The 60,948-nt window shown below is 40.7% G+C and overlaps 2 protein-coding genes across 4 annotated transcripts; one reads left to right on the top strand and one right to left on the bottom strand.

The window, feature by feature from the left end:
• The first annotated feature begins 14,388 nt into the window (after positions 1 to 14,388).
• Positions 14,389 to 24,366, top strand: LOC101730218 (kyphoscoliosis peptidase). The gene is made up of 10 exons (XM_004917837.3): positions 14,389 to 14,821; positions 15,714 to 15,779; positions 17,556 to 17,627; positions 17,811 to 17,882; positions 18,577 to 18,659; positions 19,901 to 20,009; positions 20,567 to 20,684; positions 21,104 to 21,292; positions 21,382 to 21,572; positions 21,914 to 24,366. The coding sequence occupies exons 1-10, from the start codon at positions 14,707 to 14,709 to the stop codon at positions 24,298 to 24,300; spliced, it is 3,402 nt and encodes a 1,133-aa protein (XP_004917894.1). The 5' UTR covers positions 14,389 to 14,706; the 3' UTR covers positions 24,301 to 24,366.
• A 3,211-nt stretch (positions 24,367 to 27,577) lies between these two features.
• cep63 (centrosomal protein 63kDa) lies at positions 27,578 to 42,048 on the bottom strand. Of its 3 annotated transcripts, none has more exons than XM_031902631.1 (14): positions 41,876 to 42,048; positions 39,578 to 39,654; positions 39,118 to 39,295; positions 37,856 to 37,951; positions 37,146 to 37,262; positions 35,605 to 35,718; positions 34,152 to 34,358; positions 33,511 to 33,653; positions 32,975 to 33,109; positions 32,183 to 32,297; positions 30,908 to 31,099; positions 30,110 to 30,228; positions 28,614 to 28,845; positions 27,578 to 28,247 (listed from the first exon to the last, which is right to left on the bottom strand). In XM_031902631.1, exons 2-14 carry the CDS (start codon positions 39,619 to 39,621, stop codon positions 28,086 to 28,088), a joined length of 1,854 nt encoding a protein of 617 aa, XP_031758491.1. In that variant the 5' UTR covers positions 39,622 to 39,654; positions 41,876 to 42,048; the 3' UTR covers positions 27,578 to 28,085. The 3 variants fall into 3 exon arrangements, with proteins under 3 accessions (XP_031758491.1, XP_012826724.2, XP_002935124.3); XM_012971270.3 differs by having other exon boundaries at positions 28,614 to 28,848; positions 41,765 to 42,047; XM_002935078.5 differs by having other exon boundaries at positions 28,614 to 28,848; positions 41,876 to 42,047.
• Positions 42,049 to 60,948: the final 18,900 nt, after the last annotated feature.

Below are 60,948 nucleotides of genomic sequence, written 5' to 3'. Positions count from 1 at the left end.
TATCTGTTAAGACCTCCAATGGACACACGCCAGCTCTCCACCGAAATAATATGTAAGCTATCTGTGACCAGAGAACCTTGCTGTACAAAGTGTTGGCGGCTCAGTAATGGAAAGAGTCTGGTTCATGCAGGACCTGCTCTCATTTTAGAAAGAGTCACACATACATTTGGATTTGACAAAGTAAAAATCAAAACAATAAAAGCCTTACTTAAGAAGGACTAGCTGCAAGTAGAAGGCTGAAAATTGCGGGCCTTAGAACCCTATGCCAAAGCATTTTCCCTAGTCTTTCCAGAGTTGTGTTCTGCTCCTTTCACCGGTGTTCCTGACTTGCACTCTGAATAAGGCACAAGCTTGGGGCATCCAGCCAATGCCCATCTGCCCCTAAACTCCTGCCCTTCCCCTGCCCTTGAGATCACTGGTAGGAAAGCCTTTGCAAGGGGTAATAAGGGATAGGATAATTTGCTAATCACAATACTATGAGCTTGTGCCAGCATTGTTGTATGTGTAATAGATCTTGCCAGACAAATTTAATTTCCTTTTATGGAGTCGTAAGCAGGAACCTCGACGCTGGGATAGCAGTGGGCATAAATTTACTTGGACTTTGCTAAAGCATTTGATAATATTTGTAACTGGCTGAAAGATTTTCTAATAGGACCAGTGTGGTTAGTGGAGTACCGCAGGGGTCAGTCCTTGGTACTTTGCTTTTTAACTTGTTTATTAATGACCTGGAGGTGGGCATAGACAGTACTGTTTCTATTTTTGCTGATGACACTAAATTGTGCAAAACTATAAGTTCCATGCAGGATGCTGCCGCTTTGCAAGTCAAGGTTGGGGTTGTTTTCTCTGGAGAAAAGGTTCTTGTGAGGGGACATGATTACTCTGTACAAGTACATTAGAGGAAATTATATATAGCAGGGGATCTTTTTCACACAAAGTCCAAAGAACCAGAGGCCACTTCTTTGGACTTAGGAACTAAGCTTTTAAAGCAGTGTAGGTGGTAAAGGCAGTAAGGTTGGATGATTTATTGAACGAGAATAAAATCCAAGACTATTGTGTTCCTAAGATCTACAGTTAGTTTAATATAGGTATGGGTTCTTTTATCTGGAAAACCCATTATCCAGAGAGTTCAGAATTACACGAAGGCCATCTTGCATAAAGTCAATTTTGAGCAAATACTTCTTTTTAAAAATGATCTAATTTTTCTCTGTAATAATACAGCAGTACTTTGTAATTGATGGCAACTAAGATGGATAAATGCATATTGGTAGCAAAACAATCCTGTTGGGCCTATTTAATGTTTAGCAGACGTAAGTGATCCAAATAAGGGATAGATTCCTTATCTGGAAAACACCAGTCCCAAGCATTCCAGATAATAGATCCTACCTGTATATATTTTATACTTGTGAGTGTATATATATATATATATATATATCAGTCCTGATGGTGTCTGCACTCCAAGGCTTTAGTATTCTATGGGGTGCACAGCCAAAATTCGAGTATATAACATGAAATAATCTGTGGCCGGCACACTCGTAAAATTCAAAAAAATCTTTTTATTGAAGACTCATTGTTCAGAACCAACGTTTCGGTCCTCATTAGGACCTTTATCAAGGATGTATATATATATATATTCTTTGGGGTTTATATGAAGGGGTTGGATACGTACCGGCTGGGTTAAGCTACAAAGTGCAAAACATATGGTGTTTTCTATCGGGGAAAAGCTAAGCAAAACATGTAAAACGGAAATATGTGGCTGTCTGATATTACCAGTGTCTACCATAGGCAGAATATTTGCATGTTTCTCAGTGGGAAGCAATTTCAGGCGATACAAAGAATTTTGACTGCTGTGGACAAAGCTCCCTACGTGCCAAGCTATGATGTTATTGTTACATACAGGGAATTGCTTCTGTAATTGCTTTACTTGTTCCTTTTAATGTTTCAATACTTTTAAACTGTCATATATCAGTCATAATAAATTATTTTTTCTAGGAGGCCATTCCTCCAGTAAACAATACAGGACTTTACATTCAGCATATTTAGGTCCCTTCTGCTTGTTGGTGTTGCTGGACAGAAACTCATGTAGAATTTGATAGCATAGACAGTAATGGTAGGAAAAGTGCACCTGTGCAATATTAAATCACAGTCCTACTTAGTTACTGCTGTGTCCGGAAAAAAGAATCTTTAAAAAGAACAAGCATATCATAACAGGCATAAAGGCAGCGCAGCTCAGTATATTACAATCTTCATTCTAATCAGCAGGAAAATATGACACATAATAAAAAATGAAAATATCTGAAGGCAACTCTTATGCAATAAGAATAAGTCCTTGTGTATAAAGCATTTTTCTCTAATCACTTAATCAGCCAATGGTGCTCCATAACAACTCGTGTCCTTTTTCAGCACTTCTGCTGCCCATTGAGAGGGTACGCCTTCTGGCTTAATAAGCTCTGTACTCTTATGGTCTATCTTTAATTGCTTAGCCAAGGCAAGTAAGCATGTGCATTAGCATATGTATTAATCAAGCATTCGATGAGTGATGATGGCGATGATGGTGTTTAGATACAGGTCAGTGAATGCCAGCAGCAGCATTAAGGATAGATTGCAGTGGTTTAAGATGAGAATTTGGGAGACAAGTCATTAATACTGTAGTTTGCAGTAATTTATCCTGGAGAGGATAAGGGACTGAGTTTTGGCAGTAGATGGGCACAGGAAGGAACATACTATTCCAAGAAAGAAAGGGCATGACCAGGTCAGGGATCTAAAGTGAGATTAGAAGGTCAGGGATGGGTCTAAAGTGACACCTGGGTTGGAAGTAATTGTTGACAGTATTGCTAAATGGAGAGAGTGGAGCAGGTTTAGGTGGAAACATAGAAGAAGTTCAGTCCCATACTCAGTTTCAGGTGACAAACAGCCATTTACAGAGAGATAGGGGACCTGTCAGAAATAGTAGTGTACACTTGGAGAAGTAGGAGTAATTGAGTATAACGAATAACCACTTATACTAAGCATTTAAAGATTATTTAGGAGGAGAAATGGTCAACGCTCAAATGCTGCAGAAAGAGCAAGGAGTATGAGAATTCTTATGGGCAATGAAGTTACTGTGTGACTGTAATAGGGGTCTTGGACTGTAAGCTCCAGTGGGGCAAGGACCCCAAGGATGTGAATAATATATCATCTTTGCACTATATAAATAACAGATAATAATAACAATAATTAACCAAACAAAATTTTAATGGAGCAGAAGCACAGATACCTCAGTGCCTTGCTGAGGTTGTTAGCATTGTCCCTAGTTCATAGCCAAGAACAACTGCACAGATAAATCCCTGTGCTAAATGGATGTGTAGAATAATTTTAGAATAGCTTTTATAGCTACTGTTTTCTTTTCCAACCTGTAGAAAGCAAACTATCCATCCAAGAGTGCCCATAGCAATTCTAGATTCCTCTATGCAGGAAGGGAACAAGGCACTAATATTCCTTACACTCTATCACCTGGATACAACCGGATACAATAAAATGCTTTTCTCAGGGTAACTGCTAATATAGTTAGAGAGAAGGGCATTGCTAGAAGGAGGAAGCCAACTTGAGTTTGATTAAGGGATTGGCCAAAGTGCAACTCACTGTTGTGAAATTGCAACTGTTGTAATCCAGCAACTGAAATATCTGTCACTTAATTACTCAATGACGTAATAGGGAAAGTGCAATATTACCAAGGACAGCTTCTTTCCATGATAAATGCCCCCTTTGCCCTCAGATAAAACCATAGCTTCATGCTGTGTTTGTAAATGAGCAAGGTCTCGGTCTGCATCCACATAGTTCATCCCTTCAATTTACACATGGCCCCGGAACAAACAAGGAAATCTGCAAAATGAAGATTTATTAAAAGCATGTACTTAACTGAAACCTGATACAGCCTGGCTTCCCACCAGCGTTCTTACCTGAGATTTACCAGCAGTCAGTTCAGGGCAAACATTTCACTGGGCATTTCCCCAAGTAGGCTCATGTTAACCCACACGACACGCAATAGGGAAAATCAGTCCGAAGACTCAGAGTAACATCCCCAGGATTTACTTCCAACTAACTTGCACAATATGTTCAGTGTAAATGAAATTGCAGATGTCTAGAAAATAAGAAGAGAAAAACAGATATAGGACAAAAAATAAATACAGTATTTCCAAGGTCACAAAATGATATTGAATAGATTAACATCCAGTTTACATGTGTTGGTAATAGAAGAATGTACTGTATGGGAAGGTAAATTAGGAAGGTAATCAACAGAGGTACCGTATATACTCGAGTATAAGCCGATCCGAATATAAGCCGAGGTACCTAATTTTACCTAAGAAAACTGGAAAAACTTATTGCCTCGAGTATAAGCCTAGGGTTGGGAAATGCAGCCGCTACTGCTAAGTTTCAGCAGCAGACAAAAGCAAGTTTGGGAAGGCTAAGGAAGCTTCCATACTAATTATCAAGTACTTGCCATCCTGCTGTGTGCTTTGCATGACTAGAGGATGACAGATTAGAAAGAAAGCAACCACTTCACCTTCGTTACATATCATATCTAGAGTTGTTCCCATTTCCCCAACTATTGCAGCGACTTCATCTTGACCTATACACAGGATGTCTTGGCGCTGTCACTGTGCGCTATACACAGGCATGTAAGCAAATGATATGTGACCATTGTGCACACAGGAGGGATAAAGCGATTACTCTACTTTTGTAACTACAGGTATTAGAGACAAGTCCAGAGCATTACATTTGGTGAGAAGCAGGTATGACAGGTTCTTGTATGCACAGGGGTATTCAAGACATGGCAATATCGACATTTGAGTTTACTGCTTATTTAATTGTCTAAAATATTTATAATTTATATCTATATCCCTGTGCAACTGAAGAAGGTACCCAATTAGTGATTAGACCATGCATACACAAATCTGATATGGTCTTGGCTTGCCAACCTTACACCACAGCTCTGCATTCTGTGGTCAGATACAAGGGAGCAAGTCCATTCTTGGGAGTCTGTCCCATGTACAGGGAAGCCTATGATTGCCAAATGACTTATTTGCACAGAAGTGTCCCTATGTAATGAGAGTACTGCAATTAAACTTGAAAACTGAAAGAGGGGGCTCCTTTACCCGGTAATGGCCCGCACATTCAGCCTTCCTGCCAATCCAGTGCGATTGCAATAGTGCGCGTGAGATTTAAACCCGGGAGGTAAGGTCTCAGGGGGGGTCGGGCTGTGTGCAACGTGAACGAGCGCAACGAGAACAAGCTCAACGAGCACAAGTGGCCCTCAGTGATGCTGCTCCGCTACGCGCAGCACATGATGTCGTGCGCCTGACGCGTCCACACGTAAGGTCGTCCACAGGGGGGTGCGCGCAATGAGCGTATATACGGTAAACATGTAATGCGATGCAATGCGTCCAGCACCGGGCTTTGCTTCCTCCGCAGTAATAAACGGCCGGGAGAACATAACTACCGTATATACTCTAGTATAAGCCGAGGGTGCTTTTTTGAGCACATTATTAGAGATGAAAAACTCGGCTTATACTCGAGTATATACGGTAAGTGAAGCTGTAAGTGGAGTTTTGGTTAGCCTATTGGCAAAGTTAAATATGGCAGGACCTTTGCGATTTATATCCTGAGGGATAGCACGGGGGGCTGGACTATCTTTCTTCTGCATACATTCTGCTATTACCCACCACATGTAAACTGGATATTGCTGTATTGAATATCATTATGTGAGTATGCTGCTAAGGAGATTTTATATTTTAGAAACGTGTGCTAACATTAGCAGTACTGTATCTATAATTACTTTTGAAATTTGCCTCTTTACAGAACCCTGGTAAGGCCTCACCTTGAGTATACAGTGCAGTTTGGGCTCCGGTCCTTGTCAGGGTTGGGGTTGTTTTCTCTGGAAAAAGGGTGCTTGGGAGGGGACATGATTACTCTGTACAAGTACATTAGAGGGGATTATAGGCAGATAGCAGAAGATCTTTTTTCCCATAGGAGGCCATCCATTTAGATGTGAGAAATGAAGCTTTTAGTTGACGCAGTTTAGGGGTTCTTCACACTGAGGGCAGTGAGGTTGGGAAATGCCCTGCCAGGTGATGTTGTGATGGCAGATTCTATTAATGCCCTAGATGATTTCTTAAAAAAAGCAAAATATCCAGGGCTGTATCTATATTAAGGCACCCGGGGGCCTGTGCCTAGGGTCACACCAGACAGCCCTGATCATATCCAAGGCTATTGTGATTTTAAGATTTATGTTTAGTTAGTAAAGGAATTAGTTTATATAGTTTATATGTGAGTGTATATATTCTATACAATTGCATTTTCTAGGTAATCCAGTTATAGGAGTCATATTGCACTAGGACGGTCTATGGAAGTAATGATAAGATACAAAAAAATGACAAGTACAAAAAAAAAAGTATGTTACATTTGCATTTTTTTTCCTTCAGTTTATATTTTTTTTGCCTCCAAAATGCAAGTGGATTTTTCTGTGGTCATGGGACATGATTGTATACTGTAGTCAAGGTTGCCACTAGGTAGATCCACGGAAGGTGGCAACCCTAACTACAGTGCATAACAACCGAACTGAACTGAGATTGGCGATCAAAAGTTATAACACTCCTAATTGGTTGATTTACTGCAGTGTGTTTAACTGGCCAAAGTTATTGCTTTCATAAAAGGTTAACCAGTAGAGATAGGAGCCCGACAGCCCATATATATTGGGAGATTTGACAGATTTACAGAGAGCACTGTTTGACAAGGTTGCATGCTTGAAGCAGTTGAAATTCATGGTTGTTTTATTGGGAGATGAAGTTGGGTAGTATTTCCACCACTGAAGGCTCAGAGTAGACTTTAGAGCCAAACAGCATTAGGGACTTTATACAAAGGGATCCTCCAATGTGCCTTTTCTGTGTACAACAAGCTGGGCTGGCTCCGTGCACATGAGATTGCCCCTGGAGGCATTAAATGTATATTTTCTAGAGACAAGCACCTGCAATTGAATAATATATAATATTATCAAGCCAAATTTGTATAATAATATTCCTATGTTGGACAACAGCAAGGTATCTGCTCACTAAATAACTTATCCTGTGTGCAATTAACTTAGGCCTATCTACCAAGGCCTCCTGCCTAAGGGCAGTGACACATGGGGAGATTAGTCGCTGTGCGATAAATTTTCGTTGGCGCGGGCGACAAATCTCCCTGCAATGCCATCCCACCGGCTAGAAAGTAAATTGCCGGCGGGATGGCAAACGTGGTGCCGCGATTTGCAGAAGCCGCTGATGTTGCCCTGAGGGGAAACTTTGGGTGACGAAGATTTGTTGCGTGGAGATTAATCTCTCTGTGTGTCACTGCCCTTAAGATCTTCAAAACTATCTCCAGCAAATGGAGCAGAAGAAGCTGAAACTCAAATTGCATCCCATTCCTTAACAATTGATGGATGACTCCTTCACCCAACTCTCTACATACCCAGCCCATGGCTGGGCTCTAGTAAGAGAGGGATTAAATCCTAACCTCCTCTTCCTCCCACAAAGAATAAAGGTGGCCATAAACGTAACGATCCGCTCGCCTGGCGAGGTTGCCAAGTGAGCCGACCTTCTCCCGATATCCCCGCCTACGGGTGAGCGATATCAGGGGAATTTAGGCTAATTCGGTCGTTTGGCCCTGGGGCCAAACAATCAAATTATAACAACTGTTAAGGGCACAGTCAATTTGTGGACCACATCAACGAGCCGATGCGGTTCCCGATCCAACTGAATTTTTTAACCTGCCCAATCGATATCTGGACGATTTCAGGCTTGATATCAGTCGGGCAGGCCAGTCATTGCTGCCCCTACACGGGCCGATAAGCTGCCGAATCAGTCCAAGGGCCACCTTTAGTTGTACTTCAGGATACAGATTGTGAAAATAGTGCTCAGTTATTGTAGGCTCCATAAAAACATAAAAAATGGATCTTTCTAAGCTCTTTGTCTGTTATAGTATAGACTGGTGTAGCCTGGAGGAAATACATTCCTGGTAAGACCTAAGAAGTGTCATATTAGTCCCCAACATCTGGGCAAATGTTGCTTTTTATCCAGGAGTAGGGTAGCAGTATTTAATCCTTTAACACCAGGATTGCCAACTACTCCCATTTTTGGTGGCCGCCCTGTCCCAAAGGTTTTAGCACAAGCAGACATTGTACGTGCAAGATGCCTGGTGGATAAGGAATTTGCACTAGACGTGTAAATGAGATGAATGACACAAATAGTGTGAAATACTTTCTATAATAAAGGTTATCTATGTGTTCAGATTCCTTTAATCAGATATCCACCGCTATCATCATATTAGCTGCCAGGAAACAATATATCTTTAAGGACCTTGTACTGTTAGGACTGATATCTCTTCAGTTGCCACTAACACGTGCCTGCAGAAGCTCTAGCACAAACACTTCCCAGATGATATCCCTCTGCTTTCAGCTGTGGCCACTGGAATTTGAAATACCAAATAGGAAATATTTCCTAGTGCTTGGGGCCGAGGGTAATACCAACACAGTCTAATGCATCAGTAGTAATAATATTTTATATTTCAGTACAGGAATTGAGTTTTTTTTCCAGAATGGGATCTTTTATCCAGAATGCAATCGTTTATCCAGTATTCTCAATGAAGGAGCTTGTCCCAGAAACATTTGCTGGATCTCACTAATATGAATATATATATATAAGATGTGAAGTTTTTGTGCAGGAAGCACTGAAGTGGAGTGTGCCTTTGTTCCTTTTTTGTTCATGTTTACAAATACACTCATTTTTGCAGCCGAGCAAACATAGTGCACCTCCTTACAGGCTTAAGAAATATATTTTTTTGGTTTTCAATATTTTAAAGTTAGCTATGCTTCTCTAATGAAGGAGAGGCAGGGCCGGATTTCTGATTGGGGTGCCCCTTTTGCCACCCCCTTTGGCCGCCCACCCACCTCGACCACGCATGCATGCAGCCCCCCCCCGCGCATCTTCTCCCCGTTGCTCGGTATACGGCAATGGGGAGAATTTGAGCATGCTGCCCCTAAATTTCTGCCGCCCTAGGCCCGGCCTGAGGAGAGGGAAATACATTTTGGTATTTTTAGCCACATTACTGCAACCTGGAATGCTATATTTATTCTGCAGAATGCTTTACCATACCTGAGTAACCAGCCCTAGAAGCTCCCTCTGTTTGTTTAAGATAGTGGCTGCCATTTTAGCGAGAGGGAGGAGAGAGGAGCAAACTGAGCAGGCTCGTGCCCGTGCCGTGAATGATTTTTCTGAGAGAGGAAGTCCAATACCGAAGAACATGTTTACACAAAAGGAGACAAGAAATCCTGTGATTCTTTTGATAGAGTGCAGCATTTCTGTGAGTGCTTATGACTGTGTTTACATAGACCTTTCTGATAAAGCTTACTTAGTTTTTACCTTTCCTTCTCCTCTAAGTGTAGTTGGGCCTTTCAGGGTAAGAAGCCATGGGCAATACACCCATTTATAAAAATATGAATAAAGTGGGAGTAAATTTGGTGGAAAGCTCAGCAATCTTTGGGCCACAACCGTGGGCACAATGCTACTTACTGATTTAAGGGGAATTTGTCTTCAACATATAAAGGAATCCCTGCTGCTCATCCAGCCAGAACCAGTGTAAAAGAGACTGTCCGAAAGATCAGACAGGATTCCTCTTCAGCAGGTGTTAAGCTCGGCCAGGAGGTGAGGCCTAGAGCTCCAACTGTACAGGGAGAGCCCCTCCTGTTCCCTGCCAAGCTGCTAGAGATCCAGTGGATGAGAGGTGCCACTCTGGAGAGTGTCTGTGCTGCAGAGCTGCCTGGGAACTCCAGTGTGTCTGAGACCCTTCCAGTGTGTGAGCCCCCAAAGGGAGGATATTGGCAAGGATACAAGTATGGGGTCCCTGTGTGAGGACAAGTGTCTTTTGTGTACCTGCTTCTTTACTTTTATATAAAGTTAATTTGTTTGCTGCTACTATGGGGCCGATTCACTAAAAGTCGATAAAACGAGCGCTATTTATAGAATGCGTTAAAAATTTTATTTTATTTTTTGCGACTTAATGCTTGATTCACTAAAAGGACAGGCGTCATAATTAAGACGCAATATTCTTCATGTTATTTAACTCGCGATGAGCGATTTTCTTGCGTTATTTCCCACCGTGCGCATTATTTCACGCTGCGTGCGATATATTTCGCTGTGTGCTATATTAGCGCACGATATTACGCACGTAACCATTACTTTTGGAAAATTACTGTACTGAAAATGCCCATTTCCCTGCAAACTGGCGGCTGCATCACTCTAGGGCCAACACAGACTTGAATAAATCCCACTGCAAAGTCCATATTGTGTTGCCAAAAGCTCACAAACCACAATTTTCTTTAAGTACCGCCTGCCCCAAGTAGGGTGTTAATATTCGCACAGACTAATGCGATATTTAGCGCGTTTAACGCTTCGTATGTGTTTGTGAATTATGCGTATTATTTCTATTCTCTAATTAACAAAATGCGAGGTAAATAACGCATTGCAATAGTGCGTTTTTTTGTGCATGCAAAATGACTTTGATGAATCAGGACTTAATGATCGCGTGATTTTTAACGCAAAAAAGCATGCGATAAGCTTTATCGACCTTTAGTGAATCGGCCCCTATGTGTTTATTTTTCTGGTACAATTCCCCTGAGGCGCAATCCTTAGTGCCCACTAGGTGGAAGCACTGCCCTTTACTTCACAGTTCCCAGGATCTTTTATAGAAGAGGGTCAGGGCTGCTGGATTGCTACAGGTAACAGCTATTGCAAGGAAGTGTGATGCTGTTCTACAGGAGTGTGGCAATAAAGGGTTGCACATATATTTATATATACATGTGTGTGTGCAGCACAAAGTAAAATAAAGTTTAAAGCACAGTGGAGCACAGGACTGGGGTGCTGGTTCTTCTTTTGATTGTTTACAAACTAGTTAACTGTGCACCCAGGGGATTAAATAAGTCAGAGTGCTGACTCTTTCTTATATATATATACAGTATATACAAGTATATAACACAGTCCTTAAATGCCTGCACTCCAATAATGTAATAACTGGGTGCACGGTCAAACTCAACAGCTACTTAACTCGGAATTTTCATTCCAGGAGCAGTACTCCTTTTATGTTAAAAAAACTTTTATTCACATTATACAAAAGTCCAACATTTCGGTCCTCATCATAAAAGTGTTATTAATATAAAACCGAGTGCTGGTCCTGGAATGAAAATTTCCAAGTTAAGTATATACATATATGTGTGTGTGTATAGGTATCTGAAGTCTCTTTTGCTGACATAAAAACGTATGATTGTATGTAGAGTTAAATTAGATTGGGAAACGGTAATTATGGGCTAACAGTATCGCTTCAAGCAAAGAATTAGGCCTGCCCTATATTATAAGCATTGGTAATAAACGCATGGCTGCTGTATTGACATATAGGGACATACTCATATTCATGTTGGACCATATAGAGATGCGGGACCCCCAAAATGTCTTGTTGCATCAATACTGTATCCACCGTTCCCAGCAATATTTCCCCCAACACCAGATGTATTTGTACAACTTTACACCATGCTTTGCTCCAGTGCATGCTTTTATATCATCTCATTTAATAACTCGCAGGGCCCATAGCTGTGCTCTTGTTTAGAGTAAAGAATCCATCATCAGACATTCCCTTGTCACATATTTTCTTTTGATAATCTCTTGGCCTGGCCTCTAATTTTAAACTCCTAAAATGGCTGGGATACCATAGCCGAGCTCATTTCAAATCCTTCAGTTCCTTGCTTCACTCCCTTCAATCTCCAGTAGATATATCTTCATTATTGATTTAATCTGACAAATGTTTCCAATGACCTGCTCACCCAAAACTTGTGCCTCGTGTCGCCTGGTGACATTGCCTCTAAGTTTTTTTCTTGCACAAATACTGATCTATTTTTTTTTCTACAGTCCATCAGTGGTTTATATTGGTTCAAATCTAGCCCAAGAGTATGATAGTCAGACAGAGCAATGCAGAGAGGCTAGTGAGTCTTTGTAGTACCACATGGACAAGCAGAAGCAAAGTCAAATACATTTGGGTCAGGGCAGGCAGCAGGCAGGCAGAGGTCGGGGCAGGCAGGACAGAGTCAAGAGGCAGAATAGGTCACGATCAAAAGCCTTTAGAAAAGAACAGAGCCGGCTATACACTGGATAAGTTCAGGTAACAACGCATCTGGCTGACCTGTTTGCATCCATTTAAAGGACCAAAAGGGCAAGTGAGCATGGGTACCAAAGGCACATATTGCTCATACACTTTTGAGATTTACATGACTGACACTTGACAGCACCAGACCCCATAGTAGTGATTCCCTTTCACCCTGAACAGGGTGATTTCTAGCAGTGTGTCCCCCTCCCACAAAGTGAGAAAAGGGTGGGGTATCAAAATGCTAACAATCACCCAGTGTGAAATAGGGATGTAAGTGAAACCTGTATGTTCCAGATAGAGCCATTATAATGCCTGGCTTCATTATACCAGTACCTGTCCTGGTGGAGCTTGCCATTCAGTCCTTGTCCGATATGAAAATGCACTTCTGAATGGGTGTGGGGGGGGGGTGTATAAACTGCACCAGAGCCTGTGCAATAATTGTTACATTACTAGAGACTAAAATGTCATTGTTACTTTAATTATTATCCTTCTTTTCAGCCCCTTTCCTGTTCATTGTCCAGTCTATCTAGTTGTTTGGGTGAATTAAGCCTAGCAACCAGATAGCTGCTGAAATTCCAAAGTGGGGAGCCGCTCAACAAAAGACAAAAAATAAAAACTTTAAAACAATTGCAAATTCTCTTAGATGATCACTGTCTCTTTTATGCTAAAGGTTAATTTAGAGGTAAACAAACCCTTCGTATAATCAGTTTATTCCAATGTTTACTGCAGACCACTAATTCCAATGTAGCCACATAGTGTGCATCTGCACTAACACTGAGACTCAAATCTCTAACTGCCTCCTGGCTATCTCTAATTGGATGAACCAACGCCATCTCAAAAAAACCTAACAAAAACTGAACTAATGATCTTTCCGCCTAAGCCTGGTCCTAGCCCCCTCTTTTCTATCTCTATTGATGGCACCCTCATCAACCCTGTCGATTCGGCGCGCTGTTTGGGGGTGATCTTTGACTCCAGTCTCTCCTTTTCTGACTACATTAACGCCACTGTCAAAACCTGTCACTTTTTCTTATGCAATATTGCCAAAATCCGTCCCTTTCTCTCTACTGCAACAGCTAGGCTGCTCATGCATGCCCTCATCCTATCCCAACTGGACTACTGCAACCTGCTATTAACCGGCCTCCCTAATTCCCATCTTTCCCCCCTACAGTCTATATTAAATACTGCTGCCAGAATTCTCCTCCTCTCATCCAGGAGAGTTCAGGCCCCTCCCCTGCTAAAGTCCTTATCGTGGCTTCCTATTATTCCTCTGCTCCTCACTATATCTCTTCCCTTGTGTCTCTGTACGTCCCTGGCGTTCCTCGCAGAGCAATCGCTTGGTTGCGCCCCCCACTACAACTGCTGTTTCCCGCCTTAAACCTTTCTGCCTTGCTGCCCCTTACATCTGGAATGCCCTCCCTGATTTCCTCCGGAGAGAATCCTCCCCCAGTCTTTTTAAAACCAAACTAAAAGACTTTAGACTCGCCCAGCACCTGATCTGGGAACTGGCACTTATATTGTAGTGTCACCCACTGTGACCTACAGCAATTTTATTTGCCTATTTGTGTCTGTAAGTTACCCCTCCCATATAGATTGTAAGCTCTACGGGGCAGGGACCTCCATCCTCTTGTGTCTTTGACTCTTAACTTATTGCAACTGTTACTGTATCTTATATTTATTTGTATTTATTGTTATACTTTGTATTTATCTATTATCTTATTAACCCCCTGTTTGTATTAATGTACTCTACTGTACAGTGCTGCGTACATAAGTAGCGCTTTATAAATAAAAATATACATACATACATACAGCTTAATAGCCATTCAGCATGTGGATTTCATATGCAACCAGTGTAAAGGGTGTGAGTTGACAATGCTGCATTGTGCCCTTTCTGACCTTCCCTATATTCAGCCATGCCCACCTGTTACACACAAACATCTGTACATCACATACTGACATTTAGACTTTAGTATGAACCCTATCAGCATATGGACCAGATAGCCTTTAGTGTCTGTTAGGAAATCCCAGCTGGTGTCTGTGCCCCTCTGATCCCACAGCCACAATTTCTAGACATATAATACATGGGCCCCTCACCCTGGGAAGAGCAGAAGTAATTCCGCTGAAAGTTGAAATAAGGTTTCAGGCTGGCACATCTCCCAAGGGTTCGCTCCAACAGCCGCTCACCCAGCCAAAGCCTCCTGGCACACAAGGCTGGACAGGTGTGCAAACTGCAGCTAAACCATGTCCCAGGGAAAATGAGAGGAAACCCCATCCGCAGGGGGTCTCACTTATCGGAGTAATTCGGCACCAGGTTTTCTGGGTCCCGTTTCTGCTGGGTGCTAATGGAAATCTGGACAGTGCAGCTGCATTTCCTTAGTGTTGGCTCTGTGGGGAGGGGAGAGGGAATTGGGAAGTAAAAGCTGGCGTTGCTTGTCATCCTGCAGTGAGCTTGTCTGACACTATCCCAGCAGCTCCCTGCTCATCTGATCCTGGGAGCACTGACTGTCAGCTATGGACATCAGGCAGGACTGCAGCTCCTTACGTATTGACCTGCTCCTTATTGTCCATTCACAGGACAAGCAGAATGGAGGGGACAAGAGTGAGGACCCAGTGCCACTAAGACAAGGTACAGTCAAGGCATATGGAGGGTGATTCCTGCACTCATTGTGGTTCATGATGCTGAGTGCCTAGGAAAGGGTGAATGGCAGATTTGTGCCCATTTAACCAGATGCACAGGCAACATGGTGACTGCCAGGCTCCAAAAACATACAAGCAGGTTAATTGGCATCTGACTAAAATTACCAAAGTGTTTGTGAACGTGATAGGGTCCTTAGAGTGTAAGCACCTCTGGTGCACGGACTGATGTAAATAATGACAAATGTGCTGGCGCTATTTAAAAAAAATAGGAAATAAATAAATAAATAATGCTGAGCCTGCAATAGGCAGATGTCAAAGCAACTCTTCCATCCATCCTGGCATTAGCATGTTACCTAAGGGCAGTGATCCCCAACCAGTGGCTCGTGAGCAACATGTTCTTAACCAACCCCTTGGATCAAAGCAGGTGATTATTTTTGAATTCTTGGCTTTTGGGCAAGTTTTGGTTGCATAAAAACCAAGTATAATGCCAAAAAAAGCCTTCTGTGGGTTGCCAGTCCACATAGGGGCTATTATATAGCCAATTATACCTCTTATTGGCACCCCAGGAACCTTTTTCTTGTTTGTGCTACTCCCCAACAGCAGGGGGCAAATACTTGTTCTGCCCTACCACCGTCAGCTTTGAAGTGATGGGTTGATAAAAGCACTTGGCTAAAGCATGTGAATAACAATATAGTGCAAGTAGAGTGCAATGCAGTTAGCTTTCACTGGGTAGCTATGGTTTTGCAAACAGATAATTTGTACACTTACAAAACTACTGCACGTGTGTGTTTGTGTGTATGTATAAAGCCCTTTCTGTTCATACAATGTGTGAGATACATGATCTTCCCCTCAATGCACTCTGTTGCACACTCTCTCCCCAGCAGTGAAAGCCGCTCCGAAGAAGCCACATGCAAGCGGACAGATTATTAGCAGCTATGAGAGTCAAGGTAAAGTGTGGCCATTTTGCTCATGTGCAATTCAAAAATACTTAAATTGGGGTGTATAGCTATTTTATTGCCCAAATGAAATGAAATCTCGATGGCAGTTCCACGCACCTTCATAAAATGTCTTGAACTGCATTAACAACAAAAAAATGCTCCTGTGGAGTCCCCCATGCACTACACCAGGAATAACCTGCAGGTACTGTGCCAAAGCTCACTAATATAACATAGCCCCAAGGTCAAAGTTTCAAAATGTGCACCGGGTCCCTCCATACCTTACCTAAAATGAGGTTTACTTTGAGCCATGATATTCCTGGCAGGCCCCATTGGGGGTCCAGGTTTAGTTGTACCCCCAGTAGTTTTACCTGTGACCTGGCTCTCAATAATATGTCTATAAAATCCTTTTAGGCCCCTTCAGTCTTAACAACCTCCAGCAGGCTCTGTATTTGTTTCCCCCGGCACTTATGTGGTTACCCCCAGGCCTGGACTGGGATTGAAAATAGGCCCCGGCGTTCCAAGTACACAGAGGCCAAAACAGCCCCCACCAGCCCAATAAATAGTGACTGTCTATGGCATCTTACAGCAGCCCCTCTGGCATTTGGCAGATCCACAGATTGCCAGTCTGGGCCTGGTCACCCCCCTGATTAGGGCTCTGCCCCAAACTTACCTTAGTATGAGGTCAGGGATGTCCCACAATTTTTAACTCAATGTGTTGTGCCAGAAATACACAATGTATTCACGTGTGTGTAGAAAAGGGGTGGGAGGATATCTGGGCAGATAAAGCAAGAATACATAGTAGTACTTGATTCTGGGAATTAGACCATGTTTGCGTGAGTTTTCCAAAAACCCAAAGATCACCACATATATAGTATAGTATATAAAAGTGTATAGTTCACTAAATTTTCCAAATCATAGTGAGCACACTGCCATCTTGTGGGGACTGGGGAATAACAGAATTACTTACAGAAAATCTTGTGCTACTGCTGCATGGGACCCAAAACTGCAGTAGGGCTGCCAGCTTTCCAAGAAATGTCCCTTCTATCTTCAATACACCCTGTATAGGGTTTTATAAGGAAACTTTGAGATTTTTATTGGACTACAAACCAGTTAGGTTTGCAGCTATTTAACAAATACAAATTATGTGTAAATTAGTTAAAATGAAGTGAAGCTATTCAGGGTTATCATTGTTGCCCATAATCCTTAAGCTTCTCCCTCCTAACATACTTTGTGCCATTTGGTGCTTCATCGGGAAACATGGGGCATCAGCAGATGACATTTTCAAACCTGTTTGATGAACAAACTGATTGATATCCATGGTACAAAGACATTGGTCAGAAACGCCTGGTCACCATACAAGGATCGAAAATCAAGTTACGTATGATTTTATTGGTACATGTATGGCCAAGCTTTACCCCATGTAAAGGGGGACATAATGTGCCACAAAGTTAGAGCTGCCCAATAATAGTTACTCTTCTATAACTCTAAAGGCTTCTACTTTTGTACTAACTGATCAGGTACTTAAAACGCCACATTTTCTGCTTCCACCTCCCATCACACCCAGGTCGGAAGGGAGAGGGAAATAAAGTGGAAAAAAGTGGGCAAAACTGGCTAATACAGTAGAATCAAGGCTTTGGACAATATTCTGCCAGATTTAGGAGTAGTAAATGGGGCCCCTGGGTGTCCAGAAACTGGTACTGAGACAAGGGGTCTTGTAGTAATAATGTAGAACAAATCTCAGTAGATAAGCTATAAACCCTTATACTGTTTCCCATTTTGCATTAGAGAGCCACGTACGGGTCGAAATTCGCCCAAAAACCAGCAAGCCTCAGGTCTTAAACAGACCAACTGCCACAGGTAAGAATTTGTTTTTTTTGTTGTTGGAAGGATTGTTATTTCTAAGTATTTTTTATAATTTCCCTTAGGTGCTGATCAGTTATAATTGTGACACATTAATCCCATGACTGCAGGGACAGGACATATTTTCCATGCCATTGAGATATGTGATTGACTAGCAATAAAGGGCTATGTATGTTGTAGGTACTCCGGTTCTTCCTAACAATGGAAACAGTTGGGATCCAACTCCACAACCCAGCGCTAAAGATTTTTATGGTAAGGGGCTTTTCAGTACCTCATCATGCATCGCTTTGAAATGATTTCTTCTTTGACACAGTGCTATATAGGGGGAGAATAAATGCCAGAAGTTATGGCATACGTCCAAAGGGCTTATCATGCACCGCATTCTGACAGAATATTCAACATTTGTTTTTAAAACTTCTCAAATAAGGATACCGCCAGCACACTAACATTAACCCCCATATGTAATAAAAGGGGCAGTAATCCATAACAACCAATAAGATGTTTGCTTTTAAACAGGTAACCAGTAAATGCTACATGTTGATTGGTTAGTATAGGTAATTAGAGAAGTAGCACACTAGCATATATACATAAGTGTGTATGTGTATACTGTACAACACACACATATATGTACAACATATATATATATATATATATATATATATATATATATATATAGAGCAAATAGATGTAGAAACCGCCGGCACTCTCGTATAAAAAGATATTGGTATGCCTGGGTGTAGTCTTCAAAGGGATAATGGATACTGAAGAGATAGAAGCCACTCATGCAGGTCTTATGTAGATGTGATTTTTATTGCCAACAGTCACTATTGGCAAAAAAAATCTTCTTTATCTACATAAGACCTGTGTGAGCGGCTTCTATCTCTTCAATATATATATATATATAGGAAATATTGCTTATTTGTTTTGTTTGTTTTTTGCCCATTAGCCTACCCCTGGGATAAATCAAACTTAAAATCACTACCAATGAATCTGAAGAATTTTGAGAAACTGGATGCCTATTCTGCAAAGGTAAATCCCTCTTGTGAATCCAGCAACCTCTAATTTGATTTACCAACCCCTTAATGCATCATTTTTGCAAAACCACAACATAGAGGGGCACACCTCACAAACACAAACAGACACAAAATGATACACAAAACCACAGGTGTCTAAAATGTTTAGGGAGCCCCTAAAAGTAGATCTAAGCCTAACTAAAGAAGTAGGCAGAAATACTGCACATTATGTTTGGGGCTTTTGTATACAGCCCTTTAGCAGGGAAGATCTGTGCCCCCAAAGATGCCTCAGTAGCCCCCCATCTTCTGCTGATTCCCTGCCCATGCTCTGTGCTGCTGTCAGTTACCTGAGCTTAGGGGCCCACTCACTATATACTGTATATATAGAATAGAAATGTCACAATATACTGTATATATAGAATAGAAATGTCACAATATACTGTATATATAGAATAGAAATGTCACAATACGAGACTGACCAGTAAATAATTCTGTTTATTAGAACGTCAGCTCAGGAACCAGTGCAATTAGTACCATAATGTAATAATCAGCCCTGTAGCATCAGCTTCTATGACACAAACCTCATTTTCTGCATGATAATTTGCAACAACCCTTTAGCTTAGCTTCTCAGCAGTGCAGATACTTTTCAAGATGGGGAACAATTTGAATTACTAGATGATTGCTGCTATTGAATTGCTGGAACTTTAGACTGGTGCAATTAGTACAGTATAAAATATGACATTTTTAGGGTTTAGTTTTCCTTTAATTTCACTTTTCTCTTCTTAAACTGGTTCTTACGAGGGTGCCCAATTTAACACTTCCCTACAGTTAGGTCTCCAAGTCTCTTTTTATCAGTTCCCACAGTTCTTAGCTTTTGTTTAGCCACTCATGGTGAATATCCAGGCCAACACCCAGGCCTCACTCAACTTCTTTAAATAAAATGTATTACAGCAGTTAGCAAACATGACTGTTTACATCATCTCCATAGAAAAGATTTGAATTAGAAGGAATACAATGTTTTGAGACACCCAGCCTAGAATAAAAGAGCCATGGTATATTTCAGAAAAAGGGCAGAACGTTCCATTAGAAAGTGGCAGCAGCTACTGAAATCCAGGAGCACAGAACCCCCTACAAAGCCTTCCAACCCAACAAATATTTTACTGGCTTTAACCAAACATTATTATGATGATGATGATGATGATAATGATGATGATAGTCAGTGGGACTGTGCTTATGGCAATGTCTCCACGGTTGCAGGTGGGGAAAGCGAGTACAGTGGGACAGCTGGTAAGCTCGTTGATAAGGATGGCACGCACAGACTTGGAGAAGGTCCGGGCAATCTGGACATGGATCTGTCACCACATAGGTGAGGAGCCTATTTGAAGAGCACATTCCACAATTCAGAAGACAAACACAAGACTTTGTCACCACATGCATGGAAAATATAGATCAGATTGCATGAGAAAGGTAAACAAACCACAGCCATCTTCTGGACAGGAGACATGGTTGCGTATCTACCACAACAACAACAAACTGCAAGGTGTTGTATGGTAGTGTTTGGGGTATACTTCAGATTTTAGGAACAGACCCTGCTTAAAATCAGAATTTGTGTTTTACATGTTTTCCCTTAAATGCATAGTCAAAAAGAGACAGCTGTGTGCCCAGGGCATTCCTTATTATAATATCTCAGTCCATAATGAGTAGCACTGCCAAATCCATATAGTCCACAACAGAACACTGCAGTCGATGTATCACTCCCTTATGGCAGTGATGTTTAATATGGACTTGATAGAGGTAGGCAGGAGGTATAGTCAAGGAACCCATGATGACTGCTCTATGAATGTGTCTGCTATTGGCTCCCTAGTGATTTTGTGCCTCAGTACTGCGCAAGGAAAAACTACCAACCTTTTTCATTATTTTTAGAATACGATTTAGATGGGATGGAAGACAAGTCCAAGAGATCCGGTGATCCTAATCAAACACTGCTCTCCGGAAAGGGAGCCTGTGAAGGATATGCTGGTTTGTTTGAGAACATGTGCAGGTATGGGAACACAAGGTGCTGTTTATCCATATATATTATTATGATTATAAAAATTCCTTGAACAACAGGAACAAGGCTTGCCTGGGTGTAGTAAATCATAGTAACCTATGGTCTATTGCAGTTAGAATAATAGAAGCAAATGGCTTTGTTGCAATGGCTTACGTGATGAAGCAAAGCTGCTGCATCTGATTTGTTTACACAAATTAGTCATTTAGTCTTCTGTCTTATATACTGGGAAGGGAACCCTTTATTATTATTCCGATACCGCTCCTAGTTTACTACATGCAGTCTGTTCAGAGATATGGTGCATGCCGGATTCTACAGCATTTTGTTGCAGTGGAAATGCAGTGCAGTTTAGACCTTTGGTGATCATTTTAGGAATACTTTACATGTCTAATACCTTCACTTCTGTCCTCCAGTCATGCCGGTATCCAGTGTCTGAAGATTGGAGGCTTCTCTAAAGGCTTCTGTTATACAACTGGGCAGACATTCTCTGGAGAGACAAACCATGCCTGGAATGCCGTTTTTCTCAACAAGAGGTGGCACCTACTGGATACCACGTGGGGAGCTGGATTTGCCAACAGCAGCACTAACTCCTTTAAATTTCGGTAAGCAGAAACGAATATTCCCCCTTTCATGCACATATAACCCTCCAGAACATACAGCTGACCCTGCTTTTTTTATTTTGTCTCTGTAGGTACAATGAATTCTATTTCCTAACACACCCAGCTCTGTTCATAGAAGAGCACTTCCCGGACAACCAGAACTGGCAGCTCCTGCAAGTGCCCCTGTCAATGAAACAATTTGAAGGGAACTTGTGTCGTAACAGTAGCTTTTATAATGCAGGGCTGACCGCCTCCTATCCAGAGACACTTCAGGTTGAAACAGGTATGGTACAGATCCAGGATGATAAATTCTTCAGTCCAACAGCTGAGCTGCACTACAGCAGTGCTCGAACATTTAACAGCTTTAAGGGAATTGCCTGCTGGACACATTATAGATCAGTGATAGTCTATTCAATTTTGCCTTTTGATGGCTCTTAACAGTTTTTGTATGGGGTCTTAATATTTAGGGGGAGCTCTACAGTACAGGTCCTTAAGGGAACTTAGTAATCTTTTTCAGGTTAAGTAAAAAAATATTTGAAAATAAATCTTATAGGCCCCCAATGTTTCTAAAGCCCTATTGTTGAATAAAGTACAACAATTCAGCTTTGTACTATTCTCTTACAGTAAACGGGAAGGCCACCTTTTCTATTGAAGGTCATTCTCCAGCCTTGTTTTCCTTCACCCTCAATAAAACAGAGAAGCCTGGCATCATGACTCTAACAAAGAATGGGATGCAGCTCGATGTATATCCTACAGTCACTGGTCGACACAAGCTTGAGTTGTACACAAAGCCTTTCAACACTGTGAAGGAAAGTTATGACAAAGTCGTTGAGTACATCCTCCACTGTGGATCGGTGGACACTGGGTTCAGGATTCCCAAAGAGCTAGATCCTATAGTTGGCCCAAGCTGGCTAACAGAGATGAAAGGGTTTCTCCAGCACCTTTGTTCTGACCCTATAATCTACACCCAAGATGGATGCTGCAGTGTTGGATTCACATTAGCAAAGAAAGCCATAGTCTTAGCAACATTACATTCTGATAATATTAAACCTGGATATGAAAACAGGTACGTGCTGCAGACCTTACGTGGAAACAGAGTTGAATTCAAAATCCACCTCCCACAGCAAGGCTACTATGCTTTAAAAATACACAGCTCTAGTGGCCCTGTGACATTTGAATGTTTCTGCAATTATCTTGTTGTTTGTACAAATGCAGAGGTGGCTTGGTCACCCTTTCCTAGACAGCTGCAGAACCCTGTAGGCCCAACTGCATTAATGGAGAAGAAAGGCCTTCTCCAGCCTTCACAGAGGGATCCAATTATTTATACCTCAGGTTCCCACTGCTCTCTGTCCTTCACATTAAAGGAAGGTATCAAGATTCTAACATCACTGCTCTTTGATGAAACTCCCCTGACTGATCATGGAGGGAAGAGGTTGGTAATGCAAACTCAAAAAGGCAATCATGTTGAGATTCAGATATATCTGCCTCATGCCGGCCCTTACATTCTACAGATTTTTGCTAACAGTAAGATATCTCCAACTAGTTTTGAGTATGTGTCCAATTACCTGATTTGTTGCTCAAGTACAGAAGCTGGAAGTTCAGAGGGCCTTGTTCTAGCACAAAGCACACTGAACTCGGCAAACCCTGTGGACAGGAATGGCTACCTGAAACCCTCACAGCAAGGTCAGCTAATTGAAAGTCTAGATGGGCGTTGTTCCTTAAGTTTCTCTCTTGACAGAGAAGAGAGCTGTCTGGCGACATTACACTGTGATGATAGCAAATGGAATAAGCAAATGGAGAGAAGGTACATAATGTACACTCAAAAACACCGCCACGTTGAGTTTTACATACAGCTCCCTAAATCTGGATCTTATGAGCTTAGAATTTATGTTGACAGCAGGTCCCAGCCTGGAAGCTATGAGTTTGTGAGCAGATACCTTATCACTTGTAGTAACCCAGATGTCGCTTGGCCACCTTTTCCAAACAACCTTCAGAGCCCAGTTGGCCCAACTGCTGTCTCTGAGAAAAAAGGTCTACTACAGCCTTCACATACTGAGCCCATCATCGATTCTACTGATGGATGCTGTTCCTTCAGCTTCACACTTAAAAAAGAAATGGGCATTTTTGCGAGACTTCAGTCAGACGATGTGAATTTAACAGAGGAGGCAGAGAGAAGACATGTGCTGCAAGTTCAGAGACAGAACAAAGTAGAGTTTCAAGTGCAGCTGCCACAATGTGGCACATATGTTCTGAAGATTTACACAGAGTCAGAGCAGGGCAGCTACAAATTTGCATGTAATTATCTGATAAACTGTGCTAGCACTAAAGTAACTTGGCCTCTGCTCCCGGCGGAACTTAATAATCCCGTTGGACCTAGTGGCCTGTCTGAGAAGAAAGGCCTCATTCGTCCTTCCTATCTTGAGCCAGTAATTTACACTGATGATGGATGCAGTTGTGTTAGTTTTGGCCTGAATGACAGTATTGATGTGGTGGCCACACTCCATGCCAATGACATCACATCAGAGGAAGTTAGAAGAAGGCATGTTTTCCAAGTAATAAAAGATGGCCATGTGGAATTCCTCATCCGTCTGCCAAAAGCTGGTACCTATGTGCTTAAAATTTGCACCAAGAAAAAGTCAGACCCGGGCAACATGTACGATTACGCCTGCAATTATCTCTTGTGCTGCTCCAATCCCAGTGTCAGGTGGCCGTTCTTCCCAATGAGATACAACGCTTGGGATTCTACTTATGAACTGATAGAGCCACTAAATGGAATCCTTCCGGCCAACAGCCCTGTGCGATTCAAAATCAAGGCCAGAGGTCTAGCAGCTGTGCTGGTCAAAGCTTTAAACATCTGTCCGCTGACTCTAAATTCAGATGGATTCTGGGAGGGGACTTGCAATACACAGGGAAGCCAGGACATTCATGTCATGTTAACTAATAATTTGAACAAGAACTGTGCATTGGTACTTAGTTACCAGGTGAATAATACAGATTCTCAGGGAAGTTAGAACTGTTGCTCAAACTCTCTATATAGGCTCTCTCATGCTAGAAATACTAATTGAGAGCTCTTTCACTGCCACGTTGTATATATAGTTTTATATATTCCTGACATTGTAATTCTCTCTTTTAAGAGAGTACTAAAATGTACCAGGCATGAGTAAACTGTGGCCCTCCAGATCCCATTGACCTACAGATCCCAGTATTCCACAAACACCCCAGAGGCATGCTGGGAATTAGAATTCAATACCATATTGAGGTTCTCTGTTTCGTAGCCCTGAAATAAACAATTAGACAACCCAAGTCTGAACACAAGCATGACAGCCGGCCCTCCTCAAAGAACAGACATGCCTTAAAGCCGTAATATTGTACACGGACACAAATCTCCTTTAAAATAATAACGGGGGGCTCAAATAATTAAGTGGTGCTCAACCAAGTCCCTGAACAAGTCTGATCTGATGCCAGTTGTGTATTGAAGAGCCAGCTTACTTCCAATATAAGGGTGAAGACACACAGAGCTACTAGTAGCAGCTACTTGTCACGGCTATTAAAATAGACAATGCTGATCATTTACTGATAATTGTCTCTACGTGTTTCAGCAATTCTCAGTATTGTCTATAGCAGGGATATTTTCTGGCGTTTAGTACAGGTATGGGACCCATTATCCAGAATGCTCAGGACCTGGGGTTTTCCAGATAAGGGGTCTTTCCATAACTTGGATCTCCTACCATACGTCTACTAAAAAAAAATATTTAAACAGTAATTAAACCCGAAGGGAGGGTTTTGGCTCCAATAAGGATTAATTCTATCTTATTTGGGATCAAGTACAAGGTACTGTTTTATTGTTACAGAGAAAAAGGAAACCATTTTTAAAAATGTGAATTATTTGATTTAAATGGAGTCTATGGGAGATGGCCTTTCCGTAATTCGGAACTTTTTGGATAATGGGTTTCCGGATAAGGGGTCTAATACCTGTAGCGTGACAAGTAGCTGCTACTAAGGGGCCCATTTACTTACTCACGAACGGGCCGAATGCGTCCGATTGCGTTTTTTTCGTAATGATCGGTATTTTGCGAGTTTTTTGTAGCCATTCCGAAAGTTGCGATTTTTTCGTAGCGTTAAAACTTGCGCAAAAAGTTTCGATTTTTTCGTAGTGTTAAAACTTGCGCAAAAAGGCGCGACGTTTTGCGCAAGTTTTAACGCTACGAAAAAATCGAAACTTTTCGCGCAAGTTTTAACGCTACGAAAAAATCGCAACTTTCGGAATGGCTACGAAAAACTCGTGTTTTTTCGCGCAAATCGTATTGGTAACGAAAAAGTCGCGATAATTTCCGAAAAGTCGTAAAGGCGCCGAAAAAAATCGCAAAAAATACGAAAAAGTCGCAAAACGTTCGTTTCCAATCCAAATTTTTTCCATTCGGACTCGGATTCGACCCATAGTAAATGTGCCCCTAAGTGTGTCATCACCCTAATACTGAAAGGATCAAGTTTATCTACTCAATAATGGGCATTCAAGGAAAAAGTCAGCAGCACATCCCTCAGACTTCTACTGAAACTTTATAGGGAGGAAGGGCATCTTATGTAGGGAGTATCTTTCATTTCTATTAAACACAGTTGTTACATGGTTTCCAATTATGGTGGAAATGTATTTTTAATTTTCAACTTACATGAAGAATAACAACTCACTACTTATACATGAAAATCAAGCTAGCATTGATCTTTCCTTCAAAATGCCACTTTACTATTATTATTTAAAAGTCTGCGCTGCCACATTGTCTTTTATAAGTAAATCACATCCAGCTGACTTATTTTTTTACTTCCATTACAGAATAAAAAAAAATATTCTAAAGGTGTTTGCTTTTATTGGTACGGTAGGAAAGTTCTATCAAAGCCCCATCTGGCAGCACTGATCCTAATATTGTATAGATGTATAGTTCTAAAAAAAAAGTTGAGGGGGGTTATATAGTGCCATGCAAAGTTCCAGTAAGCAATGTCACCCAATCAGATTTGATTTCTAATTTCTACAGGTTAATGGACTGGTGCAAAGTTTTAACACCTTTTTTAGCTTTTAGTCTTATACATTTCTGAGTGCACTGGTTATACAGCAATGGGATATTTTTCTGAACACTTTTTGGAATGCTCATCCCATTAGCCATTACAAATGGTTGTATAGATTTTTTAAACTAATATGTTCACCCAATGTTTACAGATTTATTCTCCAAGGTGTTTTTAACTGATAACGTATATATGTTTATAAAATTTAAAGCATTAGTAATACTTCTGAAAATGGCAGTCATTTTAAAGGAACAGTAACACCAAAAAATGAAAGTGTATAAAAGTAACTAAAATATAATGTGCTATGCTCTGTGAAAATTATTGAAAAGATTTGTATCAGAATATTCTTTTTTTTCTGTTTAAAATCAATAAAAATCATTTATATAAAAAAAAAATATATAATGTGCTGCTGCCCTGCACTGGTAAAAGTTGTGTGTTTACTTCAGAAAGTCTACTATAATTTATATAAATAAGCTGCTATGTAGCCATGGAGGCAGCCATTCAAAGGAGAAAAGGCACAGGCACATAGCAGATAACAGATAAAACACTATTGTATTCTAGAGAAATAATCTGTTATCTGCTATGTAACCTTTGCCTTTTCTCCTTTTTTCCAGCTTGAATGGCTGCCCCCGGGGCTACACAGCAGCTTATTATATAAATTATAGTAGTGTTACTGTAGCAAACACACCAGTTTTACCAGTGCAGGGCAACAGTGCATTACATTTTTATTACTTGAAAGCTCCTTCATTTTTTGGTGTTACTGTTCCTTTAACTGAAAGGGACAAATCACTAACATATAAGAGCTGTGCCATTCTACTGTAGGCTGGGGTACAAATGTAATATAATATAGGAGGCTAACAATGCCCCAGCCTAGTGACAAATCTGACTCTGAACCAGGAGGAATGCTAGGGTGACGTGAAGGAAACTTGTGCAAAAAAGAACATGATGCAGTGTTAGTGATACTGTCACCTTTTCCCATAAGCATCAGCAAAATCCATATTTCATGCTCTGAGTTCTCTTATGTGAGTTTCATATTATCCCTGAATATTATTATTAGTGATTGTTACAGAAATGGAATATGGCAAGGGTTTAAGAAATGGAGGCTAAATTAGGATTAGCTCAAAATGGTAAATTGCATCCTATTCCTACATCTCCATTACAACTGCTTATTTTACCTGGATTCATTCAGGGACCCTGCAGTAAATCTGAATATAAAATAAATAAACAATTCAATGCAATAAAATAAAATAATTTATTTGTAATAAAAAAAAAATTTTTTATTAAATATATGCAGACCTTTATATCAGGACAGACAGAACAGTCTAAAAATATGAAATGCAGAGACCAAGGACACACGTTACAGAAGAAGACAATGAAAATTTTGGAAGTGTTTTACTGACCACAATGGTAAGGAATAAGATTAAAGAGAATATATACATACAGGGGTTGGGTTATTATGTACACAGGACCACTGTTTGGCAACTAGTGTTAGCTGACACATCATGGAGCAAGAAAACTGTAACAAAGCATGGATTAATTGGAACAGAGCAGAATTTTAGGTATCATTACATACGGTGTAGCCAATACTATTCCTATACTAAGTCGAGTTTTGGTGGCAATGCAACATTTAAAGGTAGCTTGGAGTAACTTTGTTAAGAGGATCTTTAGGCAGATCTTTAATACAATGTCAGTAAAATTCACCACCATCCTTAGCGGGGCTGGTTCAAAGTCCTGCTTTGTGTTACCTGGGCTGGGTGAAATGCTCCACAGTGCGCTGACTCTCCTGCTTCAGCTCTTCTATGTGAGCATTTAGTCGCTGCAAAAGTTCATGTGATCGCTGCTCCTCTTCCTGCAGGAAGCGTGAGGCTACAGCATTTGCTGGGGAGGTGGGAGGAACTGGAAGCTGCAATGAAAAAGTTGATATACAACAAATAATTAAGGGGGTTGACTGTTATGTGTGTATTTAGCATAGCATGAGTGCTGAGTGCTGGCAGAAAACCTGAGTGGGTCTGTGGGTAATAATTACATGTGCCCTATTCACTGTAATACACACTTACAACATGAGGTAGTCCATAATATATCCTAACTGTGACAAGTTCCACAAGACAGAACCTTTATACAGAGAATGATGCCCAAGTTGGAAGTGGCTACTATGATTTAGGTAGAGATAGTTATTTTGCATTAATTGACAATTGCTTTCAAAGGACTAGTTTGTAGTAAAGGCTTTCTAATTACATATATACTATAGAGGGTTGCTTCCCTTCCTTACCGAAGAGGCAAGGTCTTCCACTGGCTCTGCGGAGGAATCCACATTTGTTGCACATATTGGTGATGCCATAGCTTGTTCCTTCCAAACCTCAGAGAATATGGACTCCAGCGAGCCTCCACTTGAAGCTGCATCTTGTTGGGACCTGAAAGTCTGCAGTTCCTGCTCATAAACCTTCAGCCGCTCCTGCATCATTGTCAGCTCCTGCTCCTGTTTCTTTAACAGCTCTTGAGATCTACTGTACAGAAGACAAGCAGCCAAAGAACCTATTAACAAGTTAATGTAAACTGTAAAAAGAAAACTTTTTTTTTATCCGCAGTTCTGTCACTTGGTGTGAATGGGAAGTGTAGAGGGGGAAAACCAGTGTAGAGGCCCTGTGGTTAATGTTTGCCTTTCATCCTCTTTTCTATATATACAAAAAATATATACAAATTATATATACAAAGCCAAATAAACACACAATGTCCAAGGATCCTGCCAGTGACAGCTTAGTAATGCTTTGGAATATGGCAAAAGTAATGCTGAGTACCCTGAGTTTGGACAAATTATACCTATTATTTATATTCTACACTGTGAACTATATCAATACATGCACTGTAGATGTTTAGCTGGAGACCAATAGATCACAACGAGTTCCATTAAGCTCATGTCAGAAGAAGCAGAAATGGCACTGTCATGTCCTTGCACATAGGTCATATTTTGGCCCAAAAATGGTAGGAAAAAGCTTTCTTTGGCCTTAGGCTATGGACACATGAGCCTGAGTTTATACGTAGGCTAAGAAACAGTCCCATATGTCTGCAGCCTTATCCTTAGTTTAAACTTTCCATTATTAAAAAATAGCTTGAGAAAAGAATGTTTAATAGGCACCTATCATGGAAAAATTGTTGCATGATAAATTCTTGAGGATTTTGACAGATTAATTTAACACTGAGCTCAATATTACATATTCCACATCAGTGTTGAGATAGTAGACTCAGGTGTGTAAAATTCATTAAAAGCAGCCCTCTACTTGCTGAGTCTGACCACCATTGGTTTAATCACAGTAAGAAAAGGTACCACAATATCAGCACAGCTGCATGCCAGTTCACTGATATCCGGTGAATCTTCTTGCTGTACGCAAACTGCATACATACCATAACTACTGCAGTGCATACAAGACTGCCAAATGCAGCAGAATAATGTTGGCTTCTTGTGGATTCCAGACTTGCTGTGCTTTTAATGCCCGAACCCAACAGGTATATACAATAATAGTACAGAATAAACAATGGATGTGTTGCTACAAATACTGTTACAATTATAGCTTATTACTATAACATATAAAATCATCAACCAAATGATATTATACAGTCAGTGCTGCTCGAACAAACATAATGTAATAAACTGCATGACTCCTCTTTTCCTTGCTTTATCTTGGTACCCATTTTTTCTAACATAAAAAGCAAAATATGAGTGTTGCTGCTCCTTAGACAGAATAGCCACCTCCTTCCAACATGGCTTACCTATCCACTGCATTCTGGATTTCAGACTCTCTTCTCTGCATGATCAGCTCCAGTTTCTCCTGTGTCTGCAGCAGCTCCTTTTGCAGCCTCTGATTTGCCTGCTCCAAATTATTCAGTGTCTGTAATATTGAACAGGTGTATGAAAGAAAGAAAACAGAAAAGAAAAAATAAATGTAATATTAAAGAAAAAAACTACCTTTTTCTAAAAGAAAAACAATGAATGTATATAAAATATTTCATATGGGGAATATTATAAAGATTTAGGAAGGCTAAACCATATATATTAAAAATGAATTATATGTTCTCCGAAGCCTTCAATTGGTAGCCTATCCCAAGAAAAAACATTTTTCTATCCTCCTCATCTGAAAGTGTTCTATATCTAACAAAACTATGATATCTTAAGCTTCTTAAACAGGAGGGTTTTTTTTGCATTTATAAACGCATTCTGAAAGCATAAAAACCACATATTTTGCATTTATATGTGTTTTTTTAAAAGGAACATAAGTACATATTTTGTTAGTGTAAACACAACCCTCTATTCTATGGTCTTTTGAACATGCATTAATCGCAAGAATATGTGGAGTCTAAAAAAGAAAAAACATAGCCCTGACTGCTCATGAGCACAAGCAGGAAGAATATAAGGGAATCAATAAAAAAAAAAAACTTGCGTCTCAAACACATAAGAAAAAATGCAAAGCAGGAGAATGTTAATGGAAGCAAATTAAGGGAACTAGCATGAGAAAGTTAAGACAACATACATATGCACAATGTACAAAAACTGAGCAGCCTGGAGCTCACCCTGTTTTCTGCTGCCTCTCTCTCTGCTCTCTCCCGTTCAGCTCGAATTTTCCTTTCCCAGTCGATGCCTGCATTGGAAGCCATTCTGATATCTCTCGTGTGTAACTCCTGAGTGAGCTGTGAGATCTCCTTCCTCATCCCATCCAGCACACTCTTGTGGGTCAGCTCAGTCTGTGAGAGCTGGCCTTTCAGCTGCCGAGACACAAATGTTAATAACATATCTGCACGCCTCCAAAAGACCTTCAAAGGTCTTCTGCACCGCAGAATACAGAAAAATTAAATATATCAAGTTGCAAATGAAGCTCATCTATCCCTATGCAGCCCTGGAATTAAATATTAATCCTGCCCAGTCCCAGCAGTACTTTCCAGTCACCTTGGGTGTTGCCATGCTAACCATTTTTATAAAACAATTATGTATAGTCAGCGATATACCAGTTATTCCTAATAAGCACTAAAAAGGGTACTATTTATTGCATTATGCTTGCTTATCCAATTGCAATATATATTGCATTGTAAAAGGATTTTTATACTAGCTGCTGAATGCTTTTGTAAGTGGGACTTCCCAAATCAAAGGATTACCCTGTTATTGCACAAAAAGGGAGTTTGCACTAATTAACCTCATAGCTTAATAACAGCTAAGCATTATCTTTTTATTATGTTTGGTACATAATTACCATTTTTACAATCCTACTTGTTTTTACAAAAGCCGTGAAGGAGAAGATGGAGGAACGATGGTGACAGTCCTTCTCCTGCCTCTCTGATCAGTTTTCTGAAGGGACAGGACTGGCCTATTTTGAACTCCTGACACAATGAGAACTTCCTATATGCCTACATCATGTTTAGGCTTTGCCCTTACTTTTTTCCCATTGGACCAATTCATTGGTTGCTTGTGCATTCCAGTTCCATAAATTAAAAGGATATTGGTTAATTTCTCCCTTGCAAAGGCATAGGCCACATATCACAGATCTAACACACAGTTGTGTTAGAGTTGCAGCACTCTGTCACAGACACAGGAAGCAATGTCAGACTGACGGGAGACACAGTAAATAGAAGTTAAATCTGCTGCCAGTACTATGTGTGACATCATATAAAGAAGTAAAAAGGAGATTGTAGAGGATGATTCTGAGGAGAATCTCTCTTCAGCTGCACATTTTTTATTAACTATTTATATGACAAATATTCCATTAATGTGACCTGTTAAGATTTCTGAATGTTGTACAAAGGTGAACAAACCCTTTAACAAATTTGGGGGTTTTACTGGTCAGTTGTCCTCACCTTTTTCATTTCAGCCAAGCATTTTTTATGTTCCTCTTCAACCTCATGTAGATATTCCGCCTTTGCTTTTAGCTCCTTTGCCAGCAGCTGACACTGTGTTGCCACAGACTCAACACTAAAAGAGTGATACAGAGAACCCTTAGTGACAGACATAACAGCTGCTCACCAAGTGGGGATTTTAAAAAGAGCAAATATAACATTAGTGGCAGTTTAGGATTTCTTTTTCCAATTTTTATTAGAAAAAGTCTTGCCAAAAAGTTGAAGAGCTGTTGCAAATGAATTTTCTCTAAGGCCTATAGCAAACATGATGAGTGGAAGGTCTTTCACATAACAATCCTTGCATACTGCCTAGCAGCAACGCCACTAGGCATGGTTATTATAGGAAGGAATTTGTGATAATTCTTAGTTTCAGGGTTGTTTGGCTGATAATTATTCCTACATATATTAGGCAGGCAATGCCTAGGTCTTTATATTTAAAAGATTAAGTCTTGGTAAAGCCAAGCAAGCTCTATAATTTTTCATGACAGCTTTAGTTTTTAGCTTTAGTTGTATTAATGCTACCTAAACATTGTGGACAGTAAATCTGCTCCTAGCCCTATTAATGTTATAAACAGAGACAAAAATAATCTATCTGCAGAATAAGACTATGCATTAAATTCATAAATTGAAAAAGGTATATTTCCTAATTAACAACTTAACTGTTTTGGTAAGTAAGAGAAAATATTAATACACCGCAATCCAGTCTAATGTTAGGCTCTAATAAAAACAGAAGCTCTCGAAAGGATAAGATACCTGTCTTCCAAACAGGTCACCTCGGCCTGTAGTCTCTGTTCATTCATTCGACTGACAGACAGCTCAGATCTTACAGCCTCCACTTCAGTCTGGCCTCCTATTAGTCTATTTTCCTGTAACTGTTCCTCCAGAGACCTGTCAAGCAACAGTTAAGAAAGGGGGTCAAATAATATGTCAGGTGGTATATAACATTAGTGATGAATTCCAAACACCAGCTAAATGATCTGCTGATAACCAACAAAAGTGTAATATTACTATAACAGCATAAATTAATTTAAAATAATGTTTTTTCTTATATTTATATACATTAGGCAGAACAGTTTCAGCTTCAGTGACATTTATATCTTGCTGCTTTAGAGAGGTTGTGCAGGGGCTTGTTCCTTCCCCGTGACATCACCAAACGAACTCATGAAACAAAGCAGACACAGCACCAAGCAGCGCCAGCAAGTTGGATGCTCTCTGGTGGGTATATGCAGTGCAGAAATATATCCGCTTCAGTAAATCTGCTTTTTGATATTGTCTTTTGTAACTCTTACCTGATGCTGTTCTTTTCTCTTTGAGCCTCACTTCCCCTGCTCCCTTCTTGGAGATACTCATCTTTCTGAGTTCTAGAGCCCTGTAGAAATTCTGTGTGAGCTTTTAAAGTGGCCTTTAGCTCGGCCTTCTCATCCTTAAGTGCCTACATGAATAATCACATACGTGAGCATACAGAATCTGGAGAAGCTTGTTGAGAATTGTACAAATACAAACAGAAGATGAGTTTAATGATTACAGATAAATAGCTGGACTGTATTACCTTTACTAAGGCTTTACCCCATCTAAGACGTTAACTTTGCACAAAATATACAAATATTTTAAAAGATAAAATATCAAATATTATCAGGAAATCCAAATATCGCCTTCTGTGAAGATGTGCTTTAGGGCTCTGGTACACGGGGAGATTAGTCGCCCGCGACAAATCTCCCTTGTTGCCGGCGACTAATCTCCCCAATATGACATCCCACCAACGAAAATGTAAATCGCTGGTGGGATGGCGTACGCAGCGCCGCGATTTGCCGAAGTATGCCATCCCACTGGCGATTTACATTTTTGCCGGTGGGATGTCATATCGGGGAGTTTAGTCACCCGCAACAAGGGGGATTAATACTTCCCTCTAACATGGTACCTATGTGCACACCTGAATGATTTGCCGTGAGTGCGCCATTTCCTGTTCTGCCCGCTTCTGTCCTTCAACGGCAGAGCGCAGCTGCATTTTCAGAGTCTCCACTTCCTCTTCTTTAACACAAAGACTGTCATTGGCCCGAAGCAACTGACCACTGAGGTTTTGAAGTTCAGAGCAGCCAGCTAGGCTTGTCTGCTCCAGCATCTGTTTGCGATTATGTTGCTGTATAGAGAAATGTAAAGGGCAATCTATTACCAACAAAAATATACTTACAGGTAAATTTTTTTCAACAGTCAGAACCCCTCCTATAATGAAGCACAATAAGCAAAATAACTATTTCCCTTGGACTGTGTAGAATCAATCAGCTTTTGGAGAAAAAAATCCATAAGAGAGAACACCACAACAGGAAGTAAGCAACTTCAAACTACATCTTAGTCAAAATAAAGGAAGTATGTCTGCCTAGGAAATAAAGAACTAAGCAAGCTGTTATGTAGGCTTTCTGTGCAGAAGTCTACTGAAGCTTATTATTAAACTACAGAGATTTCCTCATGGTATGACAGTAACCTCAATGTGACACCAAGTAATAGGATCCTGAAGTATATAAGGACGGTAAGGCGAACACCAATATGACCCTAGACGTCATGTAGCAAATGTATGGATTATGTCAATATTATGCCCTAATCAAAGTCGTAATATATGGCTGCATTCCAACAGTTCAGCTTATGTCTATGGCTGTGCCAATAATTTACACGGACATCTCTATATCTGGTCACCAAGATGGTAGCATTCATCTGCTATGGCCTCTGCAAAAATCCTTCCAGTATTTGCTCAGACCACATCTCGACAGGGGCCACCAAACAGACTGCAGATAAGAAAGAAGCCCCCAGTTTTCCTTCTCTACTAAAATAGGTTCTTTAAAGCTTATTGCTGTCTCTGCAGTCTGTTTCTGTATTTTTTAAACCCCTGGACATGCTGGTGTAAGGATTCTGTGTAGAAACAGCAATTGCTACTCACTTCTTAAATTAATTTACTTTACCATTTTTTTAAGACCTTGGGACAAGTATACATTACACAGGAAAACATCCATGTGTACCTCAACATCCCATTAACTCTAATCTGTCTACAATTCCCAGTGCTTTGTATCGACCAATAAGTATCACAGCATAGTGTGTAATATAAAACTAGCTATGTTCACCTTGGTTGCCCACCTTGGTGGAACCAGTGACCATTCATACAGCTTTGTCAGTCTGGTTGTCAGTCCTGCTCAGGTAGTGAAAAAATTATTACTTCCTAAGAGCCCATAAGATGAAAAAACTAAGGCAGGCAGCTCCAGACTGGAAGAGTTGTGGGCCAAGAATTATTCTGCAGAGTGTCCTGTTTTCTAATGAGAGGGCTCTTTTGTCCGATTAAAGTAATTAATTCATGTAAGCATTGCATGACTAAAAAAACAACTCATCTGATAATATACCTGGTACATTTCTGCCTGCTCACTCAAAGTTTTGCGTTGTGCCTCAAGTCCAGCCAGTTGCTGCTGATACAACAGACGCTGCTTCTCCCAATCCAAAGACCTCTGTCGGAATTCCTATGGGAACACCCACCAGTGATTGCATTTATTAACAGTATAATTCAAAAGAATCACAATACTTTTCAAAACAAGGATCATTTATATCTACAACAATAACAGCAGTCCATCTGCTCAGTCATAATTACAGCAAACAAATAACTGAGTAGTTTTTACACAGGAACTTACACAAAGGCAACCTTCAGTTGCACAGGAGTACATGGAAGTTGAGTATTTTCATTCCACAAAAGCTTGAACACCCAAGGTTACAATTACTTAAACTATAAATTGTCTTTCTCTATTACTTTATCTAAGAAGTAAGTGCATATTTAAAAAGGTTCAGCTCCCTTACAACCACTTAGACTGTAAACTCTATATGGGAGGGTTGTCCTTCCACTTGTCTCTGACACTTAGCTCTTAATTTTTAATTTAACTGTACTTTGTACTTGCAAAATATAATTTTTGGCAAATAAAAGAAACAAAATTCTAAGCAGCCTTGCAATATACATTTATTACAAGTTTGTAATGGTTTTTGAGTTGGTATATATAATTGCTATTAGAAGCAGTGTTTGCCTGTCCTTTTCTAATCTCTGCCCTGGTGGCTCAGACTGTTGAAACAATGTAACACAAGCAGCAGACTGACAGACCTGACTTGCTGGAGAAGCAAGACCTTTGCGACATTGTTTAAAATGTAACAGCCAGGAGTTCAGCAAATGCTGCTTTCAATAGCAATTACATTTACAAATAACGTTTAAAGCGCTACAAATTTTTAATTATTTCATATTGGAAAGTTGCTTAGAATTATGTTTTCTTTCATTATGCAAAAAATTATTTTTGGGGTTGACATGCCCTTTAAAGAACAATAAAAATGAATATGGCTAAAATTCCATATTTTTTATAGTGAACCAGCCTAAAGTTTCAGCATCTTTGTAGCAGCAATGATCCAGGCCTTCAGAGTTGTCGCAGGAGCCCTCCATCTTGAATTTTGAAATTCACATGCTCACATGCTCAGTGTGCTCTGGGCAGCTGTTGAGAAGCTGAGCTTAGGGGTCATCACAAAGTATTGAGCAGAAAATGAAGTTGGCCTGTAAAATAAGCTGAGACTGCAGGGCTAATTATTAAAGTCTGATGCTAGCTAACTGGTTTCAGAGCTGCCACACACACAGTATATTGTAAGTGGGTCCCTAAGCTCAGGTAAGTGCCAGCAGCACAGAGTATGGGTAAGGGAATCAGCAGAAAAGAAGATGGGGGGCTACTGGGGCATATTTGGGGGCACAGATCTTCCCTGCTAAAGGGCTGTGGTTGCCTCTGGCTGGTACAGGAGCACAAAACATAATGAACAACATTTCTGCCCTACCTGTTTGCTTAAGCTTTGGTTTACCTTGAATGTATAGTTCAGTACAGTGCCGTGTGCACAAGTAGCATTATATAAATAAAAATATACATACCTCTAACCGCCGCGTCAGGCGGCTGACTTCAGATCTTTCCTCGTCTACTTTATTCTTCATCTCTGATCGCAGGTGCTTCTTCTGTACTTTCTCGTAACTTTTTTTTAATCTGTTTAACTGAGCAAAACAGTGAAATATTTTAAGATCCTAAAAATACTGCTTTAAAAGAGAAAGAAAGGTAAAAGTAAGCTTTATCAGAAAGGTCTATGTAAATACAGCCATAAGCACTCACAGAAACGCTGCACTGACTTCTTTGTCAAAATATTTCTTGTGTCTGTAATTCCTGTGCCACAGACATGCAGCTTTCTGCTCTCTCCTGCTCCCCCCTCCCTCAAGAATCCTAAGAACTCACTCCCCACCTTAGGAATGTGAATCTGAGCCAATCAGCAGGAAGCTGAGCATGTTCACTTGGTCTGGGTGTCTGTGCAGGAGTGAGGCATTATGGGAACTTTCTTTACACAGCTCAGCGTTTTTTCTTCCTGTTTGGCTTCTGATCTTCTGAACGGGAGAAATATAGGGAGACTTAAGGGCACTACTGAGAAGGTATGCCTGCAGCTTGAGATTAACTCTTTACTAGCCTTTCCTTCTCCTTTAATGAGGGCACAGATTGTATGGAGATAAAAGGCAGATAGGCCAGCTGTGTTATGAAAGCAAATCCAATGACACGCAAGGACATGTTGGATAAGGCAGGGCTAAAGAGTATTGCTCACCTCCTCCTTAAAGCCTGACAGTTGAGCCTCATACTGTACAGTCTTATTCTGAGTCTCTTCTTCCTGCTGTATGAGCTGCTGTCTCAGTCTTCTAACCTGTAGGAATCAGATTAGTTTATCCCCAAAAATACACATAATTCAAAGATAAATAATGTACATCCCAAACTAACACAGTTGTGTACTAAATGCTCATGGAACATATGTATCTGTGAGTGTCATAGACAGGAGGGAGGAATAACCGAGGTCTGAGAGAGGGGTATCCTGTGGAGTGGTCAAACTCAAAAGGGGGAATTCACAAAAGTGGCAATATTGAGACAAAATAAAAATGCAGATAGACTTGTCGGATTTTCCACCTTATTCACAAATCTCTATCTCCACTTTTGTAAAAATTTTTTAGATTTTGTCTTTTAGATGTAATTTTACTGACAATTTGTCTTTTGCCCTTTTAAAATCTGTTGGTGTGCCATCAAACCCAGACCCACATCTACACAAGCCTTGGAATAACAATTTTACCTGCAGAATTGTAGCATTTTATTTGCCAGTCATTTCACTTTAGGGGCATTTCCTGAAGGGGAATTATAGTTTGCCCATGAAAACTATCAGTTTCTTAAGGACAACCTGGACTTTATAATTTTTTGTGTAATTCCACTTCTGTAACAAAATTTAGGGGTCTAAATACCAAAGTTTTATTTTATATGTGGAAATACAACTGATTTAGAAATCGCCATGTTTCATGAATATGCCAGTGCCAAATATGTATAGTTTTATGGAGTGTCAGTGAAGTGCTGCTAAAATTAAAAATTACCTGGGAGGCGTTACTGTTCCTTCCATTATATATAAAGATTTAATAATGCAAATATGAGGTAAAAACTTGTTTATGAAAATGTTAATGATGGTTTTTGCAGCTATTGTTCTAGGGTTTCTGTTTGTCCCCTGACAATAGGCCGCTAATCCCTATCAATCTGCTAATGATCCACCAATGGTGCTCCTACAAGAGGTGTGACTTGAAGAATGGGTGAAACAAAGCAAAACAGAAGATCTTAGAATTGACCTGAGAGAGTTACACTGAGCTGTACGCCATTTTGGAAATGTCTGGGGGCCTCTTAGAGATTAATATGCAGAAGAGGAAATATCTATATTTCAAACAGGAAAACAAAGTGACCAATTCTTATAAATAAGGCATAATATACAATAAGTGCACTAGACTGCACTAATCCTAAGCCACAATGCTGGTTCTGTCTGTAACTTCTCAACTGGTCTACCTCCTGGTTTAAGTGATCTTCTCTGTCCAGTGAAGATTTCAGCTCCTGCTCTTTCAGCTCTAGACGGGTCTTGAGTGTTTCAGTCTCTGCTTCCCACTGCGACCTCTTGTGATCCAGCATAATGTCTATCTGCCTCATGAGTTCCTGCAGCTCAGCCTCACAGGAGCCTTGCAAAGACCTAATGAAGATGAACACAGAGTTATAAAAAAAGCAGCAGATGTAAATAAATATGTTTATATATTGGTTTTCAGACTCACCCCTTACAGTCATACATTTAATTGACCAGTCCTCCTTAATTTTAAAGCAAGGTATAGATAAATACAAATGTTATTATATCAGTAATAATAACAGTATTAGAATTATTACTGACTTCTAATAAATGTTCACCTCAAATCTAAAACATGCTGGGCGATTAACAGAATTGATCCCACTGTCCAAACCTGTAACTTAGGTTACTCACCCCATTCTCTCTTGTTGCTGAATCCCTTGTAACAAAGCTTCCATTCCGTTTATTTAACAGCCTGCAAATGGCTATTACTAGAAAACACAGAGAGGGCACAGAAAATATTTTAGCAAGAAAAATAGTACCACTGGTGCTACATATACTGTTAGGGCATAGACACATGGGGGAATAGTCGCCATGGCTATTAAAAAAGTAAGCTGTGGCAATTAATCGCGCAATGGGCAGCGTATAAGTAGCTGCGACTAATCACAGGCAGATTATTTGCTGTGACTTTTTTCAAAAGTTGTGGCAACTAATTGCAACATCTTCCCCCTTAAGAACTATAGAAGCACAGCCTTGAGATATACAGTCTTTGCGAGTGCGCAAACACTAGACCATCCAAGAATCATGTAACACATCTCATTTTATTGGAACTTGATTAAAACCTGCTTGACGCATCTCGTGTCTTGCCCTTAGTGATAAGCATAAAACCATTCCATCTGTATATCTGGGTGTGTGATCATTCGGCACTTTTCCCTTAAGATATACAATTGGAATGGTTTTATGGTTATGACTAAGTACAGGACACAAAACGCATCAAGCTTGTTTTAATCAAGTTCCAATAAAATGAGAAGTTTTACCCGATTCTTGGATGGTCGGTGGTCGAGTGTTTGCACACTCACAAATATTGGATGCCAGAACATAGTGCTTTTATACCGCCATTGTGCTGAAAATTTTCAGCACTATTGTAGTATAAAAGCACAATTATTATTTATGATGCATGGAGTGCTGGTCCTTTATCTTCTATAAAGCTTTGATTGTGCACCTTCAGTTGGCAAGAGTATTGTGTGCAGACTTTATCTGAGAAAATATATAATATATATATATCAATCCAAATAGCACTCCAAATAGCACTCCAAGGCTCAATATTCTGCGGGGTGCACAGCCAAAATTTAACTACACAGAAAATAATAATCATCCGTGGCCGGCACACCCTTCAATACTTTATCAAAAATTTATTGAAAACATATTGTTTAAAACAGACGTTTCAGTCCTCATTAGGACCTTTCTCAAGGATCCTTGAGAAAGGTCCTAATGAGGACCGAAACGTCGGTTTTAAACAATATGTTTTCAATAAATTTTTGATAAAGTATTGAAGGGTGTGCCGGTCACGGATGATTATTATTTTATATATATATATATATATATATATATATATATATATATATATACGGATTGGAGATTTCAAAGCGACAGGCTGCTTTCATTATCTCTTAAAGTCGAGAGTCTTATTTCGATTGAGTTAGGCCTAATACATCTTTTAGGCAAAAGGAACACCCCCCAAAGGATGTTTTAGAATTCACTCTCTCACAATCACCAGAAATCCTGTCCCTTTATGTGCAGGCTATGTGCCAAAATCAGTTTTGTTACATTTTGTTTGTGCTAGAATCAATTATTTAAGTGAGCTGTGACACATTTGCTAGGAATGGGAGCCCGCACCCCAAAGACATAGTAGATTTATCAATCAAAATCAGACTCCTGACACCTGCATGAGGACAGAATGAAGAGACGAGGGGGGGAGTGAAGAGTCACTTGATTATTTCAGAAAAGCTCCAAAATCTTTAATTGAATATATTTAAGAAATGTCCTATTTGGCATGATGTAGCTTGTACATATGTTGTGCACGATGGCTTGTTTGCACAAGATACAGGATTGGGCACCATATCACACAAATTTCACACCATAACTTTACATTCTGTCGACTTTAAAAGGAATGTGATAATGCATTTTTTGTAAAAATATTCTGTCCACAAGTTACAGTCTGTGCTGGGGGGATCAGCGCTGTGAGTGATACATGGGCGCTCAGGGAATGATCCTGTACTTGCCATCTCCCTAAGCCCCAACTCGCCCAGCCCCATTCCCAGACTGGTGTCCTTTCCTTTCCATTCCTTTGTGTTTGCAGGACATGTAGCCCCAAAACCCTGAAACTCCTTCAGAAAAGATGTTTAAAGGGGAACTATTGCGATAATGAAAGTTTAATATCCCACTGCTCATTTAACAACTTTGGAATCATTTCTCCCCAGTGCTGGAAGCCAATGGAACATAAACAAACGTCCAGTTTCCATTATTTTGACGGCACTAGGCTGACAAAATCAACTATATATGAATTCACCGACGCCCATTGATAGCAAAAAGAAGCCGCACTTGAAAATAGAGGCATCAAATAAGTCTTTTCCTCGTCCCATAGTCAGTCAGTAGAGGGACCGGGTATGGCGGTGAGACCGGCACAGTAACAGGAAGAGCAGACGACCTTACCTCCCCAGCAAGGCAGCCTAGACGAGAAAAAGCGGGGAGGTTAAGGGCTAACTCCCAAATGACACTGTAGGGAACATACAGTCATGTGATCCCCATTGCGCGCTAAAGTCCCCGATCCTAAGGGTGAGCGCTTCCGGGTACACAGATCGCTGCAGTTACTGATTGGTTGGAAGCAGAGGGCGGGCTGTTTCAAACAAACCTACGGTAGCCGTACTGGGACATTCGTAACCAGAGGCATTGTCCTGGAAGTTACAGCGTGAACAGTCTCCTAATCTGCCTCTGCTTAGTGGACGAGCGTTGTGTTTGGGGCAGCAGTTTCCAGACTTTAGAGAGCCCCGCCAAAGGTTGAATTTGGGGGAGAACATGTAGTTGTAAATATAGATATCATGGGAACTTGGGCCGGTACCCTATATAAGTTACCCTGAAACGTGACCAGAGAAAGTCCCTGCTGTGCCCAGTGCACTCGAGGGTTTATTTTCTCACGATTTTTATAGATTTTTCAAGCGTCTGTATAAGGATGTTTTAACCAAGAGTGTAGGTGGGCCAGTGATATCCATGCTAGGTGCAGCCCCACTGCATTCTATTCACTTGTATAGGGATTCTTAGGGACATATACTGTATATATATCAGTGGAAGTGAGGGGTCACTCTGATAAATTCCAAAACTATCCCATACACTTGTGTAAGAGCTGCGTAGTTTCACTGTGGCACAATGTGAGCCCTAGTTCTTTATGAAATATTCCTCTCAGTGCAAAGTTATTCCAGACAGGACTTACTGAGCCTAAATCAGCAGAATATCCCAGTGCATCAGCCTGTTTTTCTTACCCACAATGCCAAGTCCTTCCTACAATTCCAGCCTAATAGCAGGTGCCACAACCTGGCTGAGGTAACAATGCGGACACCCAGGGCCACCATCAGAAATCACGGGGCCCCTCACAACAAAAATTTCTGGGCCCCCCTCCCACCAGTACAAAGGACTCACAGACATGGTACATTGGTAGCCAGCAGTGCCCCCCCCTAGTACATTGGTAGCCAGCAGTGCCCCTCTAGTACATTGGTAGCCAGCTGTGCCCCCCCAGTACATTGGTAGCCAGCTGTGCCCCCCCAGTACATTGGTAGCCAGCTGTGCCCCCCCAGTACATTGGTAGCCAGCAGTGCCCCCCCAGTACATTGGTAGCCAGCAGTGCCCCTCTAGTACATTGGTAGTCAGCTGTGCCCCCCCAGTACATTGGTAGCCAGCTGTGCCCCCCCAGTACATTGGTAGCCAACAGTGCCCCCTCAGTACATTGATAGCCAGCAGTGCCCCCCCTAGTACATTGGTTGCCAGCAGGGCCCCCCTAATGCATTGGTAGCCAGCAGTGCCCCCCAGTACATTGGTAGCCTGCAGTGCCCCCCCCAGTACATTGGTAGCCAGCAGTGCCCCCCCAGTACATTGGTAGCCAGCAGTGCCCCCCCTAGTACATTGGTTGCCAGCAGGGCCCCCCTAATGCATTGGTAGCCAGCAGTGCCCCCCAGTACATTGGTAGCCAGCTGTGCCCCCCCAGTACATTGGTAGCCAGCAGTGCCCCCCCAGTACATTGGTAGCCAGCAGTGCCCCCCCTAATACATTGGTAGCCAGCAGTGCCCCCCTAGTACATTGGTAGCCAGCAGTGCCCTCCCTAGTACATTGGTAGCCAGCAGTGCCCCCCCTAGTACATTGGTAGCCAGCAGTGCCCACCCTAGTACACTGGTAGCCAGCAGTGCCCCCCCTAGTACATTGGTAGCCAGCAGGGCCCCCCTAATGCATTGGTAGCCAGCAGTGCCCCCCCTAGTACATTGGTGGCCAGCTGTGCCCCCCCAGTACATTGGTAGCCAGCACAGCACAGCCCTCTGCGTCTAGTTCGTCTCCTCCAGCGTCTTCAGCGGCGGCGGCATCTTCAGCAGCGGCTTCGGACTCCCCCGGCGAGGTCCTTCCTGGACGACACCTCTGCATTTCTGAGTGCCGAAAGAAGACAGGCCCTTTTATAAGGTTGGGCCCTGTGCGTACTGACGTGCATGTACGCACGGGGCGCGACCAATAGGATCACCCGCTGACCACCAATGACAGGGCCCGGAACTGATTAAAGGGGGCCCGAGCTACCCTACCCTTACCCTGCCCAGACTCAAGGGGAGTTGGGATAAAATGGTGTGCATCCTCTCTGTGCTGTCCTCAGTATTACTATCATATAACAACTGTATGTGAGTATATTGCTATAACCCTGCATATTGTTTGTCTCTGACAATAAACCAGTTCTATTGTTTAACTGCAAGAACCTTCTGGTGCCCATTCTTGTTACGTTGCACTGCCCACAGCTACAGTGAGTTGTAGTTGCACTACACCTTAGCTCTGTTGGTCACTTCCACATAGTGAAGGCCCATCCTGAAGGATTGAGTTGCATGTGCCCCATGCTCTCAACCCTATACTAGCCAAATAGGGCTTACAGGTACAACATGCTAAGGATACAATAATGTAACACCTGTAGGAGTCTTCATTCCAGGGTATCCGTGAGTCAGTGTGCCTTGCTCGCCATTTATCAGGGCAGGCAGAACTGGAGCCTGTGTAGATGAAAGAACCTTTCTCCATGGTTATAAAGAATTAAGGCGGCCATACACAGGCAGATCTCAGCTGCTGAATCGGGTCCTTCAGAACGATCCGGCAGCTTACTGCCCATGTAAGTGCACCTCCAACAGGCCTACCCAACCGATATCTGGCCTAAAATTTCCATCAGTTCATTTATGCGGCCCTCTGTCCGACTGCTCCTATGCCCACAAAAAAGCAAATCTTAGCGTGTCTTACCTTAAGCAAGGATGTGCACAATTTAATGCTTCTCATTTGTGCAGACTATTGCCTTGTCTGTCCTGATATTTCTCCACCATCCTAATGCAGCTGAACTACAGATCCCTGCATCCACTAACAACTTGCTCGATACTGTGCACAAATAATTTCTTTGCATTACTATTTCTTTGCAGTTTAACCATCTAGTTAACTCATTAGGAACTCATTTTTTGCACAAAATATTATTGTTTCCCCCATTTGGAGTGTGGGTGATATTAGCCCATGACTTTGGTGGGAGAAATCATTTTTTCTGATAGGTGCCTTTTAAATCAGGGAGTTGACATGTCTGCCGAGGAGAAACGCTAAAAGACTATGACTTAAAGTTCTCATGGCATATTAACAGGCCAAATCTTTGGCTGCTTATTTAGTTGTGAGACTAAAGTGCTTAAAGCGTTAAAGGAATACTGTCATGGGAAAACATGTTTTTTTTCAAAACACATCAGTTAATAGAGCTTCTCCAGCAGAATCCTGCATTGTTACCCATTTTTCAAAAATACCTTTTTTTATATGTTATTTTGAAATTTCACATGGGGCTAGCCATATACTTCATTTCCCAGGGTGCCACAGCCATGTGACCTGTGCTCTGATAAACTTCACTGACACTTTACTGCTGAGCTGCAAATTGGAGTGCTATCACCCCCCTCCCAGCAGCCGATCAGCAGAACAATGGGAAGGGAGCAAGATAGCAGCTCCCAGTAGGTATCAGAATAGCACTCAATAGTAAGAAATCCAAGTCCGGCTTGGGACTCCTCCAGTTACACGGGAGTAGGCGAAACAATAAGTTACCTGAAAGCAGTTCTAATGTGTAGCGCTGGCTCCTTCTGAAAGCTCAGACTCAATGCACTGAGATGGCGCCTACACACCAATATTACAACTAACATGTAATACATTTATTGGTGCACACATGCAGTGTAGTAAAATTTTGGCGAAGGTGGTGGTGCTGGTAAGAATATACCCCAAGCAAGTGCATTTTAAGGAAAAGGAGAGGTGGACAAGGGTCTAAGGTTAGAAATTTAATTCACTTGGACCCCCAGTGAATGACTCTTTCCTTGTCCTTTAACCGTGGTTCCACTATCCAAAAATAAAGATGAACTTGTGTTTTATCTTAGAAAGGCTACCTTAAAACATATTCAGGGACTGTTCTCTTACAGCACAAGTCATGCCCTGCAGTGCAATGTACCGTATGTCAGGGGTGCCCAGAATATGAGGTCAGCATCTCTGATAAAAACAAGAGAAAGAACCATGGTCCCTGTAACATAAGTGCAGAATCGATGTGAAGTTTACAAGCACAGTAAGCTTTTTTTGGACTATTTAATCTCAATGTTTTCCTTGTCCTATAAATATATGTGAAGAGAAGTAGACTAGGTTTGTTTCTTTTGTACCCAAGTTGGCTGTGTATTGATGTTCTGACCACTAGGTGGCAATGTGTGATAGCATTCTACATGTTATTTTATGGGCTATATTAGTAGCTTGAGAAAAGGCCTAGGGACATTGCAATAAAGGTAATTTAATTTTTTTAAAGTACTGTCCAAGTATGGAATTGTAGACCACAGTGTCTTAAAGAACACTGCATGACATACAAGGGGTAATTTAATAAGTGGAAGGCATGGTCCAAAATGCAAAAAATGTGCTTAATCCTCCATGTTTTTTTCATTTTGTGCCCTTCCCAGCGTATTAAAAAACTGCTGCAGGTTTAGGAGCATAAACCTTTATCTCCCCATGGATACAGTGCTGCCCCCCGGCCATTGGCAGTTTGCAAGGACAGGACTTCTTTGTGCCTGTTGGCATTGCACTCCAGTCCGGTGCCAGACCAAAAGTGCTGTTACAATAAGAATTAAGGGGGTGCTTTTGTGCTCTTGCACTTGCGCCACATAAAGTGCACAGCACCCTCAATACTGCTAGGGCAGATTTATAAAAGGTAGAATAGCTTTTCTGGTAAAACTGCATTTTCCCAATGTGTTTTTTCCCCAGATTATTAACTTTTCCTTACATTTGAAAATTTCCTTAACTTTTCTCCAGAATCAAAAAACATTGTAATGATCTGAAAAGTCAAAAACCTCTTTATCCCATGGGTCAAAAACCTCCAAGTCTCCCCCAAAGTAGAAGGGGAAATCCTGCAACACACTAAAAAATGATGTATGCAATAATAAATATGGGACTTTTCTGGGCAATTGAACAAGGCTTATGCTACCTCTGATGGCTGCTGCTATTCAGCACAGTATACAGCAGGAGGTGTTCCAGACAGCAGGAAATGCACTTTGAGTATAATAATTACTCTGGCTTCATAACATACAGTAGGAAATGTAACTGTGATCATTATTTGTATTACCTAAACCAACAAATAAGAAGCAAATATATACTTACTTAGGAACTTTTCCTAAGAAGTACTGAGCACACCACAAGCTCTGATGTCAAGGTGTCCCTTTTTCAACTCTCTACTGATAAATATAGCCTTCCAGTTCAGTCTGAAATAAATACAGCTGGCAAGCTCATGCTCTGTGACCAACTGCTCTTTTACCCCCATGCAACTCACTACCCTAGCTTCCACTACCAATCATGATCACATTTTAACTATTGACATGAAAAAAATATATATATAGGTAGGCCTGTTTTTGTCTTGCCACTGGGGCTTTCCATCAAGTAGCACATCTGCCACACGAAAACAATGTAGCTAAACCAGTAAAAGTGCCTGCTGCCCCTTATACCTGTTTATTATACTATACCTGTTTTGGCCAATCCATGTTATCTCAGGCACAAAGGCTTCAAGTGTGACTTGCTAATGACGGCGAGTATGAACATTTGTGTCCCCAGCTGTCGCTGGTTAAACATTGCATTATATAGCAAAAGATATTGGAAATTGTAGTACAGCAACAGCTGGGTACACAAAGGTTGACAAACATCTGGGCTTACCTTATATCAGGAATGGAATGCCTGGGCTACACTTATGGGTTGAATATGGGTCATAGACTCAAAGCTACAAAAAATATCAATATTTTCATAATTGATAAAACCCGTATGACTCAATTAAGGTTCAGAGTTGCCCGACAGAATACCAGAAGATTTCCCAGTCAGCCCCATCCTTAATGAGCCCAAGTCAAGGACAGTTCCTTCAGCCATTGTTGCCAGGTTCTCTGGTGAGACCTAGGAGGCCCAGTCCACTCAGCTAAGCCAGTATCTGCTGAAACAATAAACAATCAGAGCAAGAACAGCAAAGTATTTGTATTTCATAAACGTTAAGCCCTTGTAAGTCTGTTCAATTGACTATTAAATGCCTCAGGAGGGATCAGGTACCAGTTCCCATGGGATTTGGTGAAACCCGGACTGCAATGTTTAGTTTTCCTGGTAAGCCCATATTGGAGAAAGATTTTAAGATTTGTATTTATCAGTATGTCTTCTAGAATGTTTTTCATACCTAGAAATTTGCATGGTCTTATTAGTAGAACACTCAGTGCTGATTCACTAGGTTTTGTTTTTTTTGTTCCTAGTTATAAAAAGTCATATGGGGCCAAAATGCTTTTTTGAGCTTTTTGGACCTTTACTCAGCGTTTTTCAAATTTTCCTTAAGGTTTCTTGCCTAAGAGTGTTTACCTGCTCTGACGCGACATGACCCACTATCTATACACCATAATCTATGTTAAGATTGATGCTAGTTTTCCAGCTTTCTAAAAATATTTTCTTTATGAAAAATTGCCCTTATTCTTTTTCGGTACCAGTATATTTTTTTTCTGTAATAAAAGTTTTATTGTATAGTTTTGGTTTGGAAGAAATCTTCAGAAAAGTGCTCACAAAACAAACGTATTTCCTTTAGGAAAACCTGGGGGAAAACATTGCGCTTTGGAAAAGGATTTTAGTAAATTTGGCCTTCATAGTATATTTTTTATCTGTATTGAGACAAAACTTTTGCCTGTTGTACTGATTAATGCCAGGTATTATGGTCTTCATCATTGCATTGTAGGCCTCTATCTCTTTCTTTCTGTTGAAGACACTGAGGACTTAAAACCGTGCATAACATTGAGCATTGCATTTAAAAAAATGAAAGAGAAATCATATATAGGTATGGGATCTATTATGGGATCTATTATCCGGAATGCTTGGGACCTGGGGTTATCCAGATAAGGGATCTTTCTGTAATTTGGATCTGGTCTATTGAAAATCTTTTAAATAGGAGAACTGTCTCGAAAATGAAAATTCAATGTAAGATTCATCATACTGAAATAAGAATTTAAAGTTAAGAATTAGAAATTGTATACCATTCCTGAAATAATCATTTTACTCTACACTAGCCCTCTCTCAGCATCTTTCTTCATGCAGGAGTTGGGAGGCCAGATTTTAAATGACAGTTAATATAACCTTTGTAAGGGCTTCTTTTGCCTAGAAGATGTATTAGAGCCCACTCTAAAATCACCAGAAATCCTAGCTCTCTACATGCAGGGTTTGTGAAGGAGTCGGTTACTTTGTTACATTTTGTTTGTGCTGGTTATTTGAATGAGCTCTAATACGTCTGTTAGGCCCCCCCTAAAGATATATTACATCTAACTGTCATTTACAATCAAAATCTGACTCCTGACACCTGCATAGAGACAGATGCTGTGAAGAATAACTTGGTTGTTTTAGAAACAGTACATAGCTGTTAATTGATTATATTTAGAACATTTCTTATTTCAGTATGATGAAACTTATATTTCATTTTCATGATATTTTCCCTTAAAACATTTTATAAATGCAATAGAATTGTTTGGCCACTAATATGGTTTATGCAGCTTAGTTACCATCAAATACAGGTACTGTTTTATTATTACAGAGAAAAAGGAAACCAATTGTAAAAATTAAAATTAATTTACTTAAAATGGACTGTATGAGAGATGGCCTTCTCCAGGACCGGATTTGTGGCAAGGCCACAAAGGCCCAGGCCTAGGGCGGCACAAACATAGGGGGCCGCCCCGCCGCAGGCAAATTTACAAATTTTGCTCCCATATGGAGCAATAGGGACCTCTCCCCACTGCTCCGTATGGGAGTTTTAACTTTTCAGATTTCCAGAGACGGGAATAAGTCCCAAACATTCTCGGTATAGAGGTGTGTTTGGTGTCAGTGGGATTTCCATGGTATAGTTGGCAATACTCACAACACAGATCCGCGGCAAATGGAACAAAATCAAGTTTAGTTTGTTTCAAAAATGTCTTGTAAGCAGCCCAGTCGGACCCTGCCTGTAAGGTTGCAAAAACTATTTGAATAATTACACATATAAAAGAGTGCTGTGAGTACGCTCCAATATATTACATGTACTAGTACTGTACAGTTGTACAGAGTATATACATCAAACATACAAATAACCTACGTAGGAGATGAAAGGACCCTGCTCATTAGAACTTAGATTCTGAAAGATGATTTCAGTTTCTCTTCTTTTTTCTTTGTTTGCCTGAATGTTAAATCATAGCCGTGTAAAATATGTGGACATTTTTGGAGGCATTAAATATGAGTTCCATTATCTTCTGAAATTCCAGTTACATGGAAGAATGTAGACATAATAAGCAGAAAGACAGAAGATATGTGGGGAATTTCACCAAGAGCCTGTGTAACCCATTCTTTCCCAAAAAGATTCTGTCTTTCAGGCTTAAAGCAGGATGACAAATATTATTAAATCAGGAAAATAAATGAAAGATTGTGTTGAGACCACCCGCAAACTGGGATATTTGTGTATGTCCTGTATGTATAAAATCCTGAATAATAGGTAGTTTGGGATACATTATGTTCCTGTTTAGGTATTATCCAACAGACCAGCAGCAAAATGTCCTTAAAAATTACTTTCAAATATTGCTTTCTGAGCCGTACAGATGTTCTGTTGGGGATGTATTATTTCCTATAGGGTTTATTTATTTACTTTGCCATCTGCCCAGTCCTGTAACTGACTTGAGTGATAGCAACATAAAATGTGGAATTATGGTCCATCTACTTTGCCCATTAAATGCTTTATATTCATCCCTTACTTGTTTAAATTCCTTTTCTGAATTAGACCCCTGCACAGCTGCAGGAAGGATATTCAATGTATTTATCACCCTTCTTATACAGAAGTGTTTCCTTATGTTCCCTTTCAGGTTTTTCTCCCTTCTGCACTATATTGTGGCCCCTGGTTCTTGCAATCTTCCACTTGCCTTCACAATTGTGTTTATACCCTTGATATATTTACATGTTTCTATTCTGTCACCCTCTCTCTTCTCTCTTCTAAACTGTAAATTAAGGTCTCTCCTAATATGGTTTCTTGTTCAGATGTTGAATTTAGTTCATCATCATTGATATGTCTGGGGTAGGTGTGCTTTTTAGTGCAAGATTCATGGCTCTCAGTTCTACTCTCAGGGATTAGGGCACTGAACCTGGCCTGGGCCAGCTGCCACACAAATAAATTGCAAGGTCACAAGTGAAATATTAGAAGGTCATGTCAACGCTATTCTTAGACTCCCAGTTATGTCATAACAGGGCTCATTTAATATCGCGAAGCGCGGCAATGTGCGCAAAATGGTTCCCGCATAAAATACGCTCCCTGGTGCTTGTTCATGTACGCACTCCTCTACAATTGTGCACCTTCTTTGATTCATATGGCTCTTGGCACAAACTCCAGTAACAAGTGAGCCCTTAAAAAGCTTAAATTATTGCTTGCCTTGGGCAGGCAGTATTTCCAGGGCTACATTTACAGGCTGAGCCTACAGGAGCCCTCACTTGTGCCATTTGCATTATATGCAAGTAGTAGTACTGATACCACATGCTCTGGTATGCCCACACCAACTGGGCTATATCTTGCATCTGGTTCTTCATTTGTCCAGCACAATTATGTTGAAATATTGGGAAAGAATGTTGCATTGCACATTTGTACCATGCAATAAAGCATTGTAACATATGAATGTGTTGCATACTGGACAGGGCTGTGGAGGTGAATAGAACACAGCAGCAACAACAGTTTTGTAACAATCTGGTGAGTACGGAAACTTTTTTTCAAAAATATAAAGTATATATAAACATGGCTGATCTCACTTTGCGTTTAGATCTTAGTTATAAGACATTATAACATCTATACACTATCATGTCAGTATTCCTGCATAGCCATCGTTGTTTAAATATAGTGGCTTTTGCCCTTTGTACCTTCCAAGTCTAATTTTGGTGCTCAAGATGCACCAAAAAGAAGCCCTGACAGCAGGGGTGAGATTCTTCACATTCTGTAATGGCTCTAAGGACACCAGATTCCACAGCTAATATATATTCAGGTGGCTTCTGATATTTTTCTAAAACAAAAAAAGTAATCTGAATGTTTTTTTCCCTTTTGATTTCAAAGGAGTAGCCTGGTGGTCCAAGAACATTGTGGCTTTTAGCTTTTAAAAGACTTGATATAAACTGGTAAACAGGATGAAAGAAATAAACTTTGAGGTTAGACTGTCAAGGTTGGGGTTATTTTCTCTGGAGAAGAGGCGCTTGAGATGGGACATGATTACAAGTACAAGGGCACTATAGACGGATAGTGGGGGATGTTTTTTTCCCGATAAAAACAACGCACCAGAGGCCACCCCTTTAGAACCTTCAATTGAAGCAGCATAGGGGGGGTTTATGGTGAGGGCAGTGGGATTGTGGAAAGCCCTGATGGCAGATTCTATTCTGTTCTGATTGGCTTTAGTTTGGTGCTAGCTGTGTCCATTTGAAACCTGCAGACACTGAGATGAAAAGCAACAATTAGAAGAGACCTAGTTTATTTAAAACACCTAAAAATCAGTACATCAGTTTTGGCCAAGCTCAGCCTTTGTTGACCCTGTGGTTCCTCCAGACTTTGGGATATGTTTATTTAGGCTGAACCACGGCTGCAGTTTGGACATCTATTACCTAATCATTTCTACCTGGGCTCCTCTCTCAGGATGGGGGCCCAAAAAATTCTACTGAAGTCAGTGTGAATCAAGATTTGTTTTTTGCAGATATAGCCTGTCACCCACAGAAGCTGATACAGGGTGTTTCTTCTCATCACTTCCAACGCTTTCCCCCCATATATAAATGCAGCATTACCCTATATTGCCTTACATCTCAACATGATGTTTGCTAAGGGAAAGCAAAGGGCTTTTCAGTCTCCTTGACACTGCGAATGGGTTAAAGTTAAGCTAGCATGAGATGGCATTTTAATTATTTCCATACACACTATGTATGTGCTTATGACAAGAATGCAAGGGAACATGCAGAGAAGGAGAAATACTTTGCTGATACCATTGCAATATTATCCTCTGCCAGCATAGCAGGAAAAGAACAGCCATGATTTTCCACAGGCCATTTATTAATTTCTAATATTTATTATGTTCCAAATTTTTCTACCCCCTTAATCCTCTCTGCTTCTCTGGCGTTTGAGGTATTACGGAGTCGATCTGGGAGCGCGGCCAGCACGCGTGGAATTCGGATCTCCATGGTGACCGTATTTCAGGATAGCAACAAACACTGGCGAAAATGAATGCTTCAAATTCATGAGCAGGTCTCGGAGGGGCTGGAAAAGGCAAGAGGAATGTAAAAATAGGAATGAAGGAGAGAGAGAGAGGAGGGGGCAGGAGCACACAAAAATTTAAGAGAGGAGAGATGAACAATAAAAGACTCAATAGAATGTTAACTTGTAAACACCAGTTGTTGGGGGATAGTCATAAAATGTCTGCATGTAGCCAGATAGACCAACAGACAGACAGATGGGTTGCCACTAGAGCTTCATTTATAATAAGATTTTTATATTTCCCTTATATAGATCACAAATGGGTTGGCAAATGAGCCCTAGTTGAACAGTGAACAGACCATACCTTTTTTGTGCATGGAATGTTCCTTCCCAGTATAATTGCATTATATGTGTGGGTCTGCCATATTGTTTGCATTTGCTATAGGAATGGATAAGCTGCAACTATACCAATGCTGTTCAACTACCAGTTTTCAGAATCTGAGGAGACCTGGGAGTCATCTGGAAGGTCACACAATTCCCAGCCCTGACTATTTTTTTATACATTGTGATCAATGCCGGAGTTGTTATTAAACTGAATTAATCATGACTCCATGTTGGTAGGCAGAGTGGCAGTTCCTTTTCATATAGAAGTATCCTCCATAGGTTTTAATTTATCAGTGGCATCTATTTACAATCATCTTATTTTATTTTCACTATGCCATCCTACTGTGGTGTTTATACATGGAAGCAATAGACAAATATGTTGATAAGGGTATATGTTCCTGTAAAAGGACATAATTACCCATGGGAGAGAATGAAAGCCCCCTTTTCTGCTGCTTGATAGAGTTGGCAGTGATCCTACACTCTGGACTGTCCACAGATGTTTCAGTAACTCATGCTAACAGGCCCAGACTGGCAGTCCGTGGATTCTGGCTAATGCTAGAGGCTAGGGGCTGCTGTAAGTTGCCATAGACAGTCACTATTTATTGGGCCTGTGTACTTGAAATGCTAGGGCCTACAAGGAACCAGCCACACATTTACGCAAGTAATTCAAGCACATGCGTTTGGCAAGAAAAATGGCAGTGCTTAAATCTTGTATCTTGGCGCACAGTCAACCAAACAGAATGCCAAATCCTTCGCTAATAGAGGAGGCATCCATAGGGGATACCAGCCATACAAAATGATTTTGCATACAAATGGATAGCAGTGTCAGGGGTGCTAGCTTGTTCCCCCTATTTTTGAATTGTAAATTGTTCTGCTTTTTCTGGTTTAAATCTAAAGTAATACAGCTTTGTGGAAATCTTATATAAATACTCTAGGGTTGCCATATTTCCAAAGGTATCAGTATTAACTGGCCAGGACTAACCTAAAATGAAAGCCATACGTACATATTATAAGAATGTATTACAGCCATTCTGTTTTACAAGTCAAAAATATAAAAGATGATTGCACTTTATATGTGGAATGGGGTTGCACCATGTGGCTCAGTTGGAAGACTGAGGGATTAGCTTTCCAACATTCAACACCGTTGTTGAGTTTATTTTACGAACTCTGAACGCAGACGGAGAATAGCAACATATTTTCCCAATAAATTCCATTGCGACCTCCGTGTAAGAATGATCAGCCGTGGATAATGGAACCATAATACTGCGAGCGATGGTTATGCGATGGTGTAATGGATCTGTGTGCCCTAATGCAGCGTAATGTATTTTTCTTGGAGATTTATATGACTCTTGTTTTCTCAAGACACCTCTCCAATTACACCTTAAATTCTCGTTCTGAATTTGCCAGTCACCACTTCCTCTAGAAGGAAATTCCATAGTATGATCACCATTTGGATAAATGGTCTATTTTTCATGCCATGAATATCCACGTCTGTCATGATCTCTTCTAACATTGCACTTTTTAATGGCTAACTGATCTCTTCCCGTACACAGTTATTATTCTAGTTTTCCTTCTCCTTTCTGGATGAATTTTTTTAATTTGTGTGTTTTTGCTATAAAAGCCTTGAAGACATTAGCACAACAGAATTTCTCACCAAACCTTGAATATGTTAGGATCAAAGGATTGTACAAGGGCAAACGCACTTCCCCCTTTAAAGCATTCCACGAATGCTAAAATTCCAAACCTCCCTCTTATCTACAATAAACACAAGGCTGATTTCCTTACATAATGTGTTTATTGAAAAGTTACAATAAGAATATTTCTGGAGATTCCATCTGGAACAAAAAGGGAGCATGTCCTTCATAAAATAATGTGAAAGCACAATAAGCCATATTGCAGGAAACGTATAGGGCACTTTTTGTTGGAGTTGCCTTAAGTCCCTCTCTTGGTGTGAAGTACTCATCCCAGTGTGAACTTGCATTTTCCCATACTTCCAAGTCTTATTAAGTCTCACACATTGAATGAAGCATTTCCAGTTCTGTCTTCGTTCAAAGTAAATTATGTAACCTTCAGGGATTAGCTTCTTATGGCACTGGCACACTGGCGATTTAAAACTGACGCCATTACAATTTCTAGTTTATGCGAAAGGCAAAACTCTCTGGATCGGCCTTTCATTCACTTACTTGGACCCACAGAGTGCACTGGTCTCAATATATTGAATCTGGGCTTTTATGGTAAATGTATATTTTCCTCTATAAAAAGTCATATGGACTGTTGTTAAAAAGGGAGTGGCCTGTAGTCACTGCCAGTGTAGTATGTTCCAAACTGACCAGTTCATCTTCTGGGACGCTTGCTCTTTTTAGTTGGCCAGCAGAAGGGAGCCATGGCAATAAAGGTGCAACCAAATATGGCATAAAATCACCCTCACTGCACCACTCTGCATTTGCCCATCAATGATAGAATCTGTTATTTGGAAACTCATCCAGAAAGCAGATTTTGAGATCTTGGTTGATGGACCTGTGCAGGGGAAGTGGGGGTTGTATCGTTATGCTTAACCTAGACAATTTCAGATTCCTTTTTGGTTAGAAACCTGCTCAGTATTGTTATTCTTTCTATACTGCCCACAGCAGTCCCTGCTCCAGTGGAGATTACAATATAAGGTGCAAATACACACACTCTAGGATCAGTTTTATCGGGAGCCTAATAGCCTTCCTGTAGTTTTTGTGTAGTGGATGAAAACCAGAATGCCTTGGGGAAACCCACTGACTGTACAAACTCCTTGCAAATAAAACCTAAGTGCTGGGAGGCAGCAATGCTAACCATGTTTCCCTAGGGGCCAAAAAAAATAACCTGCACAAAATAATGCAACTCATAACCCTTAATAAATGGGGTGTGCAGACACCTGGGTATACATTTCAGAGTGCTGATTTGGTGGTGAAGACAGATATCTGAGGAATTTTAATATTTAATTTCCTGTCAACTAAGGCCAAAAAAGGTTTCAACAGAAAAAGGCTAAAAGTCAGAAAGTAAGGTTACTGAATTTACACAGCTGTTAGGCTAAAATCTCCCAGCTCTAATATCCTCACCTCAGCTTTCATTACATTTAAGATCCATTCTGTCAGTATTCTGACGAGTGCCTTCTTCGTAAGTCTGATGCTTGCTATGCTTAGGGCACTGTGATCTGGCAACTTAACCAATTTTAGCAGAACTGCCCAACCAGCAGAGCGGGGTCCTGCCCAAGAACTAGTTTTAAAAGGCCTTTAGGTGATTCCACTGGACCTGGGTCTGTCACTGCCCCAGATGTGACTGCATACTGCACTGCTCCACAGCAACTCTTCAACTTGTTGTGGGATGAAAGCGAGTATCACAAGGGAGTTAATGAATGTATGGCCACCTTAAAGGACAACTAAAAGTTAGCTAAAGAAGTAGGGCAGAAATGTTGTACATTATCTTGTGAGGTTCTGTACCAGCCCAAGGCAACCACAGCCCTTTAGCAGGGACAATCTGTGCCTCCAAAGGTGCCCCCAGTAGCTCCTACTAGGGGCATATTCCGGTGATCTTCAGTCTATTCTTATCTTTCCCCTGCTAAATCATTGTATAGCAAGACAAATGGTCTATGATTTAGAAACATATTAGAACTAATATCTAACAATGTCATACCTCTATCTACATAGTGAACGTATTTCATAGAAATTAAAGGTTCTAAATATTTTCATAACCACATCAGTAACTATGGATATTGTTACCCCGGTTGGTTTAAAGACATAATTTAGGAAACAGTGGGAGAAGCCTGCAGGAATCATGTTTATATTGTAATAGAGCAGCTGTTTTAGAAGCGTTACTGGAAAAGCTCACCTAGAGGGTCATGTTTAGCCTGCAGATTTTTATCTGTGAAAGGCCGGAAGTAATGGTACAAACATTTATAGAAGAGCTCAATTCCAAGTTCCTTGGTGTTGACAAATGACTATTTTAGGAGATAAAAAACAAGACTGCCGATACCAGGGAAATATAGACTTGTAAACCTGCTTGGGACAGGAGGAAGTGCAGCTTTTTTAAGTACTGAGTACAAGGATGTAAGAATAGTAAGAGAAAATCATGGGGGTGCAGCAAGGCCCAGGAGGAGGGCTCCTACTGGTAAATCAACAATAGGTTTGCGTGGTATAGAGCAGTTAAGCTGGCCATACATTGTAGGATCCGCTCATTTGGACGGTCACCAAACAAGCAGATCTTTCCACGACATATCCAATTAAAGTTGGTGATATTGGGTTGATCAGGTCACAATGATGGGGAAACAGGCCATCGGGGCAAGCGCCACATCAGTAAGCTGATGTGGTTCTCGATCCGTCAGGAAAATCAAGCCTGCCAGGAACAGTACAATCACTAGGTACATATTTATAGAAGGTGTTTATGGTTTCATTAAGGATGGTGAATCCAGGATTCGGTTTGGGATTCAGGCAAATCCATGCATCTATCTAAATCCTTAGAATCACATGAGTTTTTGAACATTTTTTCCACGCAATGGGCATGTGGCACTCTTTTACCCTTCATTATTTGAGGGAATCTTTTACAAAGGATTTGGGGTTTGGCCAATCCTAAAATAGTGGGTTTGGTGCATCCCTAATTTTAACCAGGGCTGGTGCGGTTTTCTTCTAACAGGAGCACCAGCCCAAGGTAAAAGGTAACCGATTAAAGTCACTGGGGGTGCCTAACATTTGGCACCCCTCAGTGATTTTTACCTTTCCTTCTCCTTTAAATGAGAATCTCCCACACCCTTGACAGCCTTTGTAGTGGAAGGATGGAAGGTTGGCCACTTCATCTGGCAATCTGGGCACTGTAACACTGACAAGGCAGTTGGAAGAGCAACAAAATATGTGAGATACTCAAACATACATGGTGGAATTGGCTTCCTGTTTGTGATAGTTATGGATGTGAGGCAGAATCCCTTTTATTTATTGTGAGATAGGGAAGCATCAGTTAAATCTAGTTCCTCCTGTATGACAGAGCTTTATGTAACTAACACAAATACCATGCTACTAAAGAAAATGGCAATTAGAGCTGACGTCTTTCCTGCTAATTCCTTATGTCAGGAAGGCTTACTGACATTTTGGGTTCATTCAATGCCGATAATGTGAATAATATCAGTAATATTATGCCAAAATCAGAGAGGGATGTTGGGCTTGCCCCTTGAAATGCCTACTTGCCAACAATGCATGTCCTATTTATTTAGCTGCCTCTATAATTTGCAGTGTCTATTATACATTTATGCAGGTTTAAAAAGCTCTACTTATTTTGGATAGATGTATTTTGTAGCATTTATATGACTGTTTTTATTTCTCTTTTGACAAAACCCAGCAGTCCTGTGTTGCTTTATGGCAGGTTGTCCTAGATATACAGAACAACAGAGCCATGAGTTATATATTATCTAACATCTCTGTTTACATTCACTACACTGCTGCCTGGAGAGGTCACTATGAGATTGGAAGAGAGAGGCCCAAGCTGTGCAAGAACAACCAAAAGCACTGAGAATGCTAAAGTATAGGAAATCTGAGCCTCAACAGTAGCAGGAAACAAACACAGCTCTATGTCAGCTTGTGTAAAAAATGGAATTTTAAAGATAAGATGGGTTGTTATGAAATATTTTAATCAGTATAATAAGTCAGTAATGCAGAATTTGACTTAAATGGGGCTGTTCACCTTTGAGTTAGCTTTTAGTATAGTATGATGTAGAGAGTAATATTTTGAGACCATTTGCAATTGGTCTGCATTTTATATTTTTTGTAGTTTTTTAATGATTTAAATTTTTGTTCAGAAACTCTTCAGTTTGGAGTTTCAACAGCTGTCTGGCTGCTAGTGTCCAAATTACCTTAGCAACCAGGCAGTGGTTGAAAGACTGATGTATGAATAGGAGAGGAATAGAAAAATAAGTTATAAAAAGTAATAATAACATTGTTGACTCACAGAGCAGTAGTTTTATGGCTGTCGGCGTCAGTGATCCCCATTTGAAAACGACATCGATTTTGAAGAAGGCAAATTATTAAAAAACTATAAATAATGAAGACCACTTTAATATGATGATGTTCCATTTATATGTGCAAATTGTTCTCGATTGACATTTGGGGGTAATTTATTTTAAAGAATGCAGTGTGCAAAGTTTAAAAAAATTGCTGCAATCTGAGTTTGGTTTGCAGTTTGCGCACAGATTTCTGCATATTGGCTCAAGTCTGTATTGGTGAGGGTAGGGAGGGTGGGGGCACATCGACACCATGCAAGATAAAGGTAAGCAGAGGGCACAGGCTGCAATTGGGTCCTGTCCTTACTGCTTTCCCTATGGCAAATGGCAAGAACCCATGTAAGCCCAGGGATGCGTAAATGGCCCTGATTGCGTAATATAATAGAATTATGTCATTCCTGCAGGTTGTAGGAGGTAAATCTTTGTAGCATTGCTTTCCTGGTATGAATGTCTATATATTTGCCCCTAGTTTGTGGTTAAACACCATATGCAACACCACAAACCAATACTAGGAAAATGCTTTTTCTATATAGAAGTATTTAGTATCTAAACAATTATCAGGCTTCTCTTTAAGCTCTTACCATGTCTAACAGGATGATTCAGTTCTGTGTTCCATGACTGGGACAGCACAGGCAGCAACTAATGCTGTGCTCCTGGGAAGGCAGCAAAGCATGTTAGTTAGTATGGCTGCTGGCTCCATTATGTTTCCACTAAGCAAATCACATGACCAACGTTGAGGTTTCCATGAAGAAAACAATTCAACTGTAAGACAAGTCGATGTACTAATTATGTTGCCTGCAGCCATAACTGACAAATGACAGGGAAGCAATGTTGGACCTTGTTAAACTAAGACCAAATGTGCCCCATGCAGGGTAGTGACTTGGAACTGTCTCCCCTGATTTACTTTCTGCCAATGCCCTGCTATCTTAACACATTTACAAATTCCAAATACTGCACAGGATTTTAGAATACACGATCTGGTGGCAGATATTGCTCTCATGTTTGTAAGCAACGGCGGATATGTTATGTTGTTATGCTGTTTGACTATTCTAACATTCTGATTGGCTACCAGTTGGTTGCACACAATACAGTATTTACCCACACACTGTATTGCAGTCTTCACTGTGTAGGGCCTCCATAACCCTCCCACCCCCAAACATCAGCAAGACCTCAATCATGGTAGCTGAATAGAAGAATTCTATGTATTGAGATTCATATCAAGTACAAAAAAACAATGTTTAATGGAATACTGTTATTGGAAAACATGTTTTTTTCACCCATGAGTTATTAGAGCTTCTCCAGCAGAATCCTGCGTAGAACTGAGATTTTGTTTTATATTTAATTTTGAAATTTCACATGAGGCTAGCCATATTCTTCATTTCCCAG

The sequence above is a fragment of the Xenopus tropicalis genome, chromosome 5 (genome assembly GCF_000004195.4).
Source record: "Xenopus tropicalis strain Nigerian chromosome 5, UCB_Xtro_10.0, whole genome shotgun sequence".
Classification (NCBI taxonomy): Eukaryota; Metazoa; Chordata; class Amphibia; order Anura; family Pipidae; genus Xenopus; species Xenopus tropicalis.
Note: the sequence above shows the minus strand (reverse complement) of the source record. Positions and strands in the feature narration are given on the sequence as shown.

Coding starts and splice junctions, on each gene's coding strand:
- cep63 (XM_012971270.3), bottom strand. CDS start 39,621: ATGGAAGCTTTGTTACAAGGGATTCAGCAACAAGAGAGAATGGG. Junction 34,359..35,604: donor AGCAGGCAGAAATGTACCAG/GTATATTATCAG, acceptor TTCTCTATACAG/CAACATAATCGCAAACAGAT. Junction 30,229..30,907: donor GAGAGGCAGCAGAAAACAGG/GTGAGCTCCAGG, acceptor TCAATATTACAG/ACACTGAATAATTTGGAGCA.
- LOC101730218 (XM_004917837.3), top strand. CDS start 14,707: ATGGACATCAGGCAGGACTGCAGCTCCTTACGTATTGACCTGCTCCTT. Junction 20,685..21,103: donor TTGTTTGAGAACATGTGCAG/GTATGGGAACAC, acceptor TCTGTCCTCCAG/TCATGCCGGTATCCAGTGTC. Junction 21,293..21,381: donor ACTAACTCCTTTAAATTTCG/GTAAGCAGAAAC, acceptor TTGTCTCTGTAG/GTACAATGAATTCTATTTCC.